Source organism: Sceloporus undulatus, chromosome 1 (assembly GCF_019175285.1).
Source record: "Sceloporus undulatus isolate JIND9_A2432 ecotype Alabama chromosome 1, SceUnd_v1.1, whole genome shotgun sequence".
Taxonomy (NCBI): domain Eukaryota; kingdom Metazoa; phylum Chordata; class Lepidosauria; order Squamata; family Phrynosomatidae; genus Sceloporus; species Sceloporus undulatus.
In genome coordinates this window covers 176,916,461-176,981,029 of record NC_056522.1, presented here as the reverse complement: position 1 = coordinate 176,981,029, position 64,569 = coordinate 176,916,461, and the positions used below count along the sequence as shown (strand labels likewise).

General features: G+C 39.1%; 1 protein-coding gene across 2 annotated transcripts; it reads right to left on the bottom strand.

The window, feature by feature from the left end:
- Positions 1–18,361: 18,361 nt before the first annotated feature.
- Positions 18,362–54,363, bottom strand: AFTPH (aftiphilin). Of its 2 annotated transcripts, XM_042473972.1 has the most exons (9): positions 52,557–54,363; positions 41,567–41,715; positions 40,947–41,073; positions 40,680–40,736; positions 39,079–39,201; positions 35,522–35,582; positions 34,044–34,127; positions 31,255–31,378; positions 18,362–19,479 (listed from the first exon to the last, which is right to left on the bottom strand). In XM_042473972.1, exons 1-9 carry the CDS (start codon positions 54,333–54,335, stop codon positions 19,335–19,337), a joined length of 2,649 nt encoding a protein of 882 aa, XP_042329906.1. In that variant the 5' UTR covers positions 54,336–54,363; the 3' UTR covers positions 18,362–19,334. The 2 variants fall into 2 exon arrangements, with proteins under 2 accessions (XP_042329906.1, XP_042329913.1); XM_042473979.1 differs by lacking the exon at positions 34,044–34,127.
- Between the last annotated feature and the right edge of the window lie 10,206 nt (positions 54,364–64,569).

The window sequence follows — 64,569 nt, the reverse complement described above, 5'->3', positions numbered from 1 at the left end:
ATTTGCCCTTTTACTCTCTCCTGGATGCTGCCCTCCTGGCTTTTCTGCTTTATTTTTTTATTCATCCTAGGACTTAGCTGTTGACACACGCAGCTGTTCCTCCTCCTCCTGCTTCCTGGCCTGAGGGAAGCAGGCGAGGCCTAGGAGTGGGTGGTAGAGCATGGCAAAAATGCATAACAAGCAAGGGATCTCGGCTCGTAGAGAAATGGGTGGAACTGGTCAGAGCTCTGCTCCTGCTGAGATTTGTAGCCCAGCCTGACTCTTGTCTCAAAGCTTCTTATGGTAATCAGGATAGGAACTGTGCAGACCTCCAGAATGAAACTTTCACCAGGCTTACCCACACAACCAATGGTGGGAAATGCTGAGAATTGCAGTCCAGCAGCATCTGGAGGGTTGCATCATTCCCACACCTGACATAAAGCATAAGGTAAAGGTTTCCCCTTTGACAAGGTTGCCAAGTTGTGTCCGACTGTAGGGGGTGGTGCTCATCTCGGTTACTAAAAGACCTGGTGTTGTCAAAGACAACTATGTGTTCGTGTAGCCAGCATGACTGCACAGAACGCTCTTACTTCCCCGACAAAGTGGTGCCTATTCATCCACTTGCACTTTTAGAGGAATTCGAACTGCTGGGTTGGCATAAGCTGAAACTAGTGATGAGAGCTCACCCCAGCACACAACACTTTGTTCTCGACCTGCCAATCTTGTAATCAACAGAGTCAGTGTCTTAACTGTTGAGCCACCGCATCCCATAAGACAGTGGCCTAAAACATGAGCTGTACACTTAGGACATCCTGGATTCAGATACTGTATTAGCTCAGCTATGGACTCCTAAGTGAGAGTGCTGAAGTAAATTAAATTCTTTAGATAAGCCCTCTAATTTCACCTAATTTTCTCGACTGTAATATGGGGAAGATAATCAGAGCTTGGAATAACAAGTTATAAACAACATGTAGTGCATTATTTTTTTAGAACAGCAAGGGGAAAATGGTATTAACTGAGATCCTACTTCACAGGTGTAATTATGAATGTGTGATTACACATAATCTCCTGATCCAGCTTCCTATACCTACCTTAACAGCCAGCATCCTCACTGAGTGATGGAGGCCTATTTTGCTGTTGATCAGGGCACAAGAGGACTGTGTTTCCAGCCTCCTCCTGCCAGTGATTTCCAGTACGACAAGGAATTGTGACAGAGGTCCTGCTTCTGATAGTCTCACCACAGATCACTAGAGGAAGGGGATGGAAATATCATCCTGCTTCTCCCCAAATACCAGCAAAACAGATTTCTGCCATTTGGTGTGGCTGCTGGCTGTTAAAGTAGGTTGTGGGGTGGTGGTTTGCAGTAATGGCAACAGTGTCACAAACATTAATATTGAACAGTTATGAATGCGCAAGTCTAGCTTACATGTGTAACTGTTCAACAGAATGTACACCTATTTTTTTAAAAATAATAATGTGATAACTGGTAATGACATTACTTTCCCACATGTAACAGTTAAAATACATTCATCTCTTGGGTTCATTGAACTAAAATGTTTTTTTGGGGGGGCATTTGAGAGTCATCCCCCCAACGTCTAAGCCACACATTTCTAATCAGTCCTTGTGAACATCTTGGCCATTCCTCTCTGTTGGACGTCAGACCTCTGAGTGTCACATAGCCTATCCTGCACTCCTCATCTACACTCTTACTTCCAAGTGCAATTGAAAAGCACTGTCCCATCAACTGGTGCTGAAGTAAATTAAATTCCCAGTTCACTGAATTGGGTGCTTATTCTTTGCTCCGCAACTTATAGTCGGCCCTTCTTATACACGGATTTTTTTATACACGGATTCAAGCATCCACGGTTTGAAAATGTTTTTAAAAAGTATAAATTTCAAATATCAAACCTTGATATTCCATTTTTTTATAAGGGACACCATTTTGCTATGTCATTATATTTAATGGGACTTGAGCATCCACGGATTTTGTTATCCACAGGGGATCTTGGAACCAAACTCCAGCATATATCAAGGGTCCACTGTAGTAATTTCTTAACTTAAGAGGTAATACAGGTATACTTCAGTTATTGAAGTAGGTGTGTTCCTGGACATTACTTCTTTAACAGAAAATTTGGTACTAGAGGTAGAAACAACATGGAAAGAAGAGGGATAGTTTCCCTATCCCACAAAAAAGACAAGCGGTTCAATATGTTTTACTGAAGTATTTATTCAAAACTAACATCAAGCACATGTGAAATGAAAAGAACAGGATGGGCAAACCTTGCATAAGTAAACGAAAACATTTTGAACCTTCTACAGACCTCTTGAAAACTTGTTCCACAATACATCCAAGGATGACTTTTTTCTTTCACCATCCTCCACTTTTCTTATGATTTCCATTTTGGTGGCAAAATGTAAAGGTTATATTTTCTAAGCATGGTGATGCCTGTTGAGGCAGGCTAATTCACTTTCCTCTTTCTTTCAGTTACGTTGCTGTGTAAATAAGATTCTAGAGGCAGCTGCTGTTCCTTGCCCTGTTGTAGGCAAGCACAGACAACTAGAGCAGAATTGGCTGAGAAATACCTCATTCTTTCCAAGCGTAAGCTTTATTGCACCATTTGCTGTAGATATGCTGCTACAACCTGGAAAGTGTAAGTCTGTGTTTCTCCAGTCCTTCACCATTCGTCCAATGCCAGAGCTAGATGGAGGAAAAGGAGAAAAAGAAGATAGGCCAGTGGAGAGAAAGGACTCTGTAAAAATGAGCTTCTTTGTCAGAGGCTTTATTAACTGGGGTATGCCTATACTATATAACCTTCCTTAAAATAAAAAAAGCAACTAGTTACTATATTTAAAGAAGTATGAAACAATATTGGATTTGACCACTCCTAAATACACCAAGAATGAATAACAACATTGCCCAACAACTTGTTATATACCACTCTCTCTCTCTCTCTCTGGCCTCCTGGCTCCCTTGCTGCCCCGCTGGCATCCTTTGCAGGTTGTGCCCCTAGGCAGTGGCCTACCTGGCCTATATGGACCGGCCGGCCCTGGTTGTGTCTTATCCAGAACCCTGGAAATTATGTAGAGAGCCATCCAAAGGAACAGCCAAGCTCCTGTCTTTAAGAAATTCCCTCTCCACCTTGGCAGGTATGGTGGAGTAAATGGCAATGGTAGAGAATAGGAATGCCATGTTTCCTCTCCATGTATATGCACCTTGGAAAACACCTGAGCTCTAGCCTTGAAGGTCACAGGGGCCTGAGTGACTGACCAAAGCCATAGAGGCAGCTGTGCTTAGGTTCAGCCACAGTTGCTCTGCTAAGTCTGGAGATCCATGCAGACCATCTGGGAGCAAGCCATTTAAATTCAAGCGCTGTGCTCTAAGACAAGTGGACGTTTTCAGCATCAGTCCACATATACCTTTCTTCTGTTAGAAGCATTTTAAGGTTCTTAAAAGGTCTACAACTGTCTCTATGATTATGGTAAGATTATATTAATTAGCATAATAAATATGCTGTAAACTATATTTCAGAGGAAGGAACTGGCAAAACCACCTCTGAATATTCCTTGCCTAAGAAAACCCTTTGAAATTCATGGGGTCGCAAAAAGTCAAAAGGCAACTTGAAGGCGCGCATACAAACACACACAGAAAATTAACTTAAGTAGCGTCTAATGGAAATAGGATTTTCACTGCATTAACTGAAATTGAAAAATATAAATTACAGAAGGCTTGAGGCAACATACCTGTTTTCTTTTGGTACCTTAGGAACAAGCTTTAATTGGCAAAAGCTTTCATGTGCTGTAGCCCACTTCACCAGATGCATGGAGTGTAGCCACATTCAGCAGTTATTTATACACACGCTGGGTGGGAAAATTCAAATACAAAATGTACCAGGAGATGATAAAGTTAACAGCAGTCCTTCACCAGAATAACTGAAAAATTGTATAGCAGAAAGAAGCTTGTGGATTTCTGCATCTTGTTAATCATCAGTTCTTACCTGCCAGCATGGACAATAGTCAAGAATTATGGGAACATGCTCTGGGATAGCCAGAGTTTTGTTATCCCTGATGTTGTACTTTTAATTAATTAATTAATTAATTTACAGTATTTATACTTCGTTCTTCAGCCTTAAAGGCTCTCAGAGCGGTTTACAATTATTATTATTTTTAATTAGACAGTTCCCTGCCCTCAGGCTATCTAAAAGACACGACTCAAAAGAAAAAGGGAATGGTGGTGGTGAAGGGGATCAGGTCCAGCAGTTCTTCCCTCCCTCTGAAGCCTGGACCAAGGCAGACGGACTGGAGGGAAGGCTCTTCTTCTTAAACACCAAATATGTTGTATTCCATTATTACACACTCTCCAAGCTTGTTTTAAAGCAACACACATTCTCTCTGAAGTGGAATCATAGAATCATAGAGTTGGAAGAGACCACAAGGGGAATTCTTCCTTCAAATCAATACAAATGTTACCTGATTTTATTTATTTATTTGGCTGCAAACTAAAAAAAAAAAAAAAAGCTATGCAAATTCTAGCTTGTATTTTCACTTATTATTATTATTATTATTATTATCCTTTATTTATAAAGCGCTGTAAATTTACACAGCACTGTACATACAATCTTTTTAATTGGACTGTTGTCCCTAAAGATGCAGGGCTTGGCTCTTCTGAAACCACAGCGGAAATCTGCTTTGTAGTAAGTCAAGGATCCTTTAGTGGGACAGGAAAGATTCATCAGCGACTTTTTGCTCTAGAGATGTTTTTGTAAAGGTTTAACGTGGACTAAGGCCCCTCCAGCTTGTGAGATGAGGAACCTTCATGAGGGGATCTCCTTGTCAGGAGAGTTAAAGATACACTGGGGAAAGCCGGAAGTGCTGTGATAATAAAGGCAAGCTAGATTAGTTACCTGTTTCCTCATCTTAACAAATGCAAACTTTGCCTATGGGGAAAGTACTGATGAGTGTGACTTAAAGACAGTGATACCTGTTGTTATTTCTTTTAATTTGGGGAGCACATTATGAAAACAGTAAGATGTCCCCTACTGGAGGACATGGAACAACTTCTCCCCCTTTGCAGGAGAGGCTGACAAGTGGATGAGAGCAATCTAGATGAAATTATCACTACTCGTGCTTGACATAAAATGTGTTTTCAGCACCTGTGGATTTCCATCATTTTATGTAATTCCATCTGACAGCTGGAGCTGGGTCTTTTGGAGCCAAGTGCAGGCATACAGCGCTGGGGTAGCAAAGGAATGTGCCAGGTGGCAGGGAACGGAAGGGGATTCAGATCTGCAAAGGACCTTGGAACAAAAAGTGGTCCTCCTCCTACCAGCCTTGCAAGATAACAACCCTCCTCCTTCTTTCTTCCTGACAGTGACTCCTCCTACGACTGTGATAACATCCTTTTTTTTCTTTTGGCTCTCTGACAACAGTCCTGCAAAAGCCCTCTCAGCCCTGCAAAAGCTGTAATTTACAAGTTACGTCCTTCTCTTTGGAATAATCACTTGAGTGTCGTGAATTAGAAATGAAGAGACATGGGTTCAAATTCCCAATCGGCCATGAAATTCACTGCATGATCCTTGGCCAGTCCTCACAGGACTGTTGTATGAATGCAGTAGAACAAACTTCTTGGAGAAAAGGCAAGTATATTGTTTTAATAAAATGTTCCTCTGAGTACACAGCATTGCTTCTGGATTCAGCTTTATTTTTGAAATAAGTTTGTTACTATGCAGCTGACGTCTGGTGGCCTTTTCTTTTACGCAGAAGGCTATCTCTTAGGTTAGCTAGCAGACCCTTCTCATCTCTTGTTCTGGGCCAATTATTGGTCCCTCTTTTACTCCTATTTTGTCCTTTCTTGTCAGCTTGGGAGATTTCTATGCAGGATCTGTGCCAGTTGACTGTTCATGCCACTGAGCACCATGCATACAAAGTAAAAGTGAAGTACTGGACCTGGACTTGATTATAGGGGTTACAACTGGCTCCACCATTAAGCATCCACTTCAACTACCTTTTCTAAGATAGTTAGCTTCCACTTTTCTCTTAAGAATGAGTGTTGTGAATTAGTAACACATCTTACTATCAGGGTTGCCATGTGACAGCTGACAGGGCTTCTCTGCTGGTAAGAGCTGCATGACAAGCAGAAATAAAGCAGTTCACGTCAAATGCAATGCCAGAAAGAAACCTCCGCTTTCCACTTGCTGTGCAGCTGTTAAAGGCACAGAGCTCTGCCAGAAACAAAAAAGTAAACTGGCAGGCTGTTTTGTTGTTTCAAAGTCGGCTCATAGTTCCACAACAGACAAACCTGTTGGACCAGATCTTCCCCGGATGAAAGGACAGTGACTGAAGGCAGTGGTGCTGTCAATTGCTACACATTTAATGGTACAAGCTAACCCATTTGGCTGCAACAGTAGTAGCAGCAGCGCACTGTAGCACAGCTAGTTTCAAAGAGAAGTGAAGTTGCACGCAAGTGGAATTGTTCCAGGGGGCTGGATTTGGGTGAATGTAGTAAAGAGATGAACAAAACTCATCCACTCAGGGAATTTCAGGGAAAGCAGTGAACCCATTTTGATATTTTACATACAAAACCGTCTTTAATAAAATTCAACATATGCTGCCTCCTTTTATGTCAGGCACGGAAATAACAAAACATCAGAAACAATAGACGTGTAATGTTTAACTTGTTAAAAAACCCTCTCTTTTTTTGCTCTTATCTTTTTATTATTATTTTAGTCTCTTCAGTATCATTGAGTCTCAATTAGGTCACACTAATATTATGTTTTCTTCTTGTTACATAATTATATAAGGACATCCTATGTTATAGTTCCTTGGTTATGCCTGTATATCATACCATTACATCTAAGGCTGCATACACACTGGGAAAATTTTGGCACCGCTTTAACTTGTTTGGCTAAAGGCTATGGAATTCTGGGAGTTTGAGTTTGTTGTGGGCCCCACAACAAACTCCAGCTCCCAGAATTCCATAGCCATGAGCCAGACAAGTTGAAGCGGTGCCAAAATTTTCCCAGTGTGTATGCAGCGTAAGTGTAACGTATCTTCTAAACTCAGACCCTCTATGTTCTTTTCCTGGAGGTATAGGGTGTTCTTTTCTTTTGAGTCAGATTGTATAATTTGAACAGAACTCAAGGAAGCAATCACACTGATATTGCCATAGATTTGTCAACTTCCAGCTCGCCTTGCTTCATGACAGAAACAGTAAAGGGCTTTGCCAGGCCACTGGTACTACTGGCTGGGGTGTGGGGTGGGATAGGGGAGAAAAGTACTAACTTAATCTTCCTTTCTAAGTCAGAGAAAGAATCATCTCATGTGAGCTCCTGCATGAAAAGCAGGCCTTCCTTTTACATGAGTTCACAATGCCAGCCTGCTCTTTGGTTGGGTCTCCCCACCCTTTTCCTTCTTCCAGCCAAAAAGAAGGCAAGGCACAAGCAACAGTCAACTCCAGATGGATACAAAAAACACAGAAGGCCAGAGGACAGGAAGAGGAGGAGGGAAAATTGAATACTGGAGTGCTTGTTGACAGAACTGCTGGCTAGATTTGAGAGAGCATCAGTCTTTACTCGGCAGCAAAGCTTTAAACATGCCAACCTTACAACAGCACATGTAATACTATGTATAGATTGGTGGTTTGACTGCCAGTCAGCCCCCCCCCCTCTCTTTCTCAAACTACTTCAGTGTTAAGTTGTGCAGAGGGGTAATTTATTGCCCGTGATAATAAGCCATTCACAAAGGAGGTAGCTATTTCCAGCACTGTAATATGATCACAGATAGGAAAGACTCAAATGAAGGCACATTGCAGTGCAACTTGCTGTAAGATCTGCAGCATATACACAACAGGCTGCTGCCCCTCCACAGACATACAGCAGACACTCTTCTTTGCCAGGAATTACTGAAAAGGTAGTTGCTTTGCATGAACCTTCTTTCGACTTCTCCTCTCCAAATATGTTGGACTCCCACCATCATCACCAATGCCACACCAACTGGGGGAGGGGGGCGGTGATGGGAACATTAAAAACCTTTGAAGGGTACCAGGCTGGGGAACATTGCTCTACATACTGCATGCCATGCAGGAATACCCAATCAAAACACTGCCAACAGACAGCCTTGCAACCTCTGTTTAAAAACTTCTAAAGGAGACCCCAGTTCTTCCTAATGTTGAGGTAGAATCTCTTTTCCTGTAGCTTGAATTCATTGCTCCGTTCCTAGTCTCTGGAGCAGTAAAAAAAAACCCAAACTTTTATACAGTATGCTTATGTAATTTTATACTGCTTTGAGCTAGTTGATTTAAACCGTCTTTTACATTTTTATTGTAAATTTTTAAAATGGTTTTATTTGTGAGCCTCCTTGGGTCCCTTTTTGGTAGAATAGAAATGAAATAAATAAATAAAATATATACATAGTAGTCTACAAGTGGTCCTGTGCTACATCCTTTAAAATTGGTGTACATATGTGTGGTAAACCTCACAAAAGCAATATCCAGGTGTATAAGCAGAGTACCCATCTCACACATTACATTCAGATAGAAGTTCCTCCTTTTCCCACTTGTGAGCGAATGTAAGACGAATGCGTGAGTTCTGACTTAAACCCAGAGCTGAAGAACCGAAGAACCAAAGAACTGTGCTTTAAACATAGCTAAAGGACCAAACAAGATGGTTCCGCGCAAAGCATTGATGTGACAAAGGTATTTGGCAACCGAGGCGAGGAAAATCTGAAAACCTGGAAGCTGAAGCGGGTTGTCGTCCAGGTGTGACGAACCATGACCGGGAAGAACCTTACCTCCTGAGTTGCCATGATGAGGAACTGACAGGACAATGGAGAGCTTTGAACAGAACGAGTTTGCTTGAACACACGGACCTGATCTGAACAACCGTCTGTCCTCCCAAAAGAGGAAGTTGAGTAATGGGCTGCAATATTGCAAGACTTCAGCAGCCAAGGAGCCAAAGAGAAGAAAAAAGTATAAAGACCCTGGACTTTCATCTCCATTTTGTTGGCATCTACCGCGGCAATGGTGTCATCCCCAGCCTTCGAGAACAACTGATCAATGTTCGGCGGAAGGAAAGTGTGTGTGAGTATTGTATGAACGTGTGAGTGAAAGAGCTCTTGATAATCAATGGTTGTGTTACTTGTGTGATTCAATAAATGTTACATGCATGGTGTTTAAAACCAAATTTGGTGTCTCAATGTCTGTGTCAGCCCTACTGTGAATAAGTTCACAGAGAGGGAGATTCTCATTACACACTCTCAGGATAAACAGGTTGCCCTTACAATCTCGGGCATAACACGAAGTGTCAACATTTTACATATCTGAAACAGGAAGTTGTTCTATCCTGGACTGTTATCTGGTCTACATGGAATCTGTGGACATATTTTTAACTTAAGAGGTGCAGCATGGGAGAAGACGCCTGAAAAACTAACTCCTTGTATTTGTTATATGTAGCAGCACCCTAGTGAAGTCTCACTATTCAAAAGAGCCTTCAGTTGTGTGCAAACCTTCTCATTTATGTATATGAGGAGCTTTTGCACACAGCTGGCAGCTCTTTTGAAGTTTTCCGCACTAGCAAAATCATTTCACACAAATGTGTAATGGGACTTTTTCACCTTCATTAAGAAAAAGATGGTAACAAATAAAATCTGATGTTAGATAGCAAAGCTGATCTGCTAGTGATACAAGCCACACATGCACAAAAATACAAATAAACTTCTAGCCAATTTCAGTTTTAATTATATAAATATTGAAGTTTACAATATTGAAGTCAGGGCTTCTTATATATTTAGGATGTATAAATCTACTCAACTGACTTAATGAACCATGTTTAGAGAGTTTCAAGAGCCTTGTGCAAAAAATAATTAAACTCACCAAGGATACACAAGATCTTCCATAACTATGACAGCATTCATGTAACAAGACAGTTTGCATCTCACTGCTAAATGCTTACAGTCATGATTAGTTCTGTATTCCTCCAGAGGCACCCAAGTGCAGATTTTTAGGGTTTTTGGAGCAGAAGGGATATTAGTCTGATGTAGAAGTACTCACAACTCTAACAGAGCTCAGACTCAGAAGCAAACTTCAGATACCAAAACCTTGAGATGAGCATTTCATATCCCACAACACATGTCTAGCCTGGGTGAAAGTTAGAGCAAAATACTCCTTAGTGAGTTAGTGGGCTGTTTGGAGCTGCACCCTTGAGTATTCCAGGGTACAGCTCTTCAAACAGCCCGCTAGCATACCTGGGTTGTCTTTGCTAGAGAGCTGTACTTTTTTAACTTGTAAGCCGCCTTGGTTGTCTCGGACAGAGGGGCAGGATATAAATAAAATTTTGTGTTTTTTTATTTTATTTATTTAGCTGTTTTGAAGAGCTAAATAAAACATAAACACTAAAACATAAATAAAACACTAGAAAACATGGGTGAGGGGGGAAAGCTCACCATATAAAGAAACCTTGGAGATAGGAGTAAGGTGGGCTTTTCATTCCCATCTTTAGATAATCCAAGGAAGCCTTTGAAGGTAGCCTTGGACAACACCAGGAGTAACATCTGGTTTGCTTTGCTGTGGGCTGATTTGAGAAGTTGTATGGATTGGAAACAAGTCACCCACCATTTGAGGGTGGATATGGTTGAGCTTATCTTCACACCAGGTGATGTCTGGACGGAGAACAACTTTGTCCTTGAGGAAATGAAGATAAGTTTGGTCCACTCGAAGGGCACAAAGCTCTCCAGCTCAGCGAGCTGAGGTGATGGCAACAAGAAAGGCAGTCTTCCAGGTAAGAAGCCTGAGGTCAGCTGTAGCCATAGGTTTGAAGGGCTGCTTGGAAAATTGTGAGAGAACCAACTCAAGACTCCAAGCCGGCGTCGGTAGCGAAGCAGGAGGGTGGAGATTAACAAAATCTTTGAGAAATTTCTTGATCAAAGGGTCTTGAAAGAAAGAGGTGCGACCATCAAACTGACAGTGAGAACAGATGGCAGCCTGATAACACTTTAAAAAAGAAATGGAAAGTCCAGCTTCTGCTAAAGACATAAGAAAGTCTAGAACTTGAGGAACTCGAACACAAGACGGGGACAGATCTCTGCCAGTCAAAAAAAGACAGAAATTTGGTCCACTTCAAATGGCAAGATTTCTGAGTTGAAGGCTTGTGGGTAGCTCGAATGAAAGCTTGTATAGATTCGCACAGAGGGCACAGAGGGGACAAGGCAAAGTGTCTCCAGGTCTGGATGTCCAACCTGACCCTCATGCAGGGTGAGAAGGTCGGAGTACAAGGGCAAACAGAGGTATATCCCATGGGCTAGCTGTAGATGTGCGAACCATAGATGCCTCGGCCAACATGGGATGATCAGGATGGCATTTGACTTGTCCTGTCTCATGTTGGCCACGATTCTGGTGATGAGTGGAAACGGAGGAAAGGCACACAGAAGTTGCCTGGACCACTCAACAGGAAAGCATCTCCTAGAGAACCTCGAATCCTGTTCCTTGAACAGAACAGTTGACACTGACAGTTCAGGTGATTGGTGAAGAGATCGAGCCCCAATGGTGGAATAGCTGGCGTGTCACTTCAGGATGGAGCATCCAGTCATGGCACGAATCTGAGGACTGACTGAGTAGATGAGTGCTTGCTGAGTTATGTGTTGTGCAATGCAGCATTCCCAAACTTGAAGAGTGAGGTTAAGGAGCATTTGGAACCTCGTGCCACCTTGTTTGCCGAGGTAGTACACCACGATGTTGTTGTCCATGAGCAGCACAACTGGTTTCGAAATGGGCATTTGAAAGATTTCAACTGCCAACATTTCGAGGGTGTTGATGTGAAGCAGATTCTCCTCAGAAGACCACTTCTCTTTTACTGTGAGATCTTCCAGATGAGCTCCCCAACTGTCCAATGAGGTGTTGGTTATGAGAGTGAGTTGTGGCTGTGGAGGCAAGAATGACTTACTGATACAGACATTGGCTGGATCCAGCCACCAGTGCAGTGTCCTGGCCACAGGTCTTGGAATCATAAACTTTTGAGGGAGAGTCCCGCAATATGTCGAACACAGACATGAACCATGCCTGAAAGTGTCAGAATCGAAGTCGAGACCAAGGAGTGACTGAGGTGGCGAAGGCCATGTGGCATAGCACAACTTGCATTGAGTGGGCTAGAACCTTTCTGTGTGTGAGGCAGGGTTGAACCGCTCGAACCTGTCCTGTGGGAGGTGAGCTATGCTCACCTCAAATCCAGCATAGCCCTGATGAATCTGATCTCTTGTGATGGGGGAGAGATTGGATTTGGATTTGTTGGTTGTTGCAAAGAGCCAGTCATCCAGGTATGGGAAGATGGCGGAGGAAAGTGGCAACCCCAGCCATGCACTTTCTGAAGGTCCTCGGAGCTGTAGACAATCCGAATGGTGGCATACAAAACTGGTAGAGAAGTTTGTCTATTTCAAATGCAGGAACCTTCAATGGTATTCCCTCATAGCAATGTGGGAGAAGGCATCTTTGAGATTGAGGGTGGCGAACCAATCTCCTTTCTGTAAGAGGAGAAGGATGGACGATAAAGTTACTGTATGGAACCATCTGTAACAAATGTAGGAGTTCAGGCGGTGTAAATACAAAATGGGTTAAAAGTGGCAGTCCTGTTTTTAAGCAATAAATTATCTAGAAAAGAAGCAATGTTGCATCTGAGATACAGGGATAGGTTCGATGGCCTCTTTGGAAATCAGTGTGTACACTTAGTTGAGTAGGGTGTCTGAGGAGTGGGTGGGTGGTAAAGTCCCTGTAGGGGCTAGTGCTTTGAATTCAAGGGCATAGTATTCAGCGATGCTGGTAAGAACCCATGAATCAGATGTTATGGAAGCCCAAGCGTCAAGATACTGGGAGAGTCTATGACCAAAGAGAGACTGAAGAAGGAAGCACACAGAAGGAGAAAGTCACAAACTCTTTTTACCTTTGTCATTTTTCCTTTTAAAGGATTGACAGTAGTAGGGTTGGGTGGCAGTGTGCCTACCAAAGGAAGAAAAGCATTGGGAAGGGAACCTTTAACTCCTCAATCCAGATGGGCTGTAAGAGCTTGATTGGGTATAAGAATGTCGCTGCCAGCCCTGTCATCAACGAGGAACGAAACATGGCAAGGATGAGGACATACCATATTTCTTTCCTATGATATTCATCTTGTGGTCCTTAGCCAACTTTTCATCAGCCTCCTTGTTAAAGAGGCTGGAGTCATTGAAAGATAAATCCTCAATGGTGGCCCTAGCCTGATTGTATAGATCCAAGCCTCCAGCCAAGCATGACAGCGGGAGAGCAATCAAACCAGACAGGACCTTCGGAACACAATCAGCAAACACACAGGAGAATCCACCAGCTTGCCTTCGGAAACTTAAGCAACATGAGCATCGACAAGCTAGAGTGAGGATGTAGGATACGCAGGTTTCTCAGGGCGTTGCTCCTCAGACCTGGTAGATCTCTTAGAAGAAGAATGGTTATGCTTTTTCTTCTTTCCTCCTTTGTCTCCCTTCTTCGTGGGCTTTTTGGAAGGATTCAAGGATGACTGAGTTGTGGTAGAAGACTTTAACTTTTTAGCACCTTGGATTTGATGGTCTTGGTTGAGCGTGGATCCTCGGATTCGAGGCAATGATTTGTCAATGATGGCTCATGGCTCGACCTCGAAGAACTCAGGTGAGCAAGATAATCCGAGATGGAGATGGCAGAGGGACTGAGACTGTGGCAGCTGGGGGCACATGTGGCTTCAGGGTCCATTTATACCAGAGTGACTGAACCCGGGAAAGTCAATTCTTCCTGGGCTGGAGTGAAGGTCTTGCTGTGAGCACAGGACTGCATGTTGTGCCCCTCACCCAGGCAGAGCAAACGAGTGTGTCTGTCTTGCCATGGGATGGGGTTGGACTGGATGGCCCTTGTGGTCTCTTCCAATTCTATGATTCTATGGGATTTTTGACCCATGTTCCTCACATCTCTTGGGACACCATATTTACTGCTGGTGAACAAGCTGAGGTCAAAACTGTTAGATCAAACACAGTTCAAATCACAAGACAGAGAGTAGATGAAGTCAAACCAAGTCAGGAGCCAAAAATATCACAAAACCGAAGCCAAAAACCAAGTAGAAGAGCCAAAATTCGAAGTTAAACCAAGATCAAAGCCCATTATTGCCTTTAGAGAGTGATTCTAAGAATCAGTTCCTTTGATGCTGCTAGCATGGCAGACAAAAAGGAACTGAGGGGAAAGAGCAGAAACACTAGGGTGGGTGGATCTACTGTCAAAAAAATTTCCCTAGCGATTATAGAAGGTTATGAATATCTCTGTGCAAATGCTGGAAATCCCATTTGTGTGATTCACAGAGAACACGACGAAGAAACATTATTTCAAAATCCAGCTTTAAAAAACAGAATTAAAATAGTCCAAAACCTACCCAATTTCAGGGTAGGTCACAGAAAAAAAAGTGTAGTCCTGGCTCCACACCAAAAATTCAAAAGGGTAGAGCCAGTTTGATTTGAGAGGAAGCTCTACAAAACAGATACAGCTACTAAGAAAGCTGTCTAGTGGACTCATGAGCCTCTTGGGGTGGTGGGACAGACAACAGGGTGTCCACTAAAGATCTTCAATTCCAGGCAGATATTGGAGGAGATATCCTGGCCCCAAGCTGTTTAGGGCCTTATAGGTCAAAACCAGCAGCATGAATTCATAAGCTAAAACCATAAAAATAGTTAAATGAAAATATGTGGAAAAGAGTAAAACAAATCCCATTGGGCATGCTTAAATATTGCAGAAGCCCAGAAATGGAGGATACCTTCATGAACATGCAATATTTAAAATTCTTTGTCTTTCATGTGATTTATACGATACAGACAAGCAATATCATGCAGCCATGCCAATTACAATTTTAAAAGAATACATCTACAAACAGAAACAATGACAAAGTGTGAAAAATATTTTTAAACTTTATTATGAATTTGAATATTCAGACATTTCTTAATTTATATTTTTCCTTTGTAAAACAAGCAGCTTAACATGACAGCTTGAATCAATTGTTGAATAGTAAGTCAACACAAAGATAAGTCCAATTTATTTAGTCGTTCACTAAGCACTAGACGTGGTTAGTCTAGCAAAGACTAACAATAGCCACCATATGAAAAGGATGAAATCCATTCACCAGTTGATTTGGTGCGATTCATTTTATCTTAAAATGATAGGAAGATTTCTTTCTCAAAAAGACTAAAGTTACACTGCCATATACATCAGATAACCCTGCAAACAGGGTTGTCTGTAGAGATATCAGTTATATTTGAGCAGATGTTCTCTTTTTGCAGACTTTCTTGTGCCTTGGTAAAGATATACCAGTATGTAAAACTCTACGATTGAAAAATCAAGTTAAAGCACAAGATATAGCACTTGGTCTTCAAAGGTAATATGTGCACTGTACCAAGAAAATAGCACAATCATACCTTTCCACCTATGGAAAACTGAATAGTGAGGGAGCACTGTTAATGGTTGGTGCATATGGGAAGAGCATATCAATTTGTATGTTCTAATGAATTCTGCATTGGCAGTCTAAAGTTAATGAAGGGCAAGCTAGATCAATATACCTGATGCACAATCTCTAAGAAAACTCTCTTGTTCGACTAGAAACCTGTCTCAGTAATACAGCAGATGGCACTGTTCCCTAAAAGTTTATAGTCATGCCAGCAACAAGAACTTTTCCTCATGCTGTATTTTTGGATAGGATGTGAAGGAGGTGAGGAAACTAATTACATTTCCTGTGGCACATTCATAGCATTATTTTATACTTGGGTATTTTAGCTAGATGAGAAGCTGAATAATCAAAGATTTTGGTCCAAATACCCTTTTTTTCTTTTAGTGCACCTTACACACCCATTCACCCACAATTTTTTCAGAGTCTGGAAGTAAATAATTAGGCATAGAGCTATGTTTCTAATATACGTTGGAAGATTTTAGAAGAGAAGGACTGAGAGCAGCCATATCTGTGCTTGGTTGGAGACAAAATGAAATACAAAGCAAACACTTGCATTTGTAGACTTCTGTATTGGAAACTCACTTTTACCAGAGCTAATACCTTGATCTGCAAAAGGACTGAGTGGCCAGCTCCAGTAGCTCCAGCCACTGGCTCAGAGCTATAAGCAAAGGGACCTTTAACTTCCCACAGAAAGAAGCAACAAAAGTGTGGGCAGGTATTTGTTATTATGCTCCCCAATCCTATGTATGCACCAAGACAATGGAGATGCTGAGGTGCTATAAGGAAAGAACAGAATCAGAAAAGCAAGACATTCACTTTGCCTGTGCCTCAAATCACACACAACTAAGAGAATCCTTCCCTTCCAGTAACTACAAAGCAGCTTTAGAGGCTCAGTGGAGAGAAGCTGCTTATCCTTTCCCTTCCTACCATTCCACTGAGTTGATATTCCACATACATCCCAGCTCCCTTTTATCTCAGAGGAACTGATATGGAGAAATTCACATGTACCTTGAACAACCTGTGCGCTTGGAGGAATAATATAGAAGCTAACCTGTATAGGAAAGGGAATTTCTGGAAGTGGGTAGAATGGAGCTCTTCCTATGCCATCTCTCTGGTTTAGGCACAGATCAGAGTCTGACAGGCCTCATTTTCAGTATCTGTGTAAAAACAAAACTCTCTGTACAACACAGAAGACCTACAACCAGAGGGAGGGGAGTTAGTTACAAAAAATGAAGAGACGAAGTGGGGAATGCAAGATGGGAGACACCTTTGAAATTGCACAACTGCGATAAATTTTTTCACACACATCGCACTTAAAAAGCCATTATCCCAGGAATAAACAGGCAATAAACAGCAACAAATCATTCACAGGATTTCCCCAAGATTGATTTGTAGCTGTTTATTCCTGAGATAATGGCTCATTAATCGCAGCATCGTATGAAAATTTTAACTGCGATTGAGCAATTTTCATAGGATAATCACTGTTTAAAGCTGTGATTGTCCCCATGTGATAACATCCTATGTTGCTCAACAGAATGGTTTTACAAGTGGAAAAGGAAAGAATGTCGTCAAAAGCATTGAGATGTGGTGTCAAATATTACCTTGGAGTCAACTTCAGCTGCCATACTTTGGTCACATCATAAGAAGGCATGACTCATTGGAAAAAAAACAATAATGCTAGGAAGGAAGCAGAAAGAGAGGAAGGCTACACACTAGATGGATGGACTATTAAGCAGGTCATGGTTATGAATTTACAGGAACTAAGCAGGGCAGTGGAAGTTAAAGAGTCTTGAAAATGTTTCATCCACAGGGTTGCCATGAGTTAAGCTCAATTTGAGAGCAGTTAACAACAACAACAATATATAACACTCCCCTAGTGGTCAGAACAAATTAGGCTCTGTAAAATGCCTTTCTTTCTATTGAATTGTTAGTGGATAGTAAGAGTTCATTTCAGAACAGCTTACTCATCCACAAAGACATTGTGTAAGTTAGGAAAAAGATTTTAAATTAAGTTCCCTCAGTATTGACCTCAGGAATTTTTTTAAAATTATTTAACACTTACCTTGATGGTCCATAGTCTAATCTTCAAATCTTTTGGAATATCAGGCATTTTGCTCATTTTCAGAACCTTTTGAAAGATGCTCTCCACTTAAACATGGACAATAAGTTCACATGGATGTTACCTGTGTATGCTCTTTCATCTAAGTCAATACAGCCAATTCCAATATTATTTCAATGAACATGGCTTAAGCTGTACTCTCTGAGAAGGGCAAATGTAAAAATGAAATGACTTCCGAAATAATTCACCAAATGTTAAGGCTGTCCAACAGACCATAACATCAAAAATCTTTCCTAATTTTTAATTGGATCCTCTTTCTTGTAAATAACCTGTTGGCTCAGGTCCAACATTTGTGTGTTGCTTTCTCATACTGTTGTTCCAGTTCTCACTCCTACGGCATGGAGGCTGTCCTATGTATATCAGTGTATTACATTCAACTGTGAGAAGAAAATGTGATGAGAGCTTCAGTGGGTGTTTGTACACTTTGTTGCACAGGTTGCCCTTGCTGTCCTGGTGACTGTGCTTACCTCTGGTGCCTGATGAATCCAAGACAACCATCCAAGTTACACAGACCAACCAGGAGGAAACTCCTCAGGACTATCATTATAAACTTCAGCAATAGCCTAGATTTTTCACTTCTACATAGACACTGTTCAGTAGAAGGAAAACATTTTCACAGTTTGTCATCTGGACACAAAAAACACTTATCTCAAAATCTACAGTGTGTATTTCAGTTAAGTATATTGTAAAGGCGTTCCATCAAAATTTGTTTTTCCTTCTCAGTAGTGGAAAAAGTGGTCTTCACTTTTGCCTTTTGGTGGTACCGAAAGTGTCAGATGCACACCAATATTACTACACACAGTAACAGACTATATAACTTTATTTTTTTTTATTTTGTGTAAGCTAAGAGGAAATTTATACACTGAAATTTCAAAAAGACCTCAGGCATGCACATAAACCTTGTTAGAGGTTGTTCTACATAGCATTCTCTTTTTCCATAGGAATTTCCCCAAACATTTACAACTCATAGTTTTACTGTACATACAGCCTAAACCATAGCAGTCTATGATTATGTCAAATTTACACTGTGCAAAATCAAACATAAGAATAGTGGTACAACCAAAAAAAAATGTAACAGGTATATTTCACTGTAAGACAATCAGATAGTTTTGGTCCTTCCAGCCCAAATCAAATTGACTAATACATAGATTCCAAACAATTGAGTGGTTAGGCAGTGATCTATCACTTACTTAACTAAAAAGAACTGATAGTAAACCTCTTGGAAGGCAAAGATGATAAATCCATACTGTTAGAAGAATTAAAAACAAAAAACAATCTCCCAGTTCCCCCAAAGAAAAAGCCACATCAGATGAAAGCCACTGAAAGACCTACAATATTTGGAGTTTTTCAGTAAAAGGATTTTCATCAAAGGTAAGTGATTCAATCTAAGGGAGGGGGAAGGAAAAACTGATGGAAATATCATGAACAGCAAAGATTGGACCTTTTGATTTTTAAAAAATATTTATAAAGATTTTTAAGAAGGACACTACCAGTGTATTCCACAAAGACTAATGTTTACACCCCAGCACAACAAAAAAGGATAAATCTCCAAAAAAGGTTCAATCTTCCCCAGTTATTTACAGTTTTTCTTCTAATTATAAATTTAGGATTCCAGTATGTAAATAAATATACATAACTATGTATACCATTCTAGTGCTGCTTACCAACAAATCATCTGAATTTTCTTTTAAAAATTAAAGTGAGATTATTTTATAGGACCCAGAAAATGGGGTTAGGGCAAAAAAATCAATAGAAATTGTCCAATTCATTTCATTTTAGTCTACCTTGCCTTGGCAACTTGTCGAAGGTGTTAATGTGGCTGGAAACATCAACACCTTGGCATGCATGAAAGATAAGTCAGGAAGGCTAGAAATCACCTTGGCAGCTTCTTCACTGAGTTGTTCTTCCTTTTTGGGCTTTCTATTTAAAACAAAAAAAAGTTAAAGAAAGGTTACTCAAATATTGCTATAGAAAAATCTTCTACAAATACATTAACCTCACTGACAGATCAATTTCTTATTCCTTCCACCTTCAATACTGCCTCATGGGGCTACTCATTAATACTGCTGCAATGAAACTAGTACCCCTTTTCACATATGCTGAATTTTATGCAAATGTAATGCATCATTCTGAACTTGTTAATGTCTTGCACATAAGTAAGAAGTCTGTAAGAAGAACAAATCTCACCACCTATTATGGAAGTAAAAATTCTTAAGATTCTGCATCCACATTTGAAAAGTCATATCAAGTTCTCAGGACTGATATTTGATATTCCTGTTACAGGTTTTTAGGTGCAGTATCCATTTCTACACATGTGGTCTGCACACATTCATTATGGTGACATAACTTAAGTCTCAGAAATAGCCTATTTCAAACTAGTCAAATGGTTCAGCTATTTAACAAATATCAAGTTAATTAAATTCCCTTTCTGTTCACTGAAATTTGTATTAAGCTGCCTTGTCTTGCCTGTAGCTGAATAAGGACAGACAGAAAGAATTTCTGCCAATATATTTATTTTATTTTATTTTATTTTATTTACATGCAGGTTTTCTCCCAACACTAGGATTCAAGGCAGCTCACAGTAACATTAACTAAAAATGTGAGGATAAAAAACATGAAACATTATAATATTAAAAGATAATTAAACAGCAATATTAAATACCACTGAGGAAAAAGCAATTTAAAAGCACATGAACAGAGAAAGTTGAATATCCATCAGTTAAAAATCCCTTCCTATGTAACCAGAAAATTGTCAAAACCTTCTTGAATAAAAATGTTATTTGCCTGCTGGTGGAAGGACTACAGGGAGGGGTCAGTCTCATCTCACTTGGAAGATAATTTAACAGCATGGAAGTAGCAAGTTTAGAAGTAAAAACCTACTTAAAGGATATACAATTTCTTCTAAAGCAGACTCAGTAGCTTGAAGAGGAGGCTAAACCATGTATTTCAATCTCTACAAAGCTGGGTGGTGGGATAGAGACAGATTGCATACCTGTAACTGTAGTTCTTCAATAGGTCATTTATGAACTCACACAAGTGGGTTATTATCCTGTGCCTTGCAGTCCCTCTTTCAGAGCACTCTATAGCCCAACAGAAAGTAAAAGTCGATGTTCCTTTTGAGTCCTGCACATAATTGTGGGCACGATAACAAAACTTTGAAGAAGACTGCTCAAGCGGATTGAACCTCAACTTCCTCATGGTGGATTGCATCTTGTGAGTGTGCTCCAGCCAGAAGTCAGTCTCCAAATTAAACAGGTCAAGATCATCAAATGAGAGGTCCTCAACGACTGACCTAGCTTAGTAAAAAAGGCCCAACAACTGAAGTCATACATGATGACAGACAGCTACGCACTGGCCATAGCCTTACCCCCACAGTCAGCAATGTGCTGAGCAGTTCATGATGACCTGCCAGCTTGTGTGCCTCTGAATATAGAAAAGCCCCTCTACAGTTTTTGTGTCTGAGGTTAAGGAATGGAGTCATATTATCCCAAAGGAGTTGACTCTAAGCCCTCATGAAAGCTAAGCAGCTGGAGATCTTGGAAACATGAACAGCCAACGAGTAACATTTTCTCCCCATAACATTGAGTCCCTTGCCCTCTTTATCCTCAGGAGTAGTGTAGATATCGTGAAGCTCTGGATTGGGACAGCATCAAAAATTAGGTTTTGGATGCTGTCCCATCCAGGTTTTGGATGCTAAATCGTCAACTTTGTAGAGAACCTCTAACTTGCTGGAAATGGATGGAATGGATGATTGTTAAACATGGTTTCAGAATCATTTGCATAAGGTATGGAAGCATCGGCAAGGCTGTAGGAGTACTTGCTTAAGACTGAATCTGTTTGAAAACTGGATCTTCAAGCAGAGTGAGCTGTTGCTGGATCCTGATATCCAAAGATTTGGCCATGCAAAGCATCTGATCAACAAACACTTTGATATAATCAATTACAGAGAAGGGTTCATTGTCCCTAGCTCCATCAAAGATGACTTCCTGGTGGGTATGTCCAGTGAATCTGAGTCAGATCCAGACCCTGAAGTCCTAGATGCTGTGAAAAGACAAATGGTCTGACTAGCAACAACAACTGTGACAAAAAGAATAGATTTCCCCTTCATAGCAGAAGAGGTATTATGGGGTTGAGCAGGTTGAGAAACAGCATGGTCTTGAGATATACAGCCCTGCTATAGCTTTAGCTTCAACAGCTGAACACAAAGAAGAAGGTCGGGATGAGGAGTGTTCCTTCGATCCCTTCTTCTTGTTGTGATTAAGACTCGTCTCCAGTACTGTCTCTGGCTTTCTTAGCTTGAGTACATAAGGTATGAACCAAAGTACTCAAGGTTTTCTGTCTGGTGGGGCTGATATCCACTGGAACGAAAGCCACCTTTTCCACACTTGACATGGATATCTTCAAAGCTGAGGAATGATGTTGAATACCTGCTTCGACTGTTGTCAAAAGATGTTTACAATGCACATACTCAAGGTTTCAAGGCCTGTTGGTAGAAGACAGCTTTCAGGCAGCACTCTGTTGCATCTGGCCTGCAGTGTAAACGCAATAAAGTATGTACATGAAGGAACTATATGGGCTTCACCCAAACATTGAAGGTATCTCAAATGCCCATCTTGACCCAGAATCTTAGCACTGCATTTGATGCACTTCTTAAAAGAAGTCATTGGTATTGAGACAGCCCCCAGAGCTAGTGTGGCTCAAAGCCCACACTAACAATCAATCTTCAGAAGACATCTTCCAATTCGAGCACATGAACACTGTTCCTGATGAGGCAGCTGCAGAGACTGATGAAAAGCAACTGATTGGTTGTGGCAGGAGCCCATTATATAGGGCTGGCAGAGGTGGTTAGGGCTAATGCCAAAATTTTATGGAATTCTGCTACACAACGCTCTGAAAGAGGCACTGTGCAGGCGCAGGCTAACCCAGTTGTGTGAATCAAAGAGACCATGAAGAATTCTTCTGTTTCACACATAGCCCTCATGTGATACTGAGCTTTTATTAACTGGTTGCCTCCCACTCTTGAAATAGAATTTCATGAAAACGAAGCAGACAGTGTACATTTTGCTATGACCAAAAGCAAAGCATCTACTCCTACTATAAAACTTGTTTCTTTCTTTTGTTTGAAAGCATGTTTCACAGCAAATATTATAAAAAGCAATTTTACTAGCTATGTGAGGAAATATTTAGATTTGCAGAGCTGTATCTATTTTTCATTAGTGATCAGCCAGCAGAAACCCTAAATTTATTCTATATTGTAATTTAGAATGTCAGCCATAAATAAAATGGATATCTGAAATGACAACAGCTGAGCCAAAGCAACATCAAAACTTGCCCCTGAAACATATCTTTCAAAGGGGCTGAGGTAGGTAGCAAGAGACCAGTTATTAAATCTCCTCTCCATGTTGATCTTCACAGCATTATTTTATCTGCCTTTGATGTGTCTTTTAAAGGGACTAATTCAGTGCATGCAAGGTTTGGGGAGCTAAAAGACTGTCCTACCCACCTACCCCCTCCAACTTTCTCCCTGGCCAGGCCTCAACATGCTGCTTCAAAGTTAACATCTCCTCTCTGTTTTTCAGTTTCCTTATTGTCTAAAGTCCAAAACACACTGCAGAAATAATCCAGTTTGAGACTGCTTTAACTGCCCTATCTCAATGCTTGGGAATCCCGGGAACAGTAGTTTTGTGAGACATTTAGCCTTCTCTGTCAGAGAGAGCTCTGGTGCCATAATAAACTACAATTCCCAGGATTCCTTAGCACTGAGCCAGGGCAGTTAAAGCAGTCTCAAACTGGATTATTTTTGCAGTGTGTTCTGGACCTAAGTAAGGAACGGATTGTAAGAAAATCATACAATCATAGAATAATACAGTTGGAAGAGACCACAAGGGCCATCCAGTCCAATCCCTTGCCATCCAGGCAATCTCAATCAAAGCATACCCGACAGATGGCCATTGGTGGGAAGGTAAAAGTATTCTGTGCAGTCATGTTGGCCACATGACCACAGAGTCATCTTTAACAATGCTGACTCTTCGGTTTAGTAACGGAGATGAGCACCGCCACCTATGGTCAGACACAACTTGACAGGGGAATATGTTTACCTTTTACCTTTATAAAACAAACTACAGTTTATTATATCTATTTAGAGGTAATGACTTTGTTCTGACATTAAAGCTATTTTAGCTATATCACTAACTAAAACTACCACCTTTAGTATTATTTGAATGAACAATGACTTATGAGAGCTCCCTTCTCTCCCCTTCAACCATGGCTACAAGTAGACAGAAAGTCCTATCTTCCTTTTAACTAGGGGTCTGTAATTACAGCCCTCTAGATTTTGGACCACATATCCCATCAGCCCTAGTGAGCATAGCCAATGGTGCACGTTGCGATTTCTAGTGGGAAAACATCTGGTGGAAAAACATCTGGAGGGCCCAAGCTGCCTACCCCAGTTGAAACTAAACATGGTTATTCATTATGTCCCAAAGTGAATAAACTGTGGGTAATTTTAATTATGGTTTAGAAAAGCAAGCCAGCTTCAAACTATAGTTTGAGCCCCCGCTTGCTTCTATAAACTCTAATTAGGACTAACCACAGTTTTGGATTTACATATAAACAATAGAAGATGGTTAATGAACAATGAGGAAAAGCTTTTGATTTCCTTCTAAATAGTCGTGCTTGATGACTCACACATTTAACACTGTTACAGTATTTTTGAACTAAATGAATGTCAATGGACCTTCTTGCATCAATGCATTTGACATGTGGTACTGGGGAAGATTGCTGAGGATCTTGTGGATGGCCAAAAAGACAAACAAATGGGTCCTAGAGCAGATCAAGCCAGAGATCCCCCTGGAAGCCAAGATAACAAAACTGAGGCTGTCATACTTCGAGCACATCATGAGAAGGGAGGACTCACTGGAAAAAACAATAATGCTAGGAAAGGTGGAGGGAAGTAGAAAGAGAAGAAGGCCACATGCTAGATGGTTGGACTCTGTTAAGGAGATCATGGATATGAATTTGCAGGATCTAAGCAGAGCAGTGGAGAACAGGGAATCTTGGAGATGTCTCATCCACAGGGCTGCCATAGGTCAAGATTGACTTGAGGGCAGTTAACAATAAATATGCTATTCATTTTACATTTTTTTTTTTCAAAATACTCTTTACATACATATATAGACTCTCATTTAGGCTAATTACATAAGTCAAAATAAGCAATATAGAAAGAAATAAATAAAAAGAGAAGCATGGAAAAAAAAAGAAAAACAAAAACAAAAACAAAAAAAACAAAAAAAAAACAAAAAAAAACAAAAAAAAGGAAAAATAAACAAAGGGAGAAAACAAAAAATGTAAAAGGCATCATCGGTGGTGTATCTCAAACATAAGCAGTTCAACAAATCAACCATACAAAATAAAATAAAGATTAAATTGACTTGAAAAACGAACAAATAGAAAAACAAAAACAATCAGTCTTCCAGTTCCGGATCCCTCTATTCCAAAGTTTTATATTTCTTCTTTGTATATCTATACAGCTATCAATTTCTTATTGCATTCCTCGCTTTAACTCATCTTTCCTTACCGCCCCACTCTTTAAGCTTTCCTTTTTCCATTACTGTTTATCTAGAAGGAACTATGGTATCCATTGCTCATTTCTAATTCTTATTTATTCTATTGTAGCTAACATGTCTGGGAATTACCATCTCTTCTTATATTTGACATCAGGGGAGATTACCACTCTTTCCGACCTTTCATTTCTTAACTTTAAATTGTACATATATGTTGGAGCGCTCCAGATCATGTCCAACGTTTCTTACAATAATTAGATAGAGGTAGCCATATATCTTCATAGTTTTCCTCATATTTAACAGTATCCTTTAAACGTGTGGTAATCATATCCATCTCTACCACATCCAGTGCTTTAGTCAACCATTCCTCTACATCAATTTCTCCCTGGTTTTTCCAATTTCTGGCGATTACTATCCTTGCAGTTGTAATTAAGTAAAGTACTGGCTTCAAATACTTTCTGACCTCTGTATCAGTGACAATGTTTAACAAATACGTTTCTGGAATTAGTTTAACATTTATATTATACATACTTTTTATGCACTTATATACCGCTTTCCAGAATTTTTGTATTATCGGACAGGTCCACCACATGTGATAGAAGGTTCCCAATTGTTTACCACACCTCCAACAATCTGTCTCTCTGGTTTTATACATTTTGGCAATTCTAATTATTATACATTATTATAACTATTCCAATAAAATAATTCCCACTTTAAGTTTGGAATATGTTTGAATGTAACAAACCATGCCAGACCATTATTAAGAGCTGTTCGACAGTGGAACACATTCCCTTGGAGTGTAGTGGAGTCTCCTTCCTTAGAGGTCTTTAAGCAGAGGCTGGATGGCCATCTGTGGGGGATGCTTTGATTGAGATTTCCTGCATGGCAGAATGGGGTTGGACTGGATGGCCCTTGTGGCTTTTTCCAACTCTACGATTCTATGATTCTATTTAAAGCACTAGAAAATATTCTTAAAGAATGTCCAACTCCACTTTTTCTGGAAAATCCACATCACTGATGAGAAGGAGACAAATGTTGTGTTGCAGTAACACTTGGCTACAGCTGGCTTTGTACAAACCTATTTTTAGAGATACAATATGATCCAATTTTGGACACAGCTACTAGATTTAGAAAGTGTGTCGTAGTGGATTGAGTGTTGGACTACAACTGGAGATAGGGTTTGATTCCCAGCTTGGCTATAAAACTACTGGGACTGCATCTGCACTGCAGTAATAATCTGGTTTGACACTGCTTTAACTGCCGTGGCTCAACGCATGGAATGCTGAGAATGGTAGTTTTGTAAGGTATTTAGCTTTCTCTCTGAGAGTTTTGTGGAATATTTAGTTCCACTCTGATACTACAACAAACTACAACTCCCAGAATCCCATAGCATTGAGCCATGGCCGTTAAAAGTGGTGACAAACTGGATTATTTCTGCAGTGCAAACACAGCCCAAGTGACCCTGGACAAGTCACATGCTCTCAGCCTCAAATGAAGGAAATGAGAAACATTCTCTGAACTAATCTTGCTCAGAAAGCCCCATGATAGGTTTGCCTTAGGGTTACCATAAGTCAGAAACAACTTGAAGGAACACAACAACAACAACAACAACAACAACAACAACAACCACCAATCAATGTAACAGATAAAAAAAACACTACATATATAATACAATAAGGCAGAACCTTTCCTGTTGGAGCCTCTTAAATTCCCCAAGAACCCACTCCTTACAGTTAAAGGAGCCACTGAAATAGTTTGCAGTACATTGGAAATGGGAGAAGGAGGAGGAACAGAAAACTTATTTCTTGCCTAACAAAAATATGCCTTTTGAGAAAGTCATTTTAATGCCTGATATTTAGGTTCATGCTACAAAAATACTACTGTTCCAGTATTTATAACTGAAAGAAAAAATAATTATATCTTTTCTTAAAATGAAATACACAGCATATCAACATTCCCCAATACATTCCTCCCTTATGGCCAGGAGCATATGCCTTTACTTCATCTTAATTTCAACCCAAGCAGATCTGGTGGCATCAAGTAAGGTAACTTTTCTTTCTGCTTCATGTAATTTTTTTTTTGCCTGTGAACAGACTTCAGAATAGGTGTTTCTTTCTCTCTACTGGAGCTGTGGTTTAGAAGATAAATATTAACTCAAAGTGAATATTTATTCAGCAACTGAGATGTGCCCAATGTTGGAAACTTATATATGGTGCCAGGAGTTGAAGTTACCCCACCTACTGCCAAGCTGACTGCAACCATCCATAAAATATTTCTATATAGCCTCAAATCTTCCTTCATCTGATGCCACAAGCAAATGCAAGGATTAACAATTTTCAGTTCTACACATTCCTTCAGCTGCCATTCTGTAGAAGAGCTGTATCACATGCAACCATGGCTTCAAACAGATTATGCAATGCATCCTGAAATATATTCAGTCCGCTCTCCATATCAGCGGACTTGCCATCTGTGGATTTAACCATCCGCAGATGGTAAGCCTCAATTTTTCTTAATGGTGGTGGGTGGATTCAGCTGCACTAGCAGGGTCTGGAACAGATCCCCCATGGATACTGAGGTTTGACTGTACTCAAAAAAAGCAACATCGTACTCATGCTACCACAAATTCTTGTATTTTTGTGATACCAAAATGTTTTAATTCATCTTTTTATCCTGAAATGTCCTGTCACGGCCTATCTCCTGATTTTGATCTTCTGCTTCTACTGTCTCTCCTCTGGCCTGTTTCATCTCACCAAATGTATTTCCATGTCTTTACGCTGAAAATCCAAATGCTACTCATTATCAAATCTAAAACTATAAATTATATGAACTATGAACAGGCAACCAACCTGATTTTAATCAAATGCCTAGATAGACTTAAATTACTTTGCTTAAAACTAAATTAAAACTAGATTTGAATTAGTTTGTTTAAAACTAATTTGTTCTTTGACATTTTAACAATGAATTGAATACACTAATGCTTACAGACTGCCACCAGATCAGTAAAATAAGAGTATCTGCATGTCAGACAATTCAGCACAAATCTATAAAGAATCAACACCAATACATACGTCTTCACCTTTCTGTGCACTTGGCAAGAACATTCGGAATTTAAATGGCATTTTTGGGATGGAGGTATTAATATCTGCACTATATATACAATAGCAGTAAAGGCAAGGGAAGTTTAGATCGAAAAGACTGAAGCCATTAACCATTATCCTGATAACTACAGCCAAGTTGGGGGGGGGGGGACACTACAATAAAGCAATTGACCAAAATTTTAACTTATGTCAAAAGAGACTCATGCCAGATTTTCACTCTTTTTGTGCCAGTACTGAACAGTCAAGCAGACATTAAAGAAGAACTGAGGTTTTGCACTCCCTCAAGTGGCAAAGTGTTGGATTAACATAACTACAGCAGTTGTTCTATGTGTTACCAACTTGGAATGATTTAGCTTGCAGACAAACAATTCCAAAAACAGATTTTCTGGTAGATCTTTTTAAATCTTTAACATTAATTGTAGAAAAAATAATTGTGTATCACCTGCAGGAGTTGCTCACTGTATTCTGCATGTGCTTGTGACTGGCTGAGTTGCATACTGGCCTTTAAATAATACTGGTAGATTTATCAATTTTACATTATAAAAGCCACAGACAAACAGCAATTCTGCCAGTCAAGGCACTAACTTGAGAAGTACCAGCCTCCATCACATTTCTGCCAGTCCCATTTAATCTACACTCCTCTGCTATCCTGCACTACCATTGCTGCACTGCGGTTTCTGCCTCCCCACTCCCCATAGGTAGAACTGCTGTGTAGAACGCTGCACTGAGTGTACTGCTTTACAAGAGCTGACTTTGAGGACCTTGCCATGGCAGGCATGAATAGTCTATTGGGTGTGTGGTCATGTGTGCTGCTGTAGCTCTCATTGCATTTCCTCTGGAAGTTAAATTAAAATAATTAAGAGTTTGTTTCCTTGTTGAGGTGCTCAGATTGGCATCTGCCACCTACAGACAGCCATAGCAACAGTCTTCTGAACTGGTATGGATGGGGAGAGTGGTGAACCCACGACTCCAAGTGACAGCTGCCTCATACTGTATTGCCTAACAGGAGAAGCATCCTTGAGCCTGGGGCAACACAAAGCAGGTTTGTTTCTCTTTTAGTCTGAACATATTTTTGGTTTGTAAGAATGATCAAAAATCCTACCATTATTTAAAATAAAAGTTAAACACATGGTTACATATCCAATGTGACCTGAGTGATAGTTCCTACGTAACTGGAACCTATGGTTTTTACAGCAGAAACAGCTATCTTGGCTTACATGATGAAAATGCTTCAGGTGATGGTAGACTGCTAACAGACCCATGTCACATTACCACTGGGTAGGTTATCATAATAGCAACTATTCATTTTGCATGTGAAAATTAGCTCAACTGAAGAACACTGCTTTAAGATTTTCATGTAACCACAATCTGCACTGTAAAGTGTGTTTTTCACAGCTACAAATCACCACTTGAGCAATCACTAGAGTTGTCAAGTAACAATGCACCTGTAAGCCAGCCTTAAATCACTCCATGAATTGTCTCACTGCAAGTATCCATGCTAGGAGCAAATACCTAAAGAACACATCTCTGTAGGAAGGTAGCACTACCGATTCATAGCCTGAAACTTTGTGCTGTACCTTGTATTCCAGAAGATATAGACTTGCCTTTTTAAAAAAAAAATCAGAAAGGCTGGATACAGACACTTGAAATAAATAAACTGACATCTAAATTGCATGTGATCTGTATGGCACAGATGAACAAACCCTACACACATGACATTATTCTGCTTGCAAATTAAAGCAAGCCAATGAACAGCAGTTTAAAATGGTTCTCCTTCTGTACTTACACAGGGGAGAGGATATTTTAACTAGGTCTAAATTCTCAATGAAGTAATTTTAAATCAATAATGGTTATTTATTAAGGAAGAAAGATGGATATCCCAGAGTCAAGAATGAGAGGGCTGCAACAGAATGGAAAGTAGCAGAGAAATGGGATTAAACAGAAGCTTCCAAGTGTATTTAAGAAGAATAAACATGTCCTTATATAAGAAATGTTTTCGTGAAGGAGAGCACTTGGGAAAAGGGGGAAGAAAAAAAGAAAAGAAACACGAATTAATGATAAAATTAGTAGTATTATACCTTTGTGGAATTATGAATAGTATATGATGAAAAGAAGACAGTAAGAAGAATGAAGATACAGTATTAATAACAATTTTATGTGAGTTTTTTTTAAAATTACTGGTTTAATATTAGATGGTTTGATATGAATAAGATTTAGATAAGGTAGTAAAGAATGGATAATTAATTTAATTTACTATATACTGTATGTGTAATAGCATGTAAAAGATTTTTTTAAATACTACTGTATGTAGGTTATAATACTAATAAAAATTATAAAAAATATAAGAAATATTTTCACTATGGAGTGATAACACAAAATATGGACTTTAGTTAGAACAGCACAGAAATTATGCCCTTGCTATCACCTGTAAGCAAGCTACGTTTTCAGCTAAGCTTATGATATGTGAAGCTGCGTACTGGTCTTGCGACATGTCAAAGAGCTTTCATCACTGCAGATCAACTGCCAGAAGGCTACATATTGGCGTTGACAAGCTGAAAGTTAGAGAAGTTCTGACATGACGAAGTCATCACCATCTTGGAAGCACAAGGAGTTTCATATTCTTGAGGCCAAGGAAGCCTAATTTTAACGTGAGGTTTATATGGTAGTCTGAGATCCTATTTGTGCACTGATGAAGTGAAAAACTATCCCAGCATAGCTGTCCAAGTTTGTGTAAAGAGGGAGGGAGGGAGGAAATATATATGGTGGGACTGGAGCTATGCCTATCAAGGCCTGACTCGCTTGTCAGCTGACCTCTTGACAATCATTGAGAACTGGTCACACAAGGAGTCCAGGAGGTCTTGTTGCACAAGTGCAAATTGCTTACATGACTAGGCTTGCATGAACACTGCACCCCATTAGGATCCACTTGTTAATATAAGAAATTCAGCTTTGGTTTCTTAAGTTTCAGATTCAACTTTGGTCGCATAAGTTTCAGTTTTCAAGAATTAAAGGATTCATTAGTCACAATGACTTACTTTGCTGATGAGCTTGCTTTCTCCACAGTAGACATTAGCTTTGCAAATGCATCTGTTACTTTACTGGTGGTATTGGAAGTTTCCAGCTTGGAGGTTGTCAGCTCGTACAATTCTGGATCCACACCTTATAGCATAAAATCATAATGAGTGATTGATGAAAATAGGTGTGAAATGTTTCCTCTCAATTTAGGAATCTATACTTCCATATTCTGTAAACATCTGAACTATCAACATTTATTGTAAACAAATCAAACACAATGTTAATTCTTCTCCTGGCAGAAAATAGAACTACAGATAAGGCATATACGATGTCAGCCAGAAGCAAACAATAATATTGAACAATAGTTTTCTTTTGACATAACCTAGAAATGGTTTCAGATCATGAGAGAATAATACATGGTGCTTTTAAGCTTCCATTTTCATTCCCTTGTTTCTATAGAACATACAAGTGTTAAGTGAAGTGCTCATGCCATTTCCTCTTCCTTTTCAATAACGTATAAGCGTTGTTTCAATCTTTTGTCTAGTTTCTCACCTTCCAATAGAACATGTTTATAGTAGGAGGGATTTGGGGAACCAAAAATCTCCTTAACAACAACAAAGATTATTATGAAAAAGAAAAAAGCTTTATAAATCATGTTATCTGGGCAAACTGGACAAAAATTCAATCTTTTTTTTTAAACCTGGCACACCTAGGAGTACAAAATGGTGACAAAAGCAAGGGGGGAGGTTTATATTTTTTGGTAATTTTGACAATGACTCCAAGAAAAACAGCTGAATTTTTTCCCCAAAAAAATGAGTTCTGTGAATATTAAATGGTGTGTTTATACTATTTTGTATAATTAGAGACGTAAACCTTCAATTAAGCCAAAAATGGCATAGCACTGACATCCCAATCTCGTTAACTATTCCATTAGAAGTTTTACGTTCAGATATCAATATGAAACCAGTATACTTTGTTTTAAAAAAAATACTGTCAGATGTTTACAGAACCTGTAAAACATAAAAGGCACAGGCCTTCGGAGGAGGCACATATAGAATAAACAAGACATAAAACTTCTGAAATCCCAGTAATGTACGCTGATTTGTAAAGCTCTACATAATTGTGATTTTCAAAATCTAAAATGTCTGTTGATTTTAAAGGACACAGTAGCATGTTACAAATAATATTTCCAAGCCATTTGTCAAATACAGCATCATTAATTAGTTTGCACTGATCAGCTTAGTATATGATTATGGAATTATTATAGATATGTTGTAACAGATATTATTTCATTAAATTTAACAAGGTGTTTGAAAACATGAAAAGGCTTTTCAAACATATGAAGAATTTTGCTGACACAGGTTCTGATTTAAATATTTTAGTTCACATACAAAATATTTACAGTATTTTAGTGGGAAATGGGCATATCAGAAGCCTTAATAAGACTGAAGTACTTTAAGAACAAAATATAGACCAAGCTCCCAGCTTAGACACACAAACATATACTCTGACATACATAACCCACAAACATAGCTCCAGGCTAGAAGCAAATGACTTTCCAAGAAACAAGCCAGAAAACCTACAGGCAATGTTGTGGATTGGATGACAAAATCCTAATGAGAACCCAGAAAAAATGATAATGTGACTTCAAAATGATAATTTCAGATGGATGTATCAGAAGTCAAACTGCATTTTAGTAGCTGCCAAAATGCATGTACTAATAATGACCATCATTTTTGAAATTAAAATGCATTAATGGATTTAAAAATAGATCTCATCTGTACTTTTCATTTCCAAATACCTGCATATGATCAACTTATCAGTTCTAATGAAATGTTAAACTCTGCCTTAATTATCTTAGCAAAAGGAAGGAAAACCCCTGCAGACACAAAAGCAAGGGCATGTTCTTTCCACCCATAAAAACATTTTCACGGAACATAGCAAAGCCCTGTTCTCCCTCCCCCTCACAATGTATTCATGAGTATACAAAACAGGCCTGCTCTGCTGACTCAAGCACTGTGCTGGACTGGGTATGTGGGAGATCTTCTACTCCTCATAAAAATACAAAGGGCACAAGTGTTTTCTTAACCATACAGCAGTGCTACCACTTAATACTTAAAGTTCTTTGCAATTCAGTTTTTTTTATAGATGAATATTTCAAGGTGGAGTAAGAGGTATTGATATTTTCAAGAAGAAATGGAAGCAGCCTATACTGTGAAAGTATATAGTGTCTTACCAGATTTTCTCCTGAATTTTCATATTTAACATGAAGCAGTTTAAAGTATCTAAATGTCATATAGAGCTACATTTATCTTGTCTTGTCTAAAATATCAACTGCACAGCTTTTCCACAAAGCTGCCAAGTGCCAGTTCTTCCTAGGAACATCATTACTGCTAAGTGAAGTTGAAGATATCTTCCGTAGATTTTATGTATTAAGACCAATGAGACATACTTCTAAGTAACGCAAAGACCAAGGAAGACATTTTCAGAAACACATATTCAGCAATATTGGTCTTTTGTTCTAACTGTATTTTAAGTTATGATATACATGAACATTCAGTAAGGTTGTTCACATTTCTGATATTTTAAAATTACCAAAATTCACTGTTTACAGATCTATAGCACAGGTCAAGTTGCATTAATTGTCCACTGAAGACAAATAATGAAAGAGGACACTGTATTAAAGTGGGCATCTTAAAGAAAATTAAAGCACAGATATTCTTGTTTGTAGGAAAGTCACAAAATGCAGCTCATGCTTTTAGTAAGAATGTTAAAAGATTAAATTTGCAGCGTTTAGGACTCTGCTGACCTGGGATAGTGGTGGTGGTGCTAGAGCTACTGTCATCCACGGGCCCAAAGAAATCAAGGTTCAGAAGAGTGGAACCTCCACTAGCTTGAAATTCAGTGACCGTGTTGGTAGGCAGCCATATAGAAGGTAAGCCAAGGTAGGAATTTATGTGTAAAAAGGGGGTAAGACACACACTTGAACATGCCAGTTATAATTAGTACTTATTACATTGTGTTTTTATAATTAACATAAATAGTGCTTACAAGATTAGTTTGTAGTTTCTAAGATGTTAACAAGTCAGTGTACATTCTCATGTACATATGCAACAAATATTCCATCACTAATAACTTAAAAGCTAGCCCATAATTTTTAGAAAAATGGACAGAACCAGAGAGATTCAGAAAAGATGTGTCCAATTAAAGGGAAACATTCAGAACCATTCTTTGAATGCAAAGCCAAGAGTCACTACAAAATTTAAGATACTGACAAACTGAATTGCTAGTTTAAGGTAGTGGATTGTCAGTAGGTTAGCAAAACAGTGAATATACACATTGGCAACAATGGTTCTCATTAAATACAAGTTCTCAGTGGCAAACTATATAGTTCCCCTTTAATACTGAAACAGAAAAATCAGGAATACATTTTAAAGAAATTGTTATAAGAAGGCATGATGAACTGACTGAAGTAGTAAGACACCAGACAACAGCAAAAGAGTCCATCCAGGCTTTCCTTCAGCACCTTGATATGAATCAAAGTTCTTACAGCTTTAAACATTGTACAGTAATGTTTTCAAGTCACTGATGTGGCCATTAATTATGATAGGTTCAACTGCATTTAACAGAAGAGACAAACTGTGTTACTATCTGGTAAATTTTTGTTTAATTTAGAAACATTTAGATTTTGAAGTTGTGTTCATGTTCTTGGCAATTAAACTAGAAAAAAAACCAAGAGAATACAATTTGTTTGCCATTAACAGAAGATTTATTCAAGTAGTAAATTTCATAGCATAAATGAATAAAAATTAAAGTGGACTAATATTTCATCTTATATAATATCTGTACATTTTAATTTTTTTAAATTAAAGTGCACTCGTTGCAAATATGGGTTGTTAAAAACTGTGCTTGGAAGCAACCATCAATACACTTGATTTTGCCATTTAGAACTTTACCAAGAAGTCTATATAGACAGGACTTTTTTGGGGGCCAGAGTTCTAGTGTCAAGTAAAATTCACTTAACTATTCCAGTCTTTAAACATGTAATGCAGTATTTTAGACCACAGGTGTATGAAATTCAGCAAAATAATGTCTTACCTTGCTCTTAAGCATTACAAATTGCTTTAAATTGGGCATAGCTAAAAAGAAAGAAAGCCTGAATTTCCAAAGTTAAGAAATATATATATTATATATATATTTAAAAATATCAGCAGAGAGATGTTTGTCTGAACTTTGTAGCTTTCTTAACTCTAGCTCTGGTGCTAGAGGCTCTACGGAGAGACGTACCATCTAAAGGGTTAGTAAGGCCACTGCTACTCCAGTCAAACTGGACAGGTGGTAGAGATTCCTAGAGTTGAAAAGTCAGAAATCAGATTTTACAGTTAGGTTATAGCATAATAAAATGTCTTGTGTGAATTTTTTTTCTGCATGCAAGCAAAAACGCAACATTTGAAAAGCCAAAGAACAAATTTTGAGTTCACAATGAAGTCAATAAAAATCATCCTCTCATGTAATCTATAAATAACTATAATTTATAGTCTGTTCCTAGAGTGGCCAAGCCTAAAAATGTATGTGGGCACCCCTGCCAAAATACAGAAAGAAGTGACAATATTATGCTAATGCTACAAGCACACTCTGTATCGAGATGATAGGGAAACAATCAGCTTCCAAAACAACACAGTTTTATCAGCTTTTCAGTTTTGAAAATATAAAAAAGGAGTCACTAGCAATACAATTACATAGATACAAGGCAACAGTTGGGTAAAAACAGTAGAATGAAATACTCTTTAAAGAACTATTTCAAAGCGGTTAGCAATATTTGTTGTACACCAAACTAAGGAGATTAAAGATCAGTGGACTTATGGGCACGTAACTGGATTGAATTGTTAATACATTGGGCCAGGATATAGAAACCTTTGTGGTTTTCAGTTTGGACTCGGTGGCCAGCATGAAAGTTACAAAGAAGAAGCTTGCTAAATAATGACTTTAAACATGACCTCAGTTTTTTTGTTTTTGTTTTTGTTTTTTGGACACATAAGGCAGGAGAGGCACAGGTTGACAATTAATGCCACTTTATAACTGCATTAAATATTGGTTTGGGTTGTGACCAGGTCCCACCCCAAAAGGAGTTTCCTCCATTTATGGAGGGTACCAGGATCTGGTGGAAGCCTCCTGCAAGAGGAAGGGGACAAGACAATGAACTTTATGCATTTCCCTTTTCCCTTCCAAGTGCCACCTTCCACGCTGTCCTGGAATGTCTTCTAATACTTTTAGACAAGTCTTTAAAAGAAGCAGTGGTGCAGGAATGAGGGATTGTGTTTGGGCACTTCCTATTCTTCGTCCAGAATGAGTTGAATTCTACAGAGTGCAATTCTGTATCCAGCACAGTAACAAGAGCCCTACTAGGATTTGCTTTTGAAGCAATCTCTTTGAATTTTAGGGAAGTTCGTTCTATGGGGAAAAGAAGAAAACTGTACTGGCTCTTGGAGATTTTAATCAATTTTATTTGCAAAAAACAAGGCCATCTTTAGATTCATTACAATCTTGAGATCCATCTCCCTTCATGTGTTTGTGCTGCCCCTACCTCACCACTTGCTGCTTCTATTATCTATAAGGGTAAAGCTAGTCCCTTGACTTGAATATCTAGTTGTAGGAGGCAGTGCTCATCTCCTTTACTAAGCCAAAGAGCCAGCATTGTCCAAATACCACTCTGGTGATCATGTGGACAGCATGACTGAACCAAATGCTGTTACCTTCCCACTGAAGTGGTACATATTTATCTACTTGCATTTGCATGCTTTTGAACTGCGAGGTTGGCAGAAGCTGGGACTAGTGACAGGAGCTCACCCATCATGCAGCCATTGGGCCTTGAACTGCCAACTTTCTGATCTTCTGATCGTCAGAACTGCCATCTTAACCACTAAGCCACCACATCCCTTCTCTATTATCTATACTTGAATAATTTACATCTCCCTCTCACAACAAGACAGAGCCAGGCAGAATCAAAGCATGGTAGCAAATTGTTCCATAAAATCTCAATCTCCCTTTCTTTTGGCATGGTGATTACAGTTTGCAGAACAATATAAAAACAGTGTAGTGGACAAAGGCAGATTTGTCCTACTTGCACTATTTTACAAGATTTAAAATATACCTGAATATATTCAAAAGTTTGCTTTTCAACTGATTCTGAAAGTTTAACATTGCAGAACAGAGTGCTACATATGGAGGAACATGATCCCTTATATCCAGTATATGCACTCATGGATGAGGATTTCCTAGCCTGCCCTCTGCTGGGAAGAGCACAGTTCAGTCACTTTGTTCATCCTTTTGGACAAAGCTCAGCAATCTACCCACTTGACAGACATCTATGTCTATGGCTATGACAATTTCCATGCCAGTATCAGTTATATTTGAGGATATCCAACAGTGGTAAAGAAATCATTTACTATCATTCATTGTAAGTAAGTTCCAGACAACATGGTTTTTCAGCTAGTAGTAAAGAATGAAATTACTAATTATGCACATTTAAAAGCCAGGATTCTTTAATTTTAAAAAAATGTAATATTTCAACAGGAGATGACTTCAGTGTTTGCTCTAATTAGAAAGAGAATACAATATAGAAATTATTTCATTAGACCAAAATCTTGTGGGGCATGTACTGCCTAATTAAAAGTGCTCCTTTCCAATGAAGCCTGATCTGATCACCTCACTCATTTTGAATATGTTGCTATCTGGATTTTAGAAAAAAACAAGATAACAAAATAAGAATCCCATAAATTAAATGAAAATCCAAGCCCATTTTATGTTTAGTTATGCTCAAAATCTTAGAAGTACATTGCAGATCCAGTCCTTCCAGCCACCTTGCAACTTAAGAAATCTGAATACTGGAGGAACCTCATATTGAATATGCAGGTGCATATGAGATGACAAGTTATGTTTTAACAATCCAGGAGGTTGTCTAAAGCCAAGGTGAGTTGATAACCATAGGAATTATTATTGGAATGTAGTGTGAGAAGCAGAAAGTAAATTTGATGAACTAGCCAAAAGACCCCCCATGAACTGGTCACATCATTTCCTTAACCATAAAGTTTGGCATTTCTATTGTCATTCTCTCACACATAGCCTGTTTATTTAAGTCTGTCCCTGAACCCTCCTCCATTCCACCCCATGCATCTGATGAAGTAGACAAAAACTCATGCTACCAGCTTCTTTCTTTCAGTTAGTCTCAAAAGTGCTAAAAGATCCCTTTGCACACTGATTCCCCAGACTAGCACGGCTAGGTATTTGAATTCTACTGAATACAGTTATAAAAAGTTATGGTTTATAACTGAAACACAGCATGTCTTTCAAATGCTAAAAGTAGGAGTGTTGAAAAAATACTATAAAGGACAACTCTCTATATGTAGTTTCTACATTATACCAAGAGTTTTAAGTGAGGAAAAAAGGAAAATTGTTAAGAGACCAATCAATCTATTAGAAACTTTGATGTTAAGATTCAGTGCATGATGAGAGCAGCCTTTGAAAAACTGTAGTAAGTATGAGGAGTGCTAGCACCCTTTATAGACATGTGTCTCCTCTTTTTGGGCAGGCAATTCCAGACTTTGATGAGAATTAGTTACATGCTCTTCTAAGATAGCTTGCAGAAGCACAAGTTAAATAGAGATAATGTTAAAAGAAGTAACAAAAAAAAAAAAAAAGGATAGGATAGAAACACAAACAAAAAATCCAAGAGAATGAGCACATGAAAGTATATTTGTATTTGCCAGACATAGACCAACAGCCCATCCTCTTCATGATGTTTCTCTATTTCTCTCTCTCTCTCTTACTTTCTTTCTTTTTATTACCTGGAACTGATCAGGTGTACACATATTCATCTCTGGTGATACAGGGGGAGTCTGTCCTATGGAAGCTATTTTTTCTGCAGCAGATATTGGTTTCAGGGGTTCCTTAGTAGGCTCTAACATACCCTAGAAATCAAGACATCACATTGCAAGTTCTGTTTTATTATCATGCTGTTGGAACAACAATAAGTAAAACCCTTAAACAGTGGTGGTAATCATATTGCCCTCCAGATGTTGCAGTGCAACTCTCATCATCACTAGGCAGCAGTGCCAATTGTGAGGGATGATGGGAACTGCCATCCAATATCAAATCACCCACACATGTCCCACACCAGCTCTAAAAAAATTACCCCTTGAAAATAAAAATACTATCTGGTAAAGTGAATATTTCCTTTACTTATTATTTAGCATTTTTAAAAGCCTGGAAAATAATGTTAGCATTATCTCATCTGGGAAATAATGTTATTATTTTCTGAAGTTATTTTATAGTGAAAGAAAAATCTGTCAATTAATGCAGTTCTTTAGTTCCAGTATCGTGGTTTGGACACTAAATAGTAAAAAAAAAGACAGGGTTTTCTATGAAATAAGCTATTTACATTGTATACTAAACCTATGTTCAGTCAAAAAATTTTATACCTCCGTTTCAATGTACTTTATTGTAATTGTTGCTTATATATTGCTGAACAAATATACATTGACACAGACCCAGAGATGCACTGTTTTAGTTTTATAAGAACTTCAGAGGAAAGCATAAATATACAGTAGTACAGCCAAAGGCAGAGTTTTTCTCTGGCTGTAAGAGACATCTGAAAAGACAGGCAAAAAGACAAAAATTTGCAGTTGTTCTCGGAATCATCTGAATTGCCAGAATTTGTTATTAAAATGATCTGGCTGAAGATGGAATATAATTTCACATCGTGGGAAAACACTAGCCTGACTCAGATGTACTCTCTCCTCCCTTTCACTCTCTTTCTCATTTGCCACTCTACAATAAATATAAATCGTCACCTCCAAACCAGAAGTGGAAATCCAGGTAAAAATGTGGATTTGTTTTGTCTGTAGGCAAAATTGTAGTAATCACAATTTGTCCTATTCAGATGCCAAGAAAAAATGTACATATTATGAACCAGAGCATGAGGGAAGAAACTGGAATATACAAATGAGAAATAGGTCTTTGTTATAGCCCAAGATCCAAAATATGGTTTGGTTGTAACAAATAAGAACAGACATAATCAGATCAAAGGTCTATCTAGTCCAGCATTCTGTACCCTCAGTTGCCCACCAGAAGGTGATGGGAAGCTCACAAATAGGACATGAAAACTACACCCATGTCACACTTGATCCTGCAATAAGTATACAGTAGCATACTGCCACAGTGTACTAACTTCCCAGCTCCAGGAATAGTGTAGAGCAAAGGCTGGAATCATGAAGCTCAAAAAATCCCTGATATATCATTCCTTTACAATTTGATGGAGTGTAAAATAGCCTTAAAAAGTTAGCAAATGTACCAAAATTACAATAATTTCAGAATGGAAATTAGAATGGAATGGAAATTCTAGATGGAAATCAGGAAATTTTAAATGGAAACAAAACTCTTAACTTACCAGTCCTGCTGCATACATGGGCACTATAAAAGGTTGCTTCTTGTTTCCTGTGAAGAGCTAAGATAAAAGACATTTTCAAAGAATTAGAGTGAAAGTAATTTAACTGCAAAGTTATCCAGTTAGACCCAAGGCCCTTGATGGATAAAGGGCTGCTATCATTTCTTTACTTATAAAATTTAATTTATGAATACAACTGCATTCTGATCTGCATGCCAATAAAACAGAGAAAAGTGAATGGAAGAAACGGTGGTTTTAATGATAACTCACAATGTTTCTGGTGTCGATTCCCAAGGAGCAAAGGAGCTTTTTGTTGCTGTGGGAGCCTCCCCACTGATATTTCAATCCATAAGCATCATGGATATCTTGAAGCTCTGCCCACACACCAAGCAGTTCCCTAGAGAGTCAGTTATATATCTAGTGAAACAGTGGAAGGGAAATGGTGGCACTCAACAGCTTCAAACACTTTATTCTGACTCTTTAAGTGACCAGCCTATTAAGAAGTCCCAATTAAACTCATATCCTAACCCCAAGCCTCTAGGGAAGTAACAGTGGGATAAATTCTCAGAACAGTTTTTATTCCAACGTAATTACAAAATGTCTGTAGAAAACAGAATGGTGTTCCCCTTTAATTTTACATAATAAGTGCATGAAGAGTTTATAATAAACCACAACCTAATTAATTGCTTCATTTGTACATAACAAGAAACCACCAAACCATTAATCCTTGACAATACAAATGATAGTTTTTACAAAAACAAAAAGTATAAGCAACCTAAAACGTGTTACTGTTTGGACTCACTGAAATATTTCCACTGTAACATCTCAAAAACATGAATAAAATTTAACAACTTTTACTCTAGGTATCTGTCATATTAAATAAAATATACCTTTCTGATGAGGCCTCTTCTATTCTTCCAGGCTTATTACCCACTTCCAACAAGAGATTCAAAGGAGCTATCTCCTCTTCCATATCAGGAACAGGTACAGAAGGAAAACAGGCTTCAAATATTCGTTCTAGACGATTTAGGAGCACTGTCTGCATCAAGACACATAAAACCAAATAGCTGAAAATTATGCAAATCAGATTTTTTAAGAGTTAAGGAAGATGAGAATAAGAAATGACAGCCATGAGGTATTAATCTGAAGCACAGATTACAAAAACAAGTAATTTAAACTAAAGTAAAAGGAAAATGCTTTATGAAACTGATAACCAGTAGCCCATAATTCTACTTTCCATGATGAATAATCCATTTTTCTCTAGTAAAAGGTGATCAAAAGGACAACTAGAAATCTTGTTTGAGAAGGTGTTCTTGCCAAGGTGGCAAGCTAACCTTAGACCACCCCCATGCCTCACATCTGAAGTAAGAGGGGCTGAAGATCATCTGTTCAGTTACACTAAACTATCACAACTATGAGTATATTATATTCTCTGCCTCCCTGTCCAACTCCAGATTTGGGACTAGGGAGGAGATGCTCCCTGATCATGCTCAAAGTTACAACATAAACATAGGGCCTGAACAGACAGGCCAAAATAAAGCTGCTTCGGGTCACTTTGGAGGTATGCTTTTTAAACGACACACACATCTTAAGAGTCCAGAAGCTGTGCCAAAGCTCTGCTCCAGTCCAGTACTTAGTACTGGAGTGTGGCTTTGGCACGGCTTCTGGCCTCTTAAAACACATGTATCATTTAAAATGAATACCTCCAAAGCAGCTTTATTTTGGCCTGTCTGTTCAGGCCCTTAGTAACAACAAGGGAATAGTCAAAGTCTTTCCATTACTAAGTTCTGGTGGACAAGTCTCTGGGCTGTGTTTCCACTGTATAACCTTTGCTTCTTGTTAAACATTTTTTTTATCTGGAATATACCTCAGCAAGAATGGACTGCTTCACTTCTCGCACAGATAAATAAAGGTACAAGCCAATGCCAGCTACATCCCATTGATTCATCTTGCACTAACATCAGTTAATGAAGAGATAAGCTTAACAGCTTTGATTATTTAATTCCTTCTTTCCATTTTGCTGCCTTTACTAAATAACTTGTTTACATCATATATAGAAAAAGCAGGGATGTATCTGCTTCCAAAATGAGCTATGTCTACTGCTACAGTAGCTGAGAAAATACGAACCTAAGAATAAAGTTTATCATAAATCTTCCTATGGAAAAATGGGACTAACATTACTAGAGCAGAGTAGAAAGTAGACATGTTGCTATAGAACTGAAGCTTTTACACTTACATTTATAACTTTGAAGCATTATGACAACCTGGGCAATAATCCTATACCACTTTTCTAGGGAAAACCCCACTGGATACAGAAAGGCTTACCTCTGAGTAGACATGTATGGCTGTGTATACTATATGCAGGATTCTAGTGAATAAGAAGATATTTGCACTATCCCTGTCACTATAAAATCTTACCAATGCCAATGCTACCCAAGCAGATAGTGCTGTGTTCACACTCACAATCTGGAACCTCTGCATTTGCCTTTTATTTAAAAATGGGAAAAATTCCAGTAAAAAAAATAGGCATAGTGCACTTTTAATTTCTCCATCACAACACTCTGTACAACACATGCCAATAAATGCGTCCACCACATATAAGCTCCATAAACTATAGTTACTATTACAGCTCTGCATGAAAACAAGCAAAAAAGCCCCTTCCCAAACTAGGCAGTAACTGTCATTAGCTACATTATTTTTATTTTTCAAACTACTGGACTTCAAAGGTTTATTTATGCAACTTATCCTTTAAGACAAGGGCAATTCTGCAACCCTCACACTGACTTGAAAAGCCCTCTTCCAGTAATCACTTCATATCTCTGATTTGTCCTTCCGCTTAGAGAGAAAGTGAGAAGGTTAGAAGAAGTTAAAGAGCATGGCTCTGCCAACATGGATCTCCCAGATTACCTTTGTGGACATGCGGCCTACAACACTAGAAAGGCCCCCCACTTCTGCTATAGAGCAGTCACCTCAGCGGAGGACCAAAGAAATGTGAATTATTAGAATTATGATATAAGCGAAAGAGATTCCTCAAACACTTTTCTCCCAGCAAGTTCAGATTGCATGCCAAAAACACTAAATTGAGTGTTAATTCAATTGTGAGACTGGGTTACTGGGAAGTCACACAGAAAAATTGAGCAGAAACAGTTCCTGTGAATGAAATAGAAGATGCATCTGTCTGATTTTCCATTATCTCCGCTTCACCACCTAACCCTCACGGCATAGCCCATTTCAACTACCAACAGCATTCTGGAAACTTGTGGGCTGTCAGGGACAACTTCTTTTAATACACATATGTGTTTCTGCATAGCTGGGCTCCTCTGAGTATGGAAAAACCATAACCTGTGTGTGGCTGGTCACATTTCATATCCACAAGGACTGACATGTGACTACCTGAGTTACGTATTATAAGGAACAAGCAAGGCCTTGCAGAACATTTTCACAAACATGCAGCAGAGCTCCTGTTCCGCATTCCTGCCAATCAGTCATAGATTCTGTTTACTTCTGTAGTTTTATGTTGTTTTTAAGACAAAAACCCTCTCTTCCATTAAAGTAGATAAAGCTATACAAAGCAAAAATTGGGCATTCCACACTCTACAGCCACTCCTTGCCTTCTTCAAATAATGGTCAATGTTGTCACTACTGAGCATGCTTTATTTCCTTCCGGATTTATGTAATGTATTATAAAGGTTTTGTTTTTATGTTTTCAAATTCTTTTTATTTGTGTTAGTCACCATTTAAAACAATCATAGAACCTCCTGCCATGCAGGAAATCTCAATCAAAACATCCCTGACAGATGGCCATCCAGCCTCTGCTTAAAGACCTCCAAGGCAGGAGACTCCACTACATTCCGAGGGAATGTGTTCCACTGTCGGACAGCCCTTACTGTCAGAAGTTCCTCCTAATGTTGAGGTGGAATCTCTTTTCCTCTAGATTGCATCCATTGCTCCGGGGTCCTGTTCTCTGGAGCAGCAGAAAACAAGCTTGCTCCCTCTTCAATATGACATCCCTTCAAATATTTAAACAGGGCTATCATATCACCTCTTCACCTTCTCTTTTCCAGGCTAAACATTCCCAACTCTCTCAGACGCTCCTCATAGGGCATGGTTTCCAGGTCCTTCACCATTTAGCCGCCCTCCTTTGGACACGCTCCAGTTTCTCAGTGTCCTTTTTGAACTGTGGTGCCCAGAACTGGACACAATATTCCAGGTGAGGCCTAACCAAGCAGAATATAGTGGCACTATTACGTCTCTTGATCGAGACACAATACTTTTATTGATGCAGCCTAAAATTGCATTGGCCTTTTTAGCTGCCGTATCACACTGTTGACTCATGTTCAACTTGTGGTCTACTTGGACTCCCAGATCCTTTTCACACGAAGTCTCATTCATCCAGGTGTCACCCATCTTATATCTGTGCATTTCATTTTTCCGCCCTAAGTGCAGTACATTTCTCTGTGTTGAATTTCATTTTGTTAGCTTTGGCCCAGCTTTCTAGTCTATTCAGGTCATTTTGAATTTTGATCCAGTCTTCTGGAGTATTCCTCCTAATTTGGTGACATCTGCAAATTTGATGATTATGCCCCCAATTCTGTCATCCAAAGTCATTGATAAAGATGTTGAATAACACTGGCCCCAAGACAGAGCCCTACTGGACATCCCACTGGTCACTTCTCTCCAGGATGAAAAGGAGCCATTGTTGAGCATCCTTTGGGTTCGGCCAGTCAACCAATTACAAATCCATGTAACAGTTACTTTGTCTAGCCCACATTTTACAAGCTTGTTTGCAAGAATGTCATGGGAAACCTTGTCAAAGGCCTTACTGAAATCAAGATATACTATATCCACAGCATTCCCTTCATCTACCAAGCTGGTAATTTTATCAAAGAAAGAGATAAGCTTTATCAGGCATGACTTGTTTCTCTGAAACCCATGTTGACTTTTTGTGATTATGGCATTGCCTTCTAGATGTTCACAGACTCTCTGTTTAATGATCTGCTCTAGAATCTTTCCTGGTATTGATGTCAGACTAACTGGACGATAATTGTTGGGATCCTTTTTTCCCCTTTTTGAAGATGGGGACAAGGTTTGCCCTCCTCCAGTCTGCTGGGACTTCTCCTGTTCTCCAGGAGTTTTCAAATATTATTGCCAATGGCTCAGATATTACATTTGCCAGTTCTTTTAATACCTTTGGATGTAGTTCATCTGGTCCTGGAGACTTAAATTCATTTAGAATAACAAGATATTCCTGTACTATCTCTTTACTTATTCTATGCTGAAATTCCCCTGTTCTGTCCTCTGCTCCATTATCCTCAGGTTGAGCATCCTTTGCCTTTTCTGAGAAGACTGAGGCAAAGAAAGTGTTGAGTAATTCTGCCTTTTCACTGTCTTCTGTTAGCATTTTGCCATCTTCTCCATGCAGTGGCCCTACCGTTTCCTTCTTCTTCCTTTTGCTGCGGACATATCCAAAAAAGCTCTTTTTATTGCTTTTAACCTCTCTAGCAAGCCTGAGTTCATTCTGCATTTTTCTGACTTTACCCCCTACATATGCCTCCTATTGCTTTGAATTCCTTTTTCGTGATTTCCCCCTTTTTCCATTTCTTATACATGTTCCATTTAAAACTTAGCTCAGTTGAAAGTTCCTTAGTCATCCATCCTGGTTTCTTGAGACACCTCCCATTTTACTTTCTCACTGGAAATGTTTGAAATTGTGCCTTCAGTATCTCCCTTTTCAGAAACTCCCATCCATCCTGAACTCCCTTCTCTTTTAGTATTCCTGCCCATGGGATCACCCCCAGTATTTCTCCGAGTTTACTAAAATCCACTCTCCTAAAGTCTCGAATGCTTGTCTGACTATGCCTGGCTTCTCCTTTCCATTGTATAACAAACTCCAGGAGAACATGGTCACTTCCACCTAAGGATCCCCCCACTTGCACCAAGTCATCCTTGTTGGTTAGAATCAGATCTAAAATAACTGATCCCCTTCTTGCCTCTTCCACTTTTTGGACAATGAAATTGTCTTCGAGGCAAATGAGGCATTTGCTAGACTTTGAGGATTTGGCTGAGTTTGAATTCCAGCCAATATCAGGATAGTTGAAGTCACCCATCACTACTACATCTCTCCTTTCTGAGTGTGTGGTCATCTGTTCTAGAAAGGCATCATTCAATTTCTCCATCTGACTGGGAGGTCTGTAATAGACTCCCACCATAACATCCCTGTTGTTTCCCTCCCCTTTAATTTTTATCCAGATGCTCTCTGGGCAGATTTTTAAGGATAAAATGCAAGTTCTGCATAAGTTTTAAAAAATAATGCAGAAAAATTGTTCAGATAACAAATACTCCCAGACTATCAACCTCGACGTTCCTTACTTTACTTAGTTTTATATGCATGCTGAAAATCTTAAATTAATGCATCAGTTTAGTGGATTAAGAGGTGGATGCTTGGATAAAGTCCCAAGGTTTTTCCTACTTGACTCCCCCCATCCATTTTTGTTGTTTTTGGCACACACCTTTGCAATGATAAAGCATTAAAACATTTATGTAGCTCAGTCTAATGCTTTTTTAAAAAGAAAACTGAGCAAATATAGTATAAATCTATATCCAGTAGATGAAAAAATTATTCAAGAGAAAGTCAAATATGTTGTACAATGTTGTACCTTTTCAAACAAAAAATCAAACCATGTTCATAACATGGAAGTGTTTTCTTCTTCATCTGCCTCTTTTACAAATAAATAATTTGGCAAAAAAATAAATCCATCAATACTTGGCTCCTACCATACTGTTTCGATGTGAGACGTAGGCAATATTCTAGAAGCCAAGAGTGAAAAAGTGACAAGGCCAGAGGCAAAAGTGTCTGTCCATAAGGGAAGTTGGATAAGAAAGAAGGGGGAGTGCAAACAGGGTAACTACAAGCTGAGGAGAAGAGGACAAGGAACAAGAGTTGTCATGATGTAAGAAAAGACTTGGGGAAGGAGCTGCCAAAAGGCATACTAACTTGGCTGCTAACTTGGATGGCTTTGAAAGAGGATTAGATAAACTTGTGGAGGATGGAGTCATCCGTGGCTGCTATTCATTATGAAAGGTAAGATCTCTGTAAAACAGTTGCTGAAAAACATAAAATAGGATGCAGCTGCACTCATGTCCTGCTGGCTCTTGTTAGTCATTTATTTTGCAGGGAGAGGGTGAAAAAACAGAGCAGTCATGAAGAGAGAATGCCACAGCAACAATAATGTGAGTATGTGTGTGTATGTGTTTCCTCTCTGCCTGTGAAAATGACTATGCACATATGCATGAGTCAGAGCAACTGGGACAGGGAAAGAAACCAGGGTGGGGTCATATAGCTGACAAAGAAGGGCAGAAGGTTGGGCTAGCAGAGAGAGAATGAGCATATTGAAAATTTGTTGAAACAGAATGGATTTGATGCATACCATATAATGAAAGTGAGAGAAATTAATTACTCTCACACTCCTATTAATTTAAGGAAACAAAATAATTAATTTAGGCCATGCAGAATACTGTACACCTCTCATGACTTCTCTTTTGCCTGCTACACTGGCTGCCGTACTTGCAGCCTCAGTTCACATTGTTGGTTTTGCAGTTGGTTTTACAGAGGTGTCTGCCCCATGTTTAAGGTATCTGCTCTTGAAAAGATTATGAAATCTATTTGACTCTGGGGGAATTTACAAACAGACACATGATTCCAAGAGTTGCAAAGGCTTCAACAACATTTTTTTAAAGAAATCCCAATTTCACAACAACTGATGCAGCTAGTCAGAAAAGTTCCCCTTTCTACCCTCTAATCTTTTACAGGCTCCTTCAGTTTGCCTCCCAAAGTGATTTGGGGCAAAAACAATCCAGTGTAGGTGTTCCTGCCCCTTTCCCTCAAATTGTCACAATGTCCAAGCTGTATGATGTCTTACCAGCCTTATTATGTGGGAGGGAAAACCCTTTATTTTCTTTACATTACTTTTACACACTTATTTTTCAATAACTCATAGCATTTTAAAGCTTTATACAGTAAAATGCAATACCATTCTGCAGAGAAGGAAGCATCACTGACTTCAGTGGGATGTATGCACCACACAGCACATAGATGTTGCAATTTCAGTCTACAATTTGAAGTAAGACCTGCTGAGAGGGACTGTGTGCATGAACATAATTCAAAATGGTCAAAAGCCTAATTGCAAGAGAGAAAGGGGTTACACTGGGAAGTGACTGGAGGTGTTGCTGCTTTCACATGATGGGTACTCTTGGCATGGAGGGCCAACAACATGTGCATGTCAGGCAGAAAATGTGACAAATGTGGCCAGAAAATGAGGCAAGAGAGGACTTTACTAATGAGGCAGAATGTAACCAACATTGGAAAGGAAGTAAAGAAGCCGGATAACAGAACAAACCCACTAAAGAAGCGACTGCAGTTGTTTCATATTTATATTGTTCCCTTTATCACCTAAAGAAAAAATGTGATGCTGATGGTCCTAAGCCATGGGAATGGTAAGCAATGCTTACCAATGACTGAATGCATCATGCAAACTGCAGATGAGAACACTTATATACTATCAGGCACAGATTCTGTAACTTTTGCCCCATCTGGTCACCACTGTTTCTCTAATGATGTTTTGAAAGAGCTGCAAGACCTCTGGTGTACCTCTGGAAGATTTTGATGTGTAAGTTATCTGTAGCTGTTTTAGACTGTTGCTGTTACTAGCATGTCCTGGTGGCATTTGTTTTTTCCCCAAATGTAAATCTCTTTGCAATGAATTTTGTAAACTATCATATATAAGGAACTAGGATATTGTCTAAAATGTCAATTCTAAATTTGATAGCCATGCATACTAGTTCCCTGTCAACATCCAAGGCTATATTCAGCTGGAACTTCTGAAAATATCAGCAATTTTTTAAAAACTGTTTTTGTTGATCCTGTATATACACAAGAGACACACTCAAGTGGGCAATCATGGATATTGAGCTTAGTGATTAAGTAACTGCCATGAATAAAATGTTTATGTGAATTGGCCTTAAGCAGCTTTTCATTATGAAATGCTATTTTCGCCTTAAGTAAATTGTTGCCTATATTATTATATCAATGGAAAACATTAGATTGAAATTATTGTTGCCCTTGCTTGATCATGGATAGGCTCTTTCAGACCCAAAGAATGGGATGTGAGAAATGGCCCCAAGCCCATCTGCTTCTTGCCAGCTCTGGTGCAAGACTTTGCAGAAGTTGTTTACAATACCTTTTAATGGACCAACAGACTATAGTTTTACATTAAGGTTTGTATAAGAGTTCACAAAACAACCTGAGCATATTTTTGTCTTTTGGGCAACAGTGGATCAAATCCACTGTTTTTGTGAACGTATGAGACCTCTTGTCTTAATATTAATCTCCTTTAGATTCAGTGCAACAGATGTAACTTCTATAGCATATCACCCCTATTTTCAATGACTCTCATATAAAAGCATGATAAAAGTTTAACTGCTGTCTGTCAGGCCTTAAGGCACTGGCTAGTTTTCAGTGAAGTTAGTATTCTTATCCACTACAAATTAAATCAATTTCCTTTCCACCAAGTGAAGTGGAGGATGGTCAGATTTCAGAATAAGTAGCACTGTGAGGAAGCACATTTCAACAGTCCAGTATTAAATTATATTTTCATCTCAAAATTCTAAGTATTCCTGGAATATTTGATAAAATATGAAAGCCACACAGATTTGTCACAACTATCATAAGAGAAGCTACATTTATTCTCGGCAGCAACATAAATTGTCCTGTATGTGTGTGTGTGTATCTATGGCCTGTTACAGACTGCCAAAATAAAGCTGCTTCGGGTCTCTTTGGAGATATGCTATTTAAATGATGCATGGGTCCTAAGAATCCGGAAGCTGCACCAAAGCTGCCCTCCAGTGCTTAGGAATGGAGTGTGGCTTTGGTGCGACCTCTGGACTCGTAGGACCCATGCATCATTTAAACAGCATATCTCCAAAGAGACCCAAAGCAGCTTTATTTTGGCAGTCTGTAACAGGCCTATATATCTATAGAAAGATACTGTATCTAAAGGGGTACAAGTGGATTACAGTGACTGCGTAATGTTATGAACACTTATCTGGGAGTAAAGGCATTTAACACATTAGCCATGATTCGACTGACTGCACTTTGTGCACCTACTAGGGCTTGTCCAGATCTACTTCCATTGCTGCCATTCATGGATTCTATCCTCTCTTGAAGATCCTCTTGAGGTTTTGAGATTCACCAGAATAACATTTCATGTAGCACAAAGGTCTGTAAATCAAAGCACTTACTATAGGCAGAGGGTTTCATGGAATCACAGAGCTGGAAGAGACCTCAAGGGCCATCCAGTCCAACCCCCTGCTATGCAGAAACTCACAATCAAAGCACCCTCTAAAGATAGCCATCCAGCATCTATTTAAAGATCTCCAAAGAAGGAGACTCCACCACACACCAAAGGAGCGTGTTCTACTCTCAAACAGATCTTACTTTCAGGAAGCTCTTCCTAATGTTGAGATGGAATTTCTTTTTTTATAGTTTGAATCCACTAGGATTCTGTGCCCTAGCCTCTTGAGTAGCAGAAAGCAAGTTTGCTCCATCTTCAATATGACATCCCTCCAAATATTTAAACAGGGCTATATCACCTCTTAACCTTCTCTTCTCCAGGCTAAACATACCCAGCTCCCTAAGTCTAACTAAATCTCCCATCATAAGGCATGGTTTCCAGACTCTTCACCATTTTGATCACCCTCCTCTGAACACGCTCCAGCTTGTCAACATCCTTTTTGAATTGTGGTGCTCAGAACTGGACACAGTATTCCAGGTGAGGCCTGACCAAAGCGGAATAGAGTGGTACTATTACAGCCCTCACTCTTGATGCTATACTTCTACTGGTGCAGCCTAGAATAAATTCATATCGCACCCAGCTTCAACAGTCACCTTTCAACAAACACACTCATGCCAAGGACATGAAAGAATGCTCAGTGAAGGAGGCTGCTTTATAGTAGCAAAATTAGGCTGTCAGGAGGGGAAAAAATTGTGACATCATTCTTTATTTCTCTCCAGTGGTGCTCAGCAAATTTCTTTCCCTTGCTGTGTGCAAAGCTGCTCTCCCCACACAGCCTCCTGAAGCTTTCCATATCTTCTTGTAACTCAGTAGCAGCTTCACACTTAACCTGAAAATATATTCCTTGTAAAGAAACTGTATATTGCAGTTTCATTTCCTTGAGACTCTCTCTGTTCCTGAGCCCAGTTTCTTGCGTAACTGATTTCATACAAACCCTAACCAACTTCCACGTTCCTTCCTGAATTCTGTAGCAGAGGTAAACTAAAAGGTAAGATAGAGGAGAGCCAGCATGGCATTGTGTTCTGAGTATTGGATTACAACTCTGGAGTCTGGAGACCAGGGTTGCATTCCCCACATGGCTATGAAACCCAATGGGTGACCTTGGCCAAGTCACATGCTCTCAGCCCCAGGGAAAGACAATGGAAAACTCCTCTGAACAAAACTTGCCAAGAAAACTCATGATAGGGTTACCAAAAATCAGAAACAACTTGAAGGCACAAAAACAACAACAAAGCTATCATATGCTGGGGAAAAGAAAAGGCTTTCTGCATGTTTCCAGTGGCACTTTTACTATGTTCTTGCTAGCTAAAAGAAATAATTTTTGCTACTAATTTGTACATAATTTGTGGACATCTGATATATGTGCATATAGAAAATCCATGAATAAAGAGAATCTGCATCACAAGAATTGCTTCAAAGTAAATATGCATACTGAGCTACAAAAGCAACAACTTAAATATCAAAAAATTATTTAAATTTCTCTTGATAATGCAAATTGTGAAAAACTCTACCATCAAACTTTGGTAATTACCCGAGCTGAGGTTGGAAATTCTTGCAATTGTCCACTGCCACTTCCATGCAAAGATGTTGCAGAAACATTGTCGGTCATTTGACTCACTGAATGTTCAGCATCAGATGTTGAGCCTGTCCTATGCGAAGGCCAACCATCTTTTCCACTATGAGATTCCACCTCCTGTTCATCTTCAAATGCAGCCCACAAGCAGCTCTCTTTTTGCTCAGCTGCAAAAGCATTCCACTCTGTACCTTGGTCACAACCAGCAGAACTGAAGTCTGAAAAGTCATCAGAGTCTGGAAACTTTTTTGCTACTGAACCAAAGTCCCCAAACTCACTGTCATCCCCATTTTCCAATTCAACAGGAGATTGTACTTTCATATTAGAAACAGCATCAGCTGTGTTGCAGTCTTCTAATACAGTGCTTGAAATCTCATTTGGTGGAGAAGGTGCTATTTTTGTTGACTGTTGATGAGCATTCCCTCTGTTACCACATTCACTGCTTAGTTTACTGATGTTTTCATTTGGGATTTGAAAATGTTCTTGGTGTGCAGAAGTTTGAGCACCATCAACAAAAACATGGGATCCATTACTGACTGTACCAAAGTCACCAAAATCATCTTCTCTTAAGCTACTGTATGATGTATGTCCTTTGCCACTTTCACCATTTTTAACTATTTCAGGAACACAAACCTTCTCTTTTGTAGGAAGACTGCTAAGGCTCTGATCTCTACTTACATTAAGCATTAATGTACATGCAGTATCACTGGTCCATAAAATATGATCTTTGCTATTTCCAGTGTTAGGCTCTCTTCTTTCTTCACAAGCTGTCGTTGTGCCTGTTGAATTCACATTTGTTTGTAAGGAAGAGGCAATGTTATGTTCCAATGCTGTACAGTCCTCCTCAGCTTTCAAGTCATCAGTGATTACTAAATTAATTTTTGAAATGCACCTCTGTTCACCTTCAGTTAAAGTTTCCCCTTCATATTCACAGCTTCCATCTGAAGTAGCTTCTTCCTTCATAGACTTCCTCTCTCCAGCTCTATTAATAATATTGTTTTCCTGTACACTTAGTATTTCTCTTTCATTTGCATTTTTGCATATTTTATTTCCTGTTTCTTCTACCTGGGTTGTTTGCTTATTTGAGAACGTGGCAAAATCTGCAAAATCCTCTGCTGTGCTGGCTATAGAATCTAAACTTAATTCAGTACTATGAGTGCTAATTGTTCTTAATCCCTTTGAGTCACTGATACTGTCCAGATCTTCTACTCCCTGAGAATTTGCTGTGTCTGGTGTTACAAATCCATTTGTTAGAACCTCTGAACATGGTTGTCTTTCACCGTTACAGCTATCTACTTGCTGGACCTGACTTGGAACTTTCATATCAGTTCTAATAATTTCAGGGTATGGTGATTCTGGTTTCGCAGTTCTCTTTACTTCTGCTGGAATAACATCACATGATGTATTCAAATCTCTACACTCACATTTCTCTTTATGACTATCAGAAAGTCCTTTAACAGAACTAGGAAACTCTGTAATGCCTTCTTTATCATTAGTGTAGTGAACAGTAGTAAAGGCTATAATGTTATCTACTTTGCCAGAGTAATCAGAGTTATATGAAGTCTTATGTTCCTCTGTTGAACCAGAGTAATCTGATGTGAAGTCAAAGCCTACACTGGTACTCCCAGCACCAGAAAAACCACCAAAATCACCAAACTCCTCCTCCTCCTCCTCATCGGCTCCATTGTCTAACGGTGGAGGGGAAGAAGAGTACATTCGGATGATATCTGGTTCCATTGTTCAGTTCTTTGCAATAATTAATTTACACCTATAAGGAGAAAAAAGAAAAAGAAAATTACTATAATTAGACCATGCCCTTTCCAAACTGACCTTACTATTTGTTAGTTTAGTACATCAAATAATTACAACAGGTATTTCTCAAGTCTTGTTTTTCAGAAGTGAAAAGACCCGCTACTTCACAGGAAAGCTACTCCAGAAACATATGTGTGTCAAGGAGGAGATCACTATGGCGTGGTGGTTTGAATGTTGTACTAGGAAATCTGGTTCAAATCCCCTGTTCAGCCATGGATACTCTTGCATGACCCTAAAGTTATACAACAACAAAACACATCGCTTAGCTACTAAGAAGGTTTTGTTTTCCATTAGATATGACAACATCTTTATTTGTACAAGTCTGAATTAATGTTAATAAATTATACTCTACACAAGGGTGCCTATGCATGCGTATGGGGAAGAACTCGGAAGAACAATGGACTCAATTCCATTGACACATACCTCTAAAGCACGTGATGTGTGTATTAGCCTTCTTGAAAGTTTGAACCCTACATATCCAAAATGAACTCCTCCTATTTCCCCCCTCTAATATAAATGTTCTCTAATTCATAACTACTAACAAAGGAAAGGTAAAAAAAGAAAACGAACAAAAGACACTTACATCAGTATATTAACAGAAAGAAATGCACTCAAAATATTTTCTCTTTACAGATAAAAATGTAAATACTGTAAAAACTACTTGCCGTTTGAAAAATGTCTATATAGGGTTTTTTTTGTAATAAACTGAATGTTTAATTTTCATAATCTTCGGGAAAGCTTTGATAAATATACTTGAATATACTGTAATCCTGATTTGTATACAAAATGAAATCATGCTGTACTGTATAAAACCCAGGTATTTTAGCTCTACCCTAACCAATCTAAGCTGATGTATCAATTTTGCCATATGGACTATTTGCCACTGCTGTAAAAAATGAACTTCTCAAAGTTCTTCATGCCTCTGAAGTCTGCTGTAGCTATTATTCAATTAGCACTCTTAAGCCTCCTTCACACAATGAAGGTATGAAAAGTGGAGTTCTCAGTGGGATTTGCCTTTTCAGTCTCACCCCCTCCCCTGACATATGAAAGATAGAACCTATTAGCTTAAAAGGGAATTTTCTATCTTAGTTGTGTTTTATAAATTTTGTTAGGATGGTTTGAGTTAATATATTTAATTTTTTTTTGCAATATATTTTTATTGATTTTCATCCAAGATTAAAAACAAAAAACCAATTTCCCAGTTTCATACATGTATCACAAATTCACTAATACATATAAGCTTTTTTGTCTTTTCTTGAACATGTATAACCTTACAATCAAATATTTCATCATCACTTCCTTTACTTATCTCTTCAGTTGTTATTTACTTTTTCGTTCCAGCTGTCTTTATCTCTAGTTTGTCTTTCTCCTAGCGAGATAAATGTCCATCAATTGTCTAAAAGTCCTTTAAAATATATATATTTGTTTAACTTAAACTACTCATCTGTGATAGTGCTTGTAGAGCTGACTGTACCATATATTTAAATTCCATATCAATCTTTTAAGATGTATTGCTATTTTTCAAATAGAATTACTGCATATTACTCTTTCATATAATTAATCAATGGCTGCCATATTTTACAGAAATCTTGGTTTGACTTGCCTTTCATTAACATCGTTAAATTATCCATTTCCATATATTCATACAATTTCAGCAACCATTCATTTAAGTTTGAAATTTTACTATCTTTCCACATACTTGGGTAAACTATCCTAGCAGCACACACCATATAAAATATTAATTTACCATATTTACGTTCCAGTTGTTCTTGTTCTAACATACTCAATAAATATAACTTCGGGTCTTTGATATATTCAACTTGTAATATTTAATTTTTAAAAAGTGGCTTGTACCATTTTATGGTTCATTTGTATTACTCCAATGTCACCATGTGGCACCAACACATTCTGGATATTATGTTTGTGTCTATAGATCATACACTTGGATATCATCACAGAAGAGCCAGAGCAAAGACAATTATGATAGTATACCCAATGTCAATGACAGTATATCCTCTACTCTCTCATCCATCCAGCCTTTAGGGTGAGAAGAATTTTGTAGGTTCTTTGGCATCATTTTCCTTTGCTTCATCATTTAGATCCTTTGTTGCATGTCCCTAAGTTTTACACTGGACTATGGGAAATATTAAAACCCGTAATTCTGTCCCTCAAACCTGCCCTTGACTTATACATGAGGTTGACTTATAGTTAAATATATATGGTACATTTCAGCTTCTCACAACAAAATAATGCCCAGTGCAAACAAGCTTAATTATAAATGCTCAAAAGAAAAGAAGTAAATATGGCCACAAATGCAGTGTGAGATTCTTTTCTGTTTCATCTCTATCTTTGGGCCTGAACAGACAGGCCAAAATAAAGCTGCTTTGGGCCACTTTGGAGGTATGGTGTTTAACTGAAGCATGCATCTTAAGAGGCCCGAAGCTGCACCAAAGCTGCGCTCCAGTCCTTAGGACTAGAGCATGGCTTTAGTGCGGCTTCCAGCCTCTTAGGGCGCATGCTTAATTTAAACAGCACACTTCCTAAGTGGCCTGAAGCAGTTTTATTTTGGCCTGTCTGTTTGGGCCCCTTGCCTCACTACTGAGGGAGAATTAAAACAGTCCTACATTTTGAAAGACTTTAAATATCTCTCTCATGTGCTTATTCATATAAATTAAATCAATGAGACATATCGAAAGCCCGTTACACATTTACTGCCTTTTTATACTTTTACTTTTCAACTACTGGCAGATACATATTTGGAACCTAAAAGAATTTTTTGCCAGGCATTAATCTTTCATTTTGGAAGCTTATGGTGGCTAAAGCATCTTTTACCAAAAAGGTTTTGAAAGCAGCTTATAAAATCCCAGTGCTTAGCTTAGAAACTGAAAGACCTAACACATCATAACAATGTCAGGAACAAGAGATTGGGAGGACGAAGAGAAAGCTAACTCAAGCACCAGATGCCATTTTTATAAGGACCATCCAGGATGGAAACAGGTCAGGTAACCTGATGGCATGGCTGCCACTGAAGGGGGAAGGAGCTAACAGCAACCAGTCTCTCAGACAAGGAGATGAAACAGAATCCTGCTCTTCTTGTATCCCTCTGCTCTGCAACCTAAATTTATGCAGCATTAAGTGTATGCCACAGGCAGCAGTAGCTAGTAAGATGGTAAACTGGGAAAGAAAAGACTGCTACAGCTGAGCAACTATGGTACCATTAAGGGATCAGGCACCCTCACTGGACAACAATAAAGAAGAAAAGGAGCTATTAGGATATCAGAATGTATGCATGTGACTGGCTAGATACATCTGGATGTGGCTATAAATTAGCAGCTGACCTGAGACTCCCTTCATAAGACCCTGACAGAAAGGAGGACCTGAACACCATGTGCAAATGAAGCAGAAAATCATTTGCCAGTTTGCTGCTAATACTATCACCATCATCATCCCAATCCAGGACTCAAGGAGTCTTACAAAAGTTACCAGTGCTAGTGATGGGAGCTTAGCAACTCTGTTAGAATTAACTACTAACCATGCAATATTCTTCAGACTGAATGTTGTAAAAATGTTTCCAGACATAGGTGCAAAACCAATTACATAGTGGCTATCTGTACTGAGGTAGTTTTTCCTAAGAGCAAATAGTTTAATTTGCCACATTTATCACATTATTGGGAGCTGAATTACATCTAATTAATAATAATAATAATAATAATAATAATAGTAATAGTAATTTATATCCCGCATCTCCCTACGGATTGATATTCTATTCTTCATTCCTACAACTAGAAAGGCTTCTCAAAGAGCCATTCTCAACTTGGTGCCCTTCAAACGCCTTGGTCTAAATAATAATAATAATAATAATAATAATAATAATAATAATATTTATTTGTATTCTGCTTTTTCACAGAGGAATCAAAGCGGATTCCAACAATATAATTAAAACAGCCTACTCATTGTTGTATGTTTGCCTGATTGTGCCGTCCTATCCTTGCTTTTTATCTGTCATTTGTTTATACTCTCCAATCTGCCTGTACATGAACCTATATTGTGTTTTAAATTGCAATTTTGTAATTGTGCTGGCCAAATGGCCGTAATAAAGTTATTATTATTATAATTAAAACATCAGACAATTAAAAATTACAATTTAAAAACCTCCAAACCCCAACCCTCCCCCAATCATAAATACAGTGATCAATCCCTAAAAAAAGATTAAACATCAAAAAATTTAAAACTGTCTGATATGAACACACTAGAATTTTGTGCAGATTAGCAATAGAAATGAGTCTACCTCTAGAGGAAGGGGGTTGGGGGCGATGGTATCAATCAATTTTGATATCTGTAGGCAAGTCTAATGGATCTAATAGATCTAACCCAGTCTGGGAAGGCCTGTCAGAAGAGATCCATCTTAATAGCCTTTTTAAAGGCTTCCAAGGTGGTGATATGGCAGATCTCGTCCGGCAGGTCGTTCCAGAGCCTGGGAGCGGCTGATGAGAAGGTCCTCTGGGTCACCGCTGAAAATCTGGTCTTCTTAGGTAGTAGCTGTTTCTTCCCAGAGGACCGATGTATGCAGGGTAGACTGTATAGAAGGAGGCGCTCCTGCAAGTAGTCAAGACCCAGGCCATGTAGGGTTTTAGACGTTAGACCCAACACCTTATACCTTGCCCAAAACTGATAGGCAGCCAGTGGAGAGATTTTAGAAATGGTGTAATATGGGCAGTTCTGGATGTGCCTGTGACCAGCCTGGCTGCCATATTTTGAATCAATTTAAGTTTCCAAACTTGGCAGGAGGGTAGCCCCATGTACAGCGTGTTACAGAAATCAAGTTGTGAGGTTTCCAGTGCATATACTACTGTTTCAAGGTCTCCTTGCTCCAGGAAGGGGCGCAGCTGACGTATCAGCCGAAGCTGATAGCAAGTGCTCCTGACTGTCGCATCCACCTGAGCTGTCAGTTGAAGGGACAAGTCGAGAAGCACCCCCAAACTGCAGACAGAGTCCTTCAGGGGAAGTGTGACCCCATCCAGAACTGGCAGGCATAACTCCATTCCCGGATTACGGGTCCCTATTACAATTACCTCTGTCTTACCTGGATTCAATTTGAGTTTGTTTTCCCTCATCCAGTCCATTACCGCATTAAGACAGGCATTCAGAGGAGAGATGCCATCCTTAGTTACTGCATCAGTCTGAGACATAGAAAAATATATTTGGGTGTCATCAATGTACTGATAACACCCCGTCCCATGTCTCTGGATGATCTCACCCAGCGGCTTCATGTAAATGTTGAACAGCATTGGGGACAGAATCGCACCTTGAGGGACGCCCGACCTGAGCTCCCTCTTGGCCAATTAACTGTCCCCAAGTGACACCATCTGGAATCTGCCTGAGGTAGGACCAGAACCACTGCAAAGCAGTGCCCCCAATACCTAATTCTCCCAAGCGTTCCAGAAGGATACCGTGGTCAATGGTATCGAAGGCCGCTGAGAGGTACAAGAGCACCAGCAGGGTCACATTTCCCCTGTTGATGCCCAGTCGGAGATCACCGACTAAGGCAACCATGGCTGTCTCAACTCCATAACCCATCCTAAACACGGTTTGAAATGGATCTAGAAAATCTGTTTCTTCCAAGACTGCTTGGAGTTGAGTGGCGACTGCCTTCTCGATTATCTTGCCTACTTCAATCATCTCCAAACAGCCTGGATGCCCGTGACTGTACTGGATGGGAACTGTAATCCCATATATCAAGGAGGGCATCAGGTTGGGGAAATATATATAACAGAATATCTATTTGACAAGGTTGGCCACAACAGTGTGCAAGGATTTATACTTTAGAGTTAAAGTTTATATAACAGAAATCAGTACTCACAGCTGAAATACGTACATGGCTTATGTTTCTTTATAAAATTTACAATTAGAGAAGATACTCAACAAGAGCTATTTTATATAAGAATCCAACATATGTAAGACTTGGTTCTCAAGAATCTATATTCCACTCTCAACACTGAAAAATATGACAGCAATCCAAACCTATCTGCTGAGGATGAGTGTAGGAGCCTTATTAAGAACCTGTTCAAGAGATAAATAGGGGAACATGAATCTCAGTACAACTAGATTTGAAATGTGTTTTTTAAAAAATACAAAATGATTCCAGATTTAGGAAGGGCAGAGGAGGCCTGAACAGAAGCAGCTGTTGCTATGGTTTAAAGGTTGAACTAATCTAGATTTCTGGCAGCACCACATTTTTCTTCTTAATTAAAGGTAATGGAATTTGTCCTTGAGACTGTTCAACCTCTAAAGTGCCTGCTTGACTTTTTAAAAAATGTGTTTTCTCACATATCCAATACTCAAATATAAGCCAGAGGTGCTGTTTCTATTACCCGTTAGAAACATTTTCTTTTTGGACAGCTCCAATTTCTATACACACAATGCCATTTATAAAAGAGCTGCTGCAAAGAAATTTCAAATCTGATCTGTTAAATAAACACATATTAACATATACTACTTCAAGATTTAAACAAAAGTTAATTTGCTTCCCACAAACACTATGCTATAGTGGACGTATCTGCCCCGTGTTTCACAAATATTTTCATAAACATAGCTGATTTTTCTTGTGCATCATCCAATATGCTTGCTTACGAACGTTAATGTGCACGAAGATCACTTCCTTCCAGTTCCCACTCACAGAAAGAGATGTGTTAGTGGAAGGACATAAATAGATTCTACTCTATTTGTATATAATTGTAAATCTTACAAACAACCCAGGCATATATTCTAAAAAAAAAAATCGAAGTTACTTTTCACACACACACAAAAATCACCCACTAGTTTTTGGTAGGGCCTCTAATGTGGCATCAATAATTTGGCCTCTTGCACTCATTCACTGGCTAAAATATAGATGGAAAACAGACCACCCCTTTGTGCCACTGTCTGGGCATTTTGGGAGCATGGTGTGTTGACGCTGCATGCTATGAAGCCGCCTGGAAGGTGGCTTCACACTGCTCAGCTGCCCACACATGGTTTACATACCACCGGAGCACCTGAAAGCCAGACTCTGTCCACGGCAGGGCAGAAAAGCCAGCTTTTTGCCAGTGCAAAAAGGAGGGGTATTTGCCACTTCTTTTTGGGCCAGCAAAAAGGCAGACTGGGGATGCGGCGTGCGATTGCTCTGTCCCTAATCTGGCTTCCTCAGGGGTAGCTTCAAACTGCCCCTTCGTGGCAGTCTGTTTCACCCCATAGTCAGTAATGGCCAAACTTTAACACTAATTCATGTAAATAGAAAACAAACAGAAAAAAGTGCACCAGACTTCTTTCTTTTCTTTCTATGCTGTAGCTTATTTTCCGGAAGCTATTAAACCACACTACCTAGCTGAATCTAAATCAGCTGCACTGAAGATGTTTCGCACATGAACCTATGGCAGAGGAAATAGAATGGGTTGCTAATTTAAACATACTACTGCTGAACTTCAGACTCAGAAGCATAACATACCATATCTATTAATTCAACTCTATAAACGTTTATTTAGAGGTAGGCCACACTGAGTTAAATACAATGGGTAAATCTATATACGCACCCACCAAATCCACAGTGGTGGGACTGCTTGCTCCTGTGAGGCAAGAGGCTATGTTAACAGTAGCAGTACTGCTAGTAGGTTCTCCCATGTCAGACAGGCTTTTGCTGAGGAGACAGACTAAATGTGCCTAATAGCTACTGGGCAGCAGCAGTACTGGAAGGTGACACTGGCAAAGGATCTCTCAGAGACAAAAGCAAAGACATCATAGCTAACACCTGTTAACACTGTGCAGGAGGCGTCATGGGTAAACCACTTTTGAATGCCTTTTATCACAAAAACTCTAAGATGAAGCAATCCAAAATGAAACAAGAGAAAGAAGATGACACTTTCAGGTTAGAAGGCACTCAACGTACTACTGAGGTACAGCAAAGGACAATTATGAGTAGTTCTGTAGTTAATGAAGCAGCTGGACTCAAGCTAAAAAGATATTCAGCTGCTAATGTGCAATTGACAGTAAACAGCAAGTCTGAAGCTGCACAACACATATTATAAGAACATAGAATGTGAGAAGCATTCCATGGTTTTCACATGGAATTGTTTCTTGTAAAACAAGAAATGGAATATAGGAAAATGTGGTGTAGAATCAAGAAATGAATCAGGAGAATGACTGATTGAATTTTACTTACATGCCAGCATCCTCTGAAGATGCCAGCCATAGATGCTGGTGAAACATCAGGAATAAACTCTTGCAGAACATGGCCACATAGCTCGAAAAACCCACAAAAAACTTTTACAAGGCCAACAGTTTGTTCATTGCAAATTCATTCTTCAAGCAACCCAAGAGGAAGCCATATATATGGACATTGTCAATACAGAAATCAAATACAGTTGCCCCTCCATTTTTGCAGAGGATCCATTCCAGACCCCTCCCCTGTGTGAAAACAGAGGCTCATGCTTATTCAAGCCCCATAGGCTTGAATGGAGCATGCCCCCTTGTGCGTGGAAAGGGTGCACACACCAGGTGTGCACGCCATTGCAAATAGCAGCGGTCGCCCCTCCATATATTTTTAAGGGCTTGGATCTCAGATCCAAGTTGAATTCCAATTAAGAGCCTTACCACATTTTAAAGATAATCACACTCAACACAGTGTAAAGTTTTGTGGACTAACCTCCACTTCATCAGATGAGAAGAGTTTTATACTCTGTTGGCAAATGATATAGGAGTGTAGAGAGGGAAACATATTAAAAGTTGGAAACTAAAAGGCAGTTTAGACCTTAAGTGACTATAAAGCATAGTGGTAATTTCTAAGAGCAGTAACTGATATTAACAATGCTACCATGATTATAAAGTACTGCAGTGTAAATTGCCACCTGCAGTGAGACAGAAAACAATTGACTCTAAGGAAATCCAGATTAATAGAACCAAATTTACTTATTAGTTCAATCCAACTAAGTCATGCTTGCTGGACTCTCCCTCTGAAATTCTTGTGCTGGTGAATGTCAAATGCTTAAACTCAGCAACAGCATCTAGGCAGACCAAAATGCTCTACTACTGGCTGCTTTCAAAGTCTGGCTTAAGAATTAAGAACCCAATTTACAACATGTGGGATCAAAACTGCTCTGAAGTTATGGTAATCTGTTCCCCCCCCCTCTTTACCCTGTCAAAGCCAGTGCCCATCTAATTTACGCATAGTTCCTCAAAGTGACCATCTACATGCTTCTAGTAAGATCACCAACAAAGCACAATGATAACCGAGTCCTTCTTCCAAATAACTAATATTTAGATGTTGCTATTGAAAAGGGGTGGGTTTTTTTTGATGTTTCAGACTGGCTGCCAATCAACTTGAGTGAGCCAACATGTGAGAGGGAAAAAGAGTTTTCTATCATACTCTATGGTTTTACATCCATAGTTTTACAAACCTAACATATAACCAATTTGTAATTTTTTTACACTAAAAAGGCTTAATTCTTCACCAAAGGTCTCTTTGTCAAGGTGTTACTGTTGATCCAGACCAGTGTGTGCATGCATACATGTACATGCAAATACTTTTTTGTTTGCCCCATCTGGATCATTTGACATCTTTTTACACAGAAAGGAATTTGCCATTCTGCTGTTCATTCACAGAACTAGTAGATAGCTTTTGGAGCTCACTACACTCTGCCTTGGTTTTTACCTTCCTGAATAATTTGGTATCATATGGGCAGCTGATACAATTTTAGGGGCAAAACAGATTGCCCCAATAGAGCGGCATCCCACTGCCCCTTTCGGTGCTGAATCAGGGCTGCGGCCACTGCATGCCGCAGCCCTGATCTGGCACTTTGCTGGCTCTAATAAAACCTGCAAAATGCCACTTCTTTTAGAGCCACTAAAAAGGCGCCTTTGCCGCTGCGGTGGCACTTTCTGTCACTCCTTTTGGCATGTGTTATCTGAATGCTGCACCAAAGGAGCACAGTGATGCGACCTGCCGTATGACACCAGCATGGGGGTGTGCGCCATGCATATGCCACGCCCCCACTCTGTCCTGAGGTCTGCATTAAACACCAGTCTGTTTAGCCCCTTTGATTCCATCTGACTTCCAATAGATTAAACAGAACTACATTAATATAGATTCTTAAAAGAACACAACTGCTTACTTCCTTCCTGTATGAAAGCT

Coding starts and splice junctions, on each gene's coding strand:
- AFTPH (XM_042473972.1), bottom strand. CDS start 54,335: ATGGAACCAGATATCATCCGAATGTACTCTTCTTCCCCTCCACCGTTA. Junction 40,737..40,946: donor GAATCGACACCAGAAACATT/GTGAGTTATCAT, acceptor CTTTTATCTTAG/CTCTTCACAGGAAACAAGAA. Junction 31,379..34,043: donor CACCACCACCACTATCCCAG/GTCAGCAGAGTC, acceptor TTATGCTATAAG/GTGTGGATCCAGAATTGTAC.